Genomic DNA, 57,554 nt, shown 5'->3' on the forward strand with positions numbered 1-57,554 from the left:
TCGGTGTAAGTAATGGTCTCTGTGTCTATGGGTCTCTGTGTAAGTCTATGGGTCTCGGTAAGCGTACGGGTCTCTGTGTAAGTCTATGGGTCTCTGTGTAAGTTTAATGGTCTCTGTGTAAGTATGGGTCTCTATGTAGCCTACGGGTCTCTGTGTAAGTCTATGGGTCTCTATGTAAGTCTATGGGTCTCTGTGTAAGCCTATGGGTCTCTGTGTAAGTCTATGGATCTCTATGTAAGTCTATGGGTCTCTATGTAAGCCTACGGGTCTCTGTGTAAGTCTATGGGTCTCTATGTAAACCTACGGGTCTCTGTGTAAGTCTATGGGTCTCTATGTAAGTTTATGGTTTCTATGTAAGTCTATAGGTTTCTGTGAAAGTCTATGGGTCTCTATGTTAGTCTATGGGTCTCTATGTAAGTCTATGGGTCTCTATGTAAGTCTATGGGTCTCTGTGTAAGTCTAGGGTCTCTATGTAAGCCTATGGGTCTCTGTGTAAGTCTATGGGTCTCTGTGTAAGTCTATGGGTCTCTGTGTAAGTCTATGGGTCTCTGTGTAAGTCTATTGGTCTCTATGTAAGTCTATGGGTCTCTGTGTAAGTCTATGGGTCTCTATGTAAGTTTATGGTTTCTGTGTAAGTCTATAGGTCTCTATGTTAGTCTATGGGTCTCTATGTAAGGTCTATGGGTCTCTATGGTAAGTCTATAGGTTTCTGTGTAAGTCTATAGGTCTCTATGTTAGTAATATGGGTCTCTGTGTAAGTCTATGGGTCTCTATGTAAGTCTATAGGTTTCTGTGTAAGTCTATAGGTCTCTATGTTAGTCTATAGGTCTCTGTGTAAGTCTATGGGTCTCTATGTAAGTCTATGGGTCTCTATGTAAGTCTATAGGTTTCTGTGTAAGTCTATAGGTCTCTATGTTAGTATATGGGTCTCTGTGTAAGTCTATGGGTCTCTATGTAAGTCTATAGGTTTCTGTGTAAGTCTATAGGTCTCTATGTTAGTCTATAGATCTCTATGTAAGTCTATGGGTCTCTATGTAAGCCTACGGGTCTCTGTGTAAGTCTATGGGTCTCTATGTAAACCTACGGGTCTCTGTGTAAGTCTATGGGTCTCTATGTAAGTTTATGGTTTCTATGTAAGTCTATAGGTTTCTGTGAAAGTCTATGGGTCTCTATGTTAGTCTATGGGTCTCTATGTAAGTCTATGGGTCTCTATGTAAGTCTATGGGTCTCTGTGTAAGTCTATGGGTCTCTATGTAAGCCTATGGGTCTCTGTGTAAGTCTATGGGTCTCTGTGTAAGTCTATGGGTCTCTGTGTAAGTCTATGGGTCTCTGTGTAAGTCTATTGGTCTCTATGTAAGTCTATGGGTCTCTGTGTAAGTCTATGGGTCTCTATGTAAGTTTATGGTTTCTGTGTAAGTCTATAGGTCTCTATGTTAGTCTATGGGTCTCTATGTAAGTCTATGGGTCTCTATGTAAGTCTATAGGTTTCTGTGTAAGTCTATAGGTCTCTATGTTAGTATATGGGTCTCTGTGTAAGTCTATGGGTCTCTATGTAAGTCTATAGGTTTCTGTGTAAGTCTATAGGTCTCTATGTTAGTCTATAGGTCTCTGTGTAAGTCTATGGGTCTCTATGTAAGTTTATGGTTTCTATGTAAGTCTATAGGTTTCTGTGTAAGTCTATAGGTCTCTATGTTAGTCTATGGGTCTCTGTGTAAGTCTATGGGTCTCTATGGAAGTCTATGGGTCTCTGTGTGAGTCTATGGGTCTCTATGGAAGTCTATGGGTCTCTGTGTGAGTCTATGGGTCCTAAGCAGACCTACAGCTGGCCCGTGTTACCCTACGGATTCCCGTGTAAGCCTGTGCATCTCCTGCGCGAAGCCATTGGATCGCTCCGTAAGCTCACGGATCTCCGTTTTGAAGTCCACGGGTCCATCGTTTTTTTGTTATCGCTCACGGCGGTTGCCGCCGGCGACGCAGTCTCGTCTGTTGCCGGGGGTGTCGTCGCCGCCGTGAAAGTAGTCCGCTTTAATTAAAGGGTCGGGGAGCGGATAAAACACAACTCCCCCCCCCCCATCGCGCGTTTAAATCACAACTCCCGCCGCTAAATAAAACGCCGAGGATGTAAATTCTGGAGTCGCGGTCGGAGACCCCCCGGCAGGTCCCGTTCCCGGTTTCTCACTTGTTGGTGGTGGTGGTGGTGTAGTGGTGGTGGTGTAGTGGTGGTGGTGTAGTAGTGGTGGTGGTGGTGTAGTGGTGGTGGTGTAGTGGTGGTGGTGTAGTGGTGGTGGTGTAGTGGTGGTGGTGTAGTGGTGGTGGTGGTGGTGTAGTGGTGGTGGTGTAGTGGTGGTGGTGTAGTAGTGGTGGTGGTGGTGTAGTGGTGGTGGTGGTGTAGTAGTGGTGGTGGTGGTGTAGTAGTGGTGGTGGTGGTGTAGTAGTGGTGGTGGTGGTGTAGTGGTGGTGTGTAGTAGTGGGGTGGTGGTGGTGGTGTGTAGTGGTGGTGGTGTAGTGGTGGTGTGTGGTGTGGGTGTGGTGGTGGTGTGGTGTGTAGTAGTGGTGGTGGTGAACTGAGCTGTGAACTAGGTTAGAACTTGGTGGTGGTGTTGGTGTTAAACTGAATTGTGAACTAGGCCTGCCACTACGATATGGACACATCCGTAGGATGTACAACAACAGGGGGAAATGTTACGGCTTTTCTCGTTGAAGGCAGTGAGGAACAGATGGAGATTAGTCCACACTCTGCTGTACCACCTTCTCCTGGCAGAGCCAGGTCTACACCTCCTTGACACCCACCCACGGGATAGAGTGAGTGTGGAACAGATGGGGATTAGTCCACACTCTGCTGTCCATGATGACGATCAATGATTCGATTTGAATTTGGTACAAACACAAGCAGCAGGGCAGTAGGTTAAGCGAGCCTCTGTTTAGCCAGGCAGTACAAATCCATGTGTTTAGCCCTACATTGAGACCCATAGACTTATATAGAGGTCCATTGGCTCACATCGATAACACATTCTTCCTGCGGAGGGAGCTGGTAGGAACGTCGGGTTGCTCGGTCAATGGCCTGCAGGGTCAACGGCGGCGTGGTGTATTCCGCAAATATGCCGACTGTGAGGGCGGGCACAAGCCGGGCTGAGTAGGTGAAACGTTGAGTTTTATAAGGGCACCACGGGTGACCAGCCCCTCCCCACCCAGCCCCACCCCTCCCACCCCCACCCCTCCCAGCCCCTCCCCACACCTCCCCACCCAGCCCCCTCTCCACCCTCCCCTCCCCACCCTCCCCACCCAGCCCCTCCCACCATCCCCTCCCCACATCCCCTCTCCACCCAGCCGCACCCCTCCCATTTTTGGGTGCAGGATGGACGGACACAATAATCCCCTGTGGGCTGGTGTCACCAGGAGGGGTTCCTACCAGTATGAAACTTAATGAGTCTCTGTCTAAGCCTATGAATTCCTATGTAAGCCTATGGGCCTCGGTGTAGGCCTATGTGTCCATGTGTAAGCCGTGGGTCCAGTGTAATCATATGGGTCTCTGTGTGAGTCTGTGGGTCTCTACATGAGTCTATGAGTCTCTGTGTGAGTCTATGGGTCTCTATGTGAGTCTAATGGGTCCTCTGTGTGAGTCTATGGGTCTCTATGTGAGTCTATGGGTCTCTGTGTGAGTCTATGGTCTCTGTGTGAGTCTGTGGGTCTCTGTGTGAGTCTATGGGTCTCTGTGTGAGTCTACGGGGTCTCTGTGTGAGGTCTATGGGTCTCTGTGTGAGCCTGTGGGTCTCTGTGTGAGTCTATGAGTCTCTATGTGAGCCTCTGGGTCTCTGTGTGAGTCTGAGTCTCTAGTGAGTCATGGTTCTCTACGTGAGTCTATGCGTTCTCTACATGAGTCTATGGGTCTCAGTGTGAGTCTATGGTTCTCTACATGAGTCTGTGGGTCTCTGTGTGAGTCTATGGGTCTCTATGTGAGTCTATGGTTCTCTACATGAGTCTATGGGTCTCAGTGTGAGTCTATGGTTCTCTACGTGAGCCTGTGGGTCTCTACGTGAGCCTGTGGGTCTCTGTGCGAGTCGCTGATGACCGAGATTAATTTCCTGTGGTTGCGTGACAGAAACGAGTTTCCGAACCCGGCTCAGCGTCTCTGACCGCTGAGGCACCTCGTGAGTTTTGTGATTTTTGTTTTAGTTTCTTCCTCTTCTCTACACGGTCAGCACGTTTAATAAAAATTAACCCGTAAAAACAAAGTTTTTCACTATAAATCCTTTATATGCGTGGCGGCTAGAGTCCTCTCGTCCTCTGGCTTGAGATGGCTGCCACCTATGGGTCAGATGAATGCCTGCCACCATTAAGCAATTGGTAATTAAATATAATTAATTTTTTCCTAAAAAGTGTAAAGTTATGGAAAAAAAAATTTTTCACGAAAAGAAATGGTCAAGCACAACGAGTCTGTGTGCAAAATGTCAGCTCGATTGGATCACGGGAAGTGGGTTAAAAAACGACCGAAAGATTTGCACGGTCGTAAGCAAGCAAGCAAGTGAACTTAATATAAAAGATTTAAAAATAAAATTGTGCTCGTTTTAATCGGCAGTAAAAATTGTGTTTTTTTTTTGTCGTCAGCCGTGTTATGACCGGTCAAAAGGTTTGGCCCAGTTTCTTGAATTATTTCCTCTCCTTAGTCAGGCTGTGGGTCTCTCTATATATAGAGTCTATTGGTTTCTATACGAATCTATTGTGTGAGCCTATGGATCTCTGAGTCCACGGGTTCCTGTGTGAGTCCGTGGGTCTTCCGTGTGAGTCTGTGGGTCTCTGTGTGGGTCTCTGTGGGAGTCTATGGGTCTCTGTGTGAGTCTGTGTGTCTCTGTGTAGGTCTCTGTGTGAGTCTGTGGGTCTCTGTGTGAGTCTGTGGGTCTCTGTGTGAGTCTGTGGGTCACCGTGTGAGTCTGTGGGTCTCTGTGTGAGTCTGTGGGTCTCTGTGTGAGTCTGTGGGTCTCTGTGTGAGTCTGTGGGTCTCTGTGTGAGTCTATGGGTCTCTGTGGAAGTCTGTGGGTCTCTGTGTGAGTCTGTGGGTCTCTGTGTGAGTCTGTGGGTCTCTGTGTGAGTCTGTGGGTCTCTGTGTGAGTCTGTGGGTCTCCATATGAGTCTGAGTCTCTGTGCGAGTCTGTGGGTCTCTGTGTGAGTCTGTGGGTCTCTGTGCGAGTCTGTGGCTCTCCGTGTGAGTCTATCGGTCTCTGTGCGAGTCTGCGGGTCCCTCTGGGTGTGAGTTAATAGTTATCTGCATAACCTCGCCCTGAAGTTGAGGAGAGCCGCTCTTCAAAATCACCGATGAGTTGCGCGGAAGCGATCGTAACAATTGGCGCGTCGTTGCAACGCTCATGACGATTCGATCCGTTTCACGGCGGCGTCGTGTGTTGGAGGGTTCTCGACGACACGTATTTGGCCAGGTCGTTGGCTACGTGAATGGCCCAACCCAAACAAAACAATGATTTTTCTTCTCCTTGGTTCTTTCGGTAAAGTCACGTAGAAGGGAAGTAATAAAATGATAAAATAAAACAATTAAATAATTCTCACGACGTTTCGGCCACAACGCAAGCAGCCGTCCTCAGGTGAAGAACAGGTCTGTCGGAAAGACAGCGTCTAAATGGTCATTCAGACGCTGTCTTTCCGACAGACCTGTTCTTCACCTGAGGACGGCTGCTTGCGTTGTGGCCGAAACGTCGTGAGAATTATTTTATTATGTTTTATTTTTATCATTTTATTATTTCCCTTCTACGTGACTTTACCGAAAGAACCAAGAAGATGAATCCCTGCAGTCACGAAAGAAGCTTTAAATCGAAATAAAATACAATTCTCACAATTGTATTTTATTATGTTTGAGAATTGTATTTTACTATGTTTTATTCTTTTTTTAAATCGAAAAACAATGATTCATTTCGAATCGCGACGCGCTGCAAACGCGTCCGCGTTCATCCTCGTAGGTGACTAAGAATGCTCACAAGCGGCAGGCCCCTACGTTGAGTGAACTGCGGTTGTATTTTGTGTTCGGTATCCGTCTCTGCCCGTACGTCAAGTTCATCCAAGCACAGAAACCGAGGCGACACAGAAATTGTGCAGATCGAATAAAAGCTACGGGGAATTGAAATCGCGACGATCGTCGCGTTTGCGAAATTTAATTCCGTGTCGCGGAAGGAGAGACGGGAGGGAGAGAGAGACATGAGAGAGGGAGAGACATGAGAGATGGGAGGGAGAGAGAGCGAGAGAGTGAGCGAGAGAGTGAGCGAGAGAGTGAGCGAGAGAGTGAGCGAGAGAGTGAGCGAGAGAGTGAGCGAGAGAGTGAGCGAGAGAGTGAGCGAGAGAGTGAGCGAGAGAGTGAGCGAGAGTGAGCGAGAGAGTGAACGAGAGAGTGAGCGAGAGAGTGAACGAGAGAGTGAGCGAGAGAGAGGCGAGAGAGTGAGCGAGAGAGAGAGCGAGAGAGTGAGCGAGAGAGTGAGCGAGAGTGAGCGAAGAGAGTGACTGAGAGAGTGAGCGAGAGAGTGAGCGAGAAAGTGAGCGAGAGAGCGAGAGAGCGAGAGAGTGAGCGAGAGAGTGAGCGAGAGAGATGGCGAGCGAGAGGGCGAGCGAGAGGGCGAGCGAGAGGGCGAGCGAGAGGGCGAGCGAGAGGGCGAGCGAGAGGGCGAGCGAGAGGGCGAGCGAGAGGGCGAGCGAGCGAGAGAGCGAGCGAGAGAGCGAGAGCGAGCTAGAGATGTTGCTGCTGCGATAGGGGCACCCCCAGTGGCAGCTATCCCTACGGGGCACAAGGTTGTCATCACGAAAACAAGAGGGTAACGAAAACACGACGCGAAAACACGATTGCAACATTGCATGAGACGGCAATTACAGCATTGCAAGAGACGGCTCTTATCGCTGCTGTTGTTGTTGGTCAATGGCGAGATTCAAAGTAGCATCCCTTTGCTGGAAAACCAAAGATAAATAAAACATCGCTGCGGCCCAAGTTTAGATTGCCGTGACCTCCCGTGACCTCTGCGCGTATTATCCACTGCAGCCACTAAAACTATCCTGGTTTTGCCCTTTCAACTGGTACAACAAACTGACACCTTTATACAAGGCATCATGTTTGCAATAACCACAACACAAGCAGTCAAAATGCAAACAATAAGAAACAACTCTGATGATGATATGCATTAATAATATGCATCATCAGAGTTGTTTCTCTTTGTTTGCATTTTGACTGCTTGTGTTGTGGTTATTGCAAACATGATGCCTTGTATAAAGGTGTCAGTTTTGTACCAGTTGAAAGGGTAAAAACATATCACTATATTTTGCCACTGGTAAAGGAGATGTCTCATAGTATCCTGTTTTTGTAATTTTTTTTTTACCAGGTATGGTTAGAAGCGACCTGTCAACAAACGATTGCTCAGCCAAGTGGCTTTTCACATCGTACGGGAATGTACATCAACGCGTGACGTTGATTCTAAATGTGGAGGGAAAAAAACGGAGGACCCAGAGAAAAATCCACAAGACCTTGGGGGACAGAGAGAGAGACACGCAAACTCCAAATATACAGCAGCAGGCGTCAGGGTCGGGATCGACCCCACGACCTCCTGTAGACCAGGCGAGGTAGTTAACATCTCCTAGCCACCGTGATGACGATGATGAGAGAGAGAGACACGCAAACTCCAAAAATACAGCAGCAGGCATCGTCAGGGTCGGGATAAAACCCACGACCTCCTGTATACCAGGCGAGGTAGTCAACATCTCACCACGTAGAGAGAGAGAGAGACAAACTCCAAATATACAGCAGGCGTCAGGGTTGGGATCGAACCCACAACCTCCTGTAGACCAGGCGAGGTAGTTAACATCTCACCACAGAAAGAGTGACACGCAAACTCCAAATATACAGCAGGCGTTGTCAGGGTTGGGATTGAACCCAAGACTTCCTGTAGACCAGGCGAGGTAATTAACATCTCACCACCGAGAGAGAGAGACACGCAAACTCCAAAAATACAGCAGCGGGCATCGTCAGGGTTGGGATCGAACCCAAATCCTGGCGCCAAAGATTTCTCCACCCCTCCGTACAGTGCCGTTGGTCGGTGAGTTGGTCACTAGTCCGCCCTCGTCGTCAATTCTGTCGCTTGTTGTGAGGGGCTTGATCCGGTGTTGGATGGGGGTTTGGGACGGAGGGAGGAGATGGAGGATGTCGAAGGAAGAGGGAGGGAGGGGGTGGCCCTGTTGTTTTGCCCTCGTCGCAAGATGAGGGTCACGGTTGCTTGCGACAATATCCTGAAACGTGCGGACTTCTGGAATATGGCCACGTTTCGCTCTCTCTCGCTCTCCCCTCTTCGACTGGCCAGCCCTTACTTTTTTTTTTTACTACGATCGGTGAAAACAAGAAGATGCTCTGTGTAGTCGGCACTTTGCTTCGTTCATCATTTCGTACATTTTTTTGTTACTTTGCTTTATGTAAACCCACACCTCTCTCGCTCACTCTCTCGGTCTCTCGGTCACTCTCTCGCTTTCTCTCTCGCTCACTCTCAGTCACTCGGTCACTCTCTCGGTCACTCGGTCGGTCACTCGCTCGGTCACTCTCTCGCACACTCTCTCGCTCTCTTTCTCGCTCACTCTCTCACTCACTCTCTCGGTCACTCTCTCGCTCACTCTCTCGCTCACTCTCTCGCTCACTCTCTCGCTCACTCTCTCGCTCACTCTCTCGGTCACACTCTCGGTCACTCTCTCGGTCACTCTCTCGCTCACTCTCTCGCTCACTCTCTCGCTCACTCTCTCGCTCTCTCTCTCTCGTTCACACTCTCGCTCGCTCTCTCGCTCTCTCTCTCGCTCGCTCTCTCGGTCACTCTCTCGCTCACTCTCTCGCTCACTCTCTCGGTCACTCTCTCGCTCACTCTCTCGCTCACTCTCTCGTTCACTCTCTCGGTCACTCTCTCGCTCACTATCTCGCTCACTCTCTCGCTCACTCTCTCTCTCGCTCTCTCGCTCACTCTCTCTCTCGCTCTCTCGCTCGCTCTCTCGCTCGCTCTCTCGCTCGCTCTCTCGCTCACTCTCTCGCTCACTCTCTCGCTCACTCTCTCGCTCACTCTCTCGCTCTCACTCGTTCTGCACGCAGCCCTTCTCGCAGTCCGACGGCCTCCGACGGGTAGCTCACATCCCCCAGCTCCTCTCTCTCTCCTGTACTCCTCCCCCTACTCTCGCTCTCTCTCCCTGCCGCCCCCGTGTGCGTGTTGAGCGTCGCGAGTGTCTTTTGTTTTCCTCTTCGGAGGCCAGATATTTTGGAGCGAAATGTCGTCAGGGACAGGAAAAACTAACGCCGGGCCAAGTTTCCTCCCAGCGCTCTCCCCGCGTTGCGACATCACGGCCCTCGCCGAGTAGTCAAATCGTGCAGTTCAATAATTTAATAAGCAAACGGACAGGCAGTGCACCTCCTTGCCAAAAGTACTTTTTATAATATAAAAGTGTCTTCTTGGTTCTTTCGGTAAAGTCACGTAGAAGGGAAGTAATAAAATAATAAAAATAAAACATAATACAATAATTCTCACGACGTTTCGGCCACAACGCAAGCAGCCGTCCTCAGGTGAAGAACAGGTCTGTCGGAAAGACAGCGTCTGAATGAATGAAAAATATTAAATAAATGGGTTCATTCAGACGCTGTCTTTCCGACAGACCTGTTCTTCACCTGAGGACGGCTGCTTGCGTTGTGGCCGAAACGTCTTGAGAATTATTGTATTATGTTTTATTTTTATTATTTTATTACTTCCCTTCTACGTGACTTTACCGAAAGAACCAAGAAGATGATTACCTGCAGTCACGAAAGCTTTAAATCGAAATATAAAAGTGCTTAAATTTTTTTTTTACAAATCCCATCAGTCCGCACACACACCACAACAACAACCGCCATTCGCCACTAAGTGGCGGTGACGTCACCACGACGCTTGTGCCAGGCCATGTGCACCTTGAGTCCACATACACAAAAAAAAACAACGCCACCCGCTTGCACAGCCCTCACGTCATACATCGAGTAGGTCTGTCAAGGTGACTTCGTAGCGTTGCCAAATGTTTACAGTCATCGTAATTGGTTAGATATTCACCCAACGTTTTAGCCGACGGATGAGGGAGCCTTTTGGGTGGGTGCCTATGTAGCCTTGAACACGTAGCAGAGGCTTTCCCGACCAATATTATTCATAATCAACGTTTTTGGGTTTAGATCGCGTTATTATTTATAAATGTGTCGTAACCCTCCACCACCCGACACGGCCAATCAGTAAAAAAAGTGTCACGTTGACAAAAGACAAAATAGTTCTCTGCTTTAGCCCACCGGTGTGTTGAAGCGTGAAACCACAACATTTACAATTTTTGAGTACAACGTTTCGAATTGCCCGATGATGCTGGATGCAATTACCAGCGAAACGTCGTACTACTCAAATTGTAAATGTTGTGGTTTCACGCTTCAACACACCGGTGGGCTAAAGCAGTGAACTATTTTGTCTTTTGTCAACGTGACACTTTTTACCGATTGGCCGTGTCGGGTGGTGGAGGGTTACGACACATTTATAAATAATAACGCGATCTAACACCCAAACACGTTGATTGTGAACTATGTAGCCTTGTTTGTCAAATCCATCGCTGGTTTTGAGGGCCTTGCCCCCACCACATCCTGCGAGGTTGTGGTGGAAGTGGTTATTTCACCATACTTGGAGCGCGCTGGGTAAGACGCGGGGTGGTGAAAACATCGGCTTTGGCGGTGGGGGATGTGGCAGAGGTCGCAAACGGGTTTTGATTCCTTACCCGTACCCGTACCCGGCCGCACCAGGGTCGCAAACGGGTACCCGTACCCGGCTGGGTACGGGTAGCCGTTCCCTACCCGTACCCGTACCCTACCCGAAATGAGTGACAAATGGTTACTCACCGGTGACTCACAGTCTACCCGTACCCGTACCCGGCCGCACCAGGGTCGCAAACGGGTACCCGTACCCGGCCGTACCCGTACCCTACCCGATACCCCGCCAGGCATAGGTAGCCGGGTATCGGGTAGGGTACGGGTATCGGGTACCCGATTGCGACCTCTGGGATGAAGCCATGTTGCAGGCGCGGGTGGGTTGATTCTAGGAACTTGAATTGTGAGAAGAGACAAGACGTTGGGAAATGAGTGACAAACGGTGACTCACCAGTGACTCACGACCTACCCGTACCCGGCTGGGTACGGGTAGCCGGGTATCGGGTAGGGTACGGGTATCAGGTAGGGTACGGGTATCGGGTAGGGTACGGGTAGGGTATCGGGTAGGGTACGGGTATCGGGTACCTCGTTGCGACCTCTGGAGCGTGGGACGTCGGCACAGAGGAGGAGTAACCGTCACACGTGACCCGTGACCTCAGAAGTGCACCTAGCCTGGCACAGACACAGTGGACAAATGAAGGGGCTGTGCGTTGTTTTTGTGTGAACTATTAATAAGATGAAGATCGCTCCCCCACCTTTTCCTCCATCCCACCCCCCTCCCGTTTGTATAGCCTGACAACCAGTGCAGGCCAGTGCTGTTAGCGAGCACCTATTAAGGCCAGCAGCACTGCGGCTCAACGCTGCCTTTGTATCTCTCTTCGGCCTTTTAAAAAAAAAATGTCCATCCTTCTGTGTGTCTCGTCATGTAGGATATCGTGCGGTCGTTGTGTATTTTTTTTCCTTTTTTAAATCCTTTATATTAAGTTCACTTGCGTGCTTGCTTGCTTGCGCGCTTACGACCGTGCAAATCTTTCGGTCGTTTTTTAACCCACTTCCCGTGATCCAATCGAGCTGACATTTTGCACACAGACTCGTTGTGCGTGACAATTAATTTTCCACTTTTTCGGAAAAAAAAATTTCATATTTAATTACCAATTGCTTAATGGTGGCAGGCAATCATCTGACCCATAGGTGGCGGCCATCTCAAGCCAGAGGACGAGAGGACTCTAGCCGCCACGCATATAAAGGATTTATAGTGAAAAACTTTGTTTTTACGGGTTTTACTTGTCCGAAGTTCTACTCCCAAGCCGCTGTTATCGGCGTCGCGTTTTTTCTCGGGGGACCGTTTCTGTTTCGAGTATCTCGCTGCAAATCGACGCGTTGTCCGCTAAAAACTACGAGCTGTTTTTTAAAACCCACTGAACCGTGTAGCTTTGTTTTCAGAAGTGACCTGACTCACACAAATGATAGTTCGTTGAAGTCGCTTATCGTCATCGTCGTCGTCACGTGGAAATGTATAGCAGCCAAATACTCTAAACGAGTGGTGTTGATTCTAGATGTGGAGGGGAAAAACCGGAGAAGCGGGAGAAAAATCCACACGACCACAGAGAGAGAGAGACACGCAAACTCCAAATATACAGCAGGCGTCGTCAGGATCGGGATGGAACCCACGACCTCCTGTAGACCAGGCGAGGTAGTCAACATCTCACCACAGAGAGAGAGAGACACGCAAACTCCAAATATACAGCAGGCGTCGTCAGGATCGGGATGGAACCCACGACCTCCTGTAGACCAGGCGAGGTAGTCAACATCTCACCACAGAGAGAGAGAGACACGCAAACTCCAAATATACAGCAGGCGTCGTCAGGATCGGGATGGAACCCACGACCTCCTGTAGACCAGGCGAGGTAGTCAACATCTCACCACAGAGAGAGAGAGACACGCAAACTCCAAATATACAGCAGCAGGCATCGTCAGGGTCGGGATCGAACCCACGTGCTCCTGTAGACCAGGTGGCCCCCATTGCACTTGCGAACCAGGTTTAATCACAATTCAGTCCGTGTAAGCCATTGGCTGTATATGCAAGTCGGTGGGTCTCTACGTGAGTCTATGGGTCTATATAGAGTCTGTGGGTGTCTACCTGTGCCTCTGTGTGTCTATATGAGAGTTTATGGGTCTTTGCAGAGCTTTGTGTTTTTGTATGCGAGTCTATGGGCCTCTGTGTGAGGAGTCTATGGGTTTGTTTGTGAGACTATGGGTCTCTGTGTGAGTGTGTGGGTTTCTGTGTGAGTCTGTGGGTCTCTGTGTGAGTCTATGGGTCTCTGTGTGAGTCTGTGGGTCTCTGTGTGAGTCTGTGGGTCTCTGTGTGAGCCTTTCTCTCTCCCGCCTCTCTCTCTCTCGGTGGATTAACGACTTCGGCTCGTTAGCGGTGTCCGCAACGACTTAAGGCGTAAGTGGCCTTGCGGTGGATTTGACCGGCGGTGCTAATCCCGATTATTGGCATCTGCCAGGACAGTGACCGGCACAGACAGAGGAAGGTTCGTAGCACTGATGTGTTGTTTACACAGCTTTGGCGGTAGCAGCAGCATCAGCAGCATCATCAGCAGCAGCATCAGCAGCATCATTAGCAGCAGCATCATCAGCAGGCCTTTCTCAATCCACTGCTGGATGAGCGCCCTCCCCTACGCCAGTGATAATGCCCCGGCGCCTTGATGGAACGAATCGGCCACCCCGAAGTGCTATCACATTAATAACCATGAAAATAAAAAAACGACAATTCTTACACCGCTAAGGAACTTAGATTCAAGGGTCTCTGGGTGTGTTTCTCTCTCTCAGGGGGGTTCATAACGACCATGTCAGAGACACTGAGCGAGCACCGCTGAGCTCCTGAGTTCAAGCCTTGAGTCTGGGGGTAGAGGGGTCTGTGTGTTTGTCTGAGGGGTTCGTGATGGCCGTGTCAGATACACTGAGCCGGTACCGTTCAGGACCTAGGTTCAAGTCCTGGGGGTCTAGGGGTCTGTGTGTTTGTCTGAGGGGTTCGTGATGGCCGTGTCAGATACACTGAGCCGGTACCGTTCAGGACCTAGGTGCAAGTCCTGGGGGTCTAGGGGTCTGTGTGTTTGTCTGAGGGGTTCATGATGGCCATGTCAGATACACTGAGCCGGTACCGTTCAGGACCTAGGTTCAAGTCCTGGGGGTCTAGGGGTATGTGTGTTTGTCTGAGGGGTTCATGATGGCCATGTCAGATACACTGAGCCGGTACCGTTCAGGACCTAGGTGCAAGTCCTGGGGGTCTAGGGGTTTGTGTGTTTGTCTGAGGGGTTCGTGATGGCCGTGTCAGACACTGACCTCGCACCGCTGAGGTCCTGGGTTCAAGCCTTGAGTCTGGGGGTCTGTGTCTCTCTCTCTCAGGGGGGTCTTTGATGGCCGTGTCAGAAACACTGATCCAGCACCGTTGAGGTCCTGGGTTCAAGCTCTGGGTCTGGGGGTCTTGGAGTCTATCTGAGGGGTCCCAACCCCTGATGTGGGTGTCTCTCTCTCTCTCTCAGTCTTGTCCCCTGGTTGGCATGAGGCCACACCTTGTGCAAAGAATGAAATGGAGCCCCCCTCCCCACCTAGTGCATTACCGACCCCCCCTCTGCCCTCCGTTACTTCGTAGCCCAGAACTTAGCCCCACCCCTCCCATCCGCCTGTACACTCAACAGCCCCCCACAGGAGGAGAGAGGGGGGGGCATGCCAGGGAGGGGGTGGATGTTTACGCTTTAACGCTGATACGAACTTTGACCTCGGGCAGGAAATCCTGCCTGCCCCCCCCCCCCTCTCTCTCTCTCTGGCGCTCGCTGGTTTTAGCCGGCAGATAAGCCGTTATTTACTTATTTAACATTTACACGTGCGTACATTTATTTATTTTAGTTTGAGCAAAAAAAATTGACTCGCTTAAAAACAAGTGCGGGAGAGTCACGTGACTTTACCGAAAGAACCAAAAAGATGAATCCCTGCAGTCACGAAAGAAGCTTTCAAATCGAAATTTAAGTCCGGGAGAGTTGGGGCACGCGCGCATGGAATCGAATAGCGACGCTTCCCAACGGAGATCGGCCCTCGCGACCTTTTGACGGTGACCCCGTCGCTCGTTGATTCCTTACTCGCGCCCAGCGAAGTCCAGCATGACACACGAGGTGGGGCGGGGGGGGGGGGCGTCGGTGTGGCTGGAACATTCCACGCCCCGGCCACCACTCCCCAGCCACCTTTGTCTCCCCGCCAGCGTTGATGTTGACTCGACACCGCACCAGGTGCTCGCTTGAAGCGTAGCCGGCCTCCTTGCGTAGGAGGCCCGGGAGATTATTCAGATGTTCGTCGCCCTCATTGGCCGTGAGCGGGAATCGAACTCTGGTAGCCGGGCTCGTAGCGCAGCGCGCTAACCACTACGCCGCCACTCTCGCTACTCAAAGACGGTCTTTAACAGACTGTTGGGGCAAGTAAAAACTAAATTTGGAGCTTTCGTGACTGCAGGAATTATTCTTTGGTTCTTTCGGTAAAGTGACGTGTAAAGATAAAATAATAAATTAAATTAAATGCTAGCATACGACGTTTCGATTGCAACACGAGCAATCGTCATCAGGTATAAATGAAATAGAAACACAAATCTAGTAGACTTAGAAATGTAATGTAATACAACAGAGAGTCGGATAACTTAACAGTCAACACCCTACCTGGTTGATTACGTTCTTCCTGAGAATGCTGAGGATGCTAAATTTGAGAGAGAGATAAAACACAGAACCAGAGACATATAGACAGACATATAAGCAGACAGATATCACAGAGATACATAGAGAGAGAGTGCCTATGTTTGTCTCTATGTATCTCTGTGATATCTGTCTCTGCTTATATGTCTGTCTATATGTCTCTGGTTCTGTGTTTGATCTCTCTCTCAAATGCAGCATTCTCAGGAAGAACGTATTGTTATCCGACTCTCTCTGTTGTATTACATTACATTTCTAAGTACAGTGATACCTCGGTTCACAAACTTAATTCGTGAACTGACTCGGGTCGCGAACCGAATTGGTCGTGAACCGAGGCATATTTCCCCACAGGGTTCAATGTAAATCCCGGTTAATCCGTTCTGACCTTTTCTTTGGCTTTTGAAGCACAAAAATATGAAACACATTACAATACACATTAGTACTGTACAGTATAGTAATGTATAAAGAGAGAACACTAACCTGGCTTGAGATGACTTCAGTAAGCACTCAAACGGGTGAACTGTACAATACAGTAAGTACAGTATTGTACAGTACAGTAGTACAGTACAGTACTGTATGTGCTAAAAAGCACACCAAAAAGCAAAAAGTCACTGAAAGTGTCTTCACAGTACTCACAGTACTTCTTTCAGTGTCTCTTCTTCTCTCCACGATCTTCCTACAGGAAGTCACGACCACGTGACAGCCTGGAAATAGCATTAAAATGGCCGCGGCTTCTGTTCGTGAACAGAAGCGGAGTTCGTGAACCGGAGCGTATTGTTATGAACTTTTCTGTTCGTGAACCGAGTTGTTCGTGAACAGAAGCGTTCGTGAACCGAGGTATCACTGTATACTAGATTTGTGTTTCTATTTCATTTATACCTGATGATGATTGCTCGTGTTGCAATCGAAACGCCGTATGCTAGCATTTAATTTATTTTATTATTTTATCTTTATACGTCACTTTACCGAAAGAACCAAAGAATGTTGGGGCAAGTGTTTGCTAGTGAGTGGGGCAAGTGTTTGCTAGCGAGTGGCACCTACGAAAGCCGGCACGGCACGCAAGGGGAGGCTGCCTCCGTCTCCCCAGCGGAGATGTTTACACACTGTACCAGGTACTTTTTTGAGGCTGAGTCGACCTAGGAGAGGCCCAGGACCAGTTCAGAAAATCGCCACTGGTGTTGGATGGCAGTGAGCGGGAATCGAACTCGGTTCGATCGGCCTTGAAGCGCAAGCGCGCTAACCGCTGCACCACCGCTCCCCGTACTCGACGACAACAACAACCGCCATTCGCCGGCGGTCAGTGGCGGTGACGTCACCACGGCGCTTGTGCCAGGCTAGGTGCGCGCACACACGCGGGCGATGACCGCACACAGGCTCGACTTGTCGCCTCGGTTAGATGGGGGTGGCGGGGGGCTGAATGTTTAACGAAAGCGAAAAATCCAAACTTCATGTCGTTGATTGTTTTTGTGCGGTCATCGGTGTCCGTGCTCGCCACGCTAAACAACCTCGGTTTGTTCGCTCGCTGAAGCCGCAATTCGAACCCGAAGGGGGTCTCGGTTGTCTGGCTCGGTGTTCCCGACATGGCCATTGTGACCTTCTTGATGGAGAAGATCAACGCATTGTGCATCCCCTGAAAGAGAGAGGCGAGAGAGAGAGAGACATCCCTGTGTCAGGGCTCGGAGCCAGGATTTCAACGCTGCTGGTGGCGTCTTTGACACGGTCATTATGAACCCCCGTGCAAGGGACAAAGCCAGGGTTTGACTCTTAAACCCCCATTATCTTCGCCGTGCTGGTATCAGTGTCTCTGACACGGCCATCGTGAACCTCTTTATGGAGAGACATCCTGACTCTGGGCTTGAACCCAGCGTCTCAGCCTTGCTGGTTCAGTGTCTCTGACACGGCCATCGTGAACCTCTTTATGGAGAGACACCCTGACTCTGGGCTTGAACCCAGCGTCTCAGCCTTGCTGGTTCAGTGTCTCTGACACGGCCATCGTGAACCTCTTTATGGAGAGACACCCTGACTCTGGGCTTGAACCCAGCGTCTCAGCCGTGCTGGTTCAGTGTCTCTGACACGGCCATCGTGAACCTCTTTATGGAGAGACACCCTGACTCTGGGCTTGAACCCAGCGTCTCAGCCGTGCTGGTTCAGTGTCTCTGACACGGCCATCGTGAACCTCTTTATGGAGAGACATCCTGACTCTGGGCTTGAACCCAGCGTCTCAGCCGTGCTGGTTCAGTGTCTCTGACACGGCCATCGTGAACCTCTTTATGGAGAGACACCCTGACTCTGGGCTTGAACCCAGCGTCTCAGCCGTGCTGGTTCAGTGTCTCTGACACGGCCATCGTGAACCTCTTTATGGAGAGACATCCTGACTCTGGGCTTGAACCCAGCGTCTCAGCCGTGCTGGTTCAGTGTCTCTGACACGGCCATCGTGAACCTCTTTATGGAGAGACATCCTGACTCTGGGCTTGAACCCAGCGTCTCAGCCGTGCTGGTTCAGTGTCTCTGACACGGCCATCGTGAACCTCTTTATGGAGAGACACCCTGACTCTGGGCTTGAACCCAGCGTCTCAGCCGTGCTGGTTCAGTGTCTCTGACACGGCCATCGTGAACCTCTTTATGGAGAGACACCCTGACTCTGGGCTTGAACCCAGCGTCTCAGCCGTGCTGGTTCAGTGTCTCTGACACGGCCATCGTGAACCTCTTTATGGAGAGACATCCTGACTCTGGGCTTGAACCCAGCGTCTCAGCCGTGCTGGTTCAGTGTCTCTGACACGGCCATCGTGAACCTCTTTATGGAGAGACATCCTGACTCTGGGCTTGAACCCAGCGTCTCAGCCGTGCTGGTTCAGTGTCTCTGACACGGCCATCGTGAACCTCTTTATGGAGAGACATCCTGACTCTGGGCTTGAACCCAGCGTCTCAGCCGTGCTGGTTCAGTGTCTCTGACACGGCCATCGTGAATTCGCTAAGAGAACGAGAGAGAGAGAGACATCCTGACTCTGGGCTTGAACCCAGCGTCTCAGCCTTGCTGGTTCAGTGTCTCTGACACGGCCATCGTGAATTCGCTAAGAGAACGAGAGAGACACCCTGACTTGGGCTTGAACCCAGCATCTCAGTCTTGCTTGTTCAGTGTCTCTGACACGGCCATCGTGAATTCGCTAAGAGAATGAGAGAGAGAGAGACATCCTGACTCTGGGCTTGAACCCAGCGTCTCAGCCTTGCTGGTTCAGTGTCTCTGACACGGCCATCGTGAATTATCTAAGAGAACGAGAGAAAGTCACTCTGACTCTGGGCTTGAACCCAGCGTCTCAGCCTTGCTGGCTCAACGTCCCCGGCGAGGCCACCCGTGCACCCGCCCGCCCGCCCCCCGCTGACAGACTGCGCTTGGGTCTGTGTCGTCGTTTTGCAGATTTGTCACAGGCCAAGAGGAAGTTCGCTCAGTCGCTGGCCAGCTTCAAGTTCGACTGCATCGGCGACGCCTCCACGGACGACGAAGTCAGCATCAGTGAGTGGCGCACACGCTCGCACGCCCGCTCGCACGCTCGTTCACTCGCTCGCGTACCCACGTCACGTAGCCCGAGTTCTCGCGTGGACGTCGCTGAACCGGGTGAGGGCGAGGACTAGAGGTGACGGTGTAGGTGAGGGTGCGCACGGTGTCGCAAGAACTTGCTTGTTCTACATCATTAGACCTCCTTTGCCAGTACCAAAATATGATAATAGGGATTTTCCCACTTTTTTCTGGCAATAAAACTGAAATTCACGTCTGCATTAACCGCAATACTTGCAGCCAAAATGCAAACAAAAAACATGCTATGATAATAAATGCATTGTCCTTGAAACTGATTGGTCCACACCAGAGACAAAAAACAAGAAAAGAAAGCTGTCTCTGGTGTGGACCAATCAGCTTCAAGGACAATGCATCTATTATCAGAGTATTGTTTTTTGTTTGCATTTGACTGCAAGTATTGTGGTTGATGTAAGCATGATTCCTTGCAAAAGGTGTCAGTTTTGTTGCCGGAAAAAAAGGGGAAAAACCCCTATGAGTATATTTTGGTACTGGCAAAGAAGGTCCCATGATGTAGCTGCTGACCCCGAGCTCTCATTACTCTGGTAGTGAGTTGTCTTTGAACTGTGTGCGCCTTTTGGCGTCATCTGGTCGAACACCATATGAGACTAGGCTCTAAAGAAAGCTGTCTCTGGTGTGGACCAATCAGTTTCAAGGACAGTGCATAAATTATCAGAGTTGTGTTTTTTGTTTGCATTTGACTGCAAGTATTGTGGTTAATGTAAGCATGACTCCTTGCAAAAGGTGTCAGTTTTGTTGCCAGAAAAAAGGGGGAAAAACCCCTTTTAGTATATTTTGGTACTGGCAAAGGAGGTCCCATGATATGATATCATCGTGTTTGTGGTGTCCTTCCACAGCGCCTTTTGACCAGCATGTATGGTGTGAAAGAAGTTCAACGCACACACAGACGATAACGAGCCCGGCATGCTAATTAGGGTTCCTTGTTTTTTCTCGTCGTCGCTGTAACTGCTCCCCTCCCTGTCCCCGTGCTTCGTGCTGTTTAGCCGGATCACTCCAAGAGTTCGCAAAGCTCCTGGGCTCCATGGAGGACGAGAGGGAGAGGATGGTGCGTGCGATCCAGGCAAACCGTGTCGGTGTTGAGGCTGCAGGAGATAACGTTGAGCCTCAACGCTGACACACAGACTCAACGCTGACACACAGACTCAACGCTGACACACAACACTGACACACAGACTCAACACTGACACACAACACTGACACACAGACTCAACACTGACACTCAACGCTGACACACAGACTCAACACTGACACACAACACTGACACACAGACTCAACACTGACACACAACACTGACACACAGACTCAACACTGACACACAACACTGACACACAGACTCAACACTGACACACAACACTGACACACAGACTCAACACTGACACACAACACTGACACACAGACTCAACACTGACACACAACACTGACACACAGACTCAACACTGACACACAACACTGACACACAGACTCAACACTGACACTCAACGCTGACACACAGACTCAACACTGACACACAACACTGACACACAGACTCAACACTGACACACAACACTGACACACAGACTCAACACTGACACACAACACTGACACACAGACTCAACACTGACACACAACACTGACACACAGACTCAACACTGACACACAACACTGACACACAGACTCAACACTGACACACAACACTGACACACAGACTCAACACTGACACACAACACTGACACACAGACTCAACACTGACACACAACACTGACACACAGACTCAACACTGACACACAACACTGACACACAGACTCAACACTGACACACAACACTGACACACAGACTCAACACTGACACACAACACTGACACACAGACTCAACACTGACACACAACACTGACACACAGACTCAACACTGACACACAACACTGACACACAGACTCAACACTGACACACAACACTGACACACAGACTCAACACTGACACACAACACTGACACACAGACTCAACACTGACACACAACACTGACACACAGACTCAACACTGACACATAACACTGACACACAGACTCAACACTGACACACAACACTGACACACAGACTCAACACTGACACACAACACTGACACACAGACTCAACACTGACACTCAACGCTGACACACAGACTCAACACTGACACACAGACTCAACACTGACACACAACACTGACACACAGACTCAACACTGACAGTCTCAACGCTGACGCAACACTGACACACAGCCTCAACACTGACACACAACACTGACACACAGACTCAACACTGACACACAACACTGACACACAACACTGACACACAGACTCAACACTGACACACAACACTGACACACAGCCTCAACGCTGACACACAACACTGACACACAACACTGACACACAACACTGACACACAGCCTCAACGCTGACACACAACACTGACACACAACACTGACACACAGCCTCAACACTGACACACAACACTGACACACAGACTCAACACTGACACACAGTCTCAACACTGACCCACAAGCCTCAACACAGTTTCCGATTAAGTCCGTTTCAATTGTTGTTGTCTTTACCGTTTGTTTACAGATAGCTAGCGTGTGCGACGTGTTGATCACTCCGTTGGAGAGGTTTCGCAAAGATCAAATTGGCGCTGCCAAGGTACGTATGTGGGTCTCTGTGTGAGTCTGTGGGTCTCTGTGTGAGTCTGTGGGTCTCTATGTGTGAGTCTGTGGGTCTCTGTGTGAGTCTGTGGGTCTCTGTGCGAGTCTGTGGGTCTCTGTGCGAGTCTGTGGGTCTCTGTGTGAGTCTGTGGGTCTCTGTGTGAGTCTGTGGGTCTCTATGTGTGAGTCTGTGGGTCTCTGTGTGAGTTTCTGTGTGAGTCTGTGGGTCTGTGTGAGTCTGTAGTTCTCTGTGTGAGTCTATGGGTTTCTGTGTGAGTATATGGGTCTTTATGCAAGTCTGTGTCTCTGTGTGAGTCTATGCTTCTCTGTGTGAGTCTATGCGTCTCTGTGTGAGTCTATGGGTCACTGTGTGAGTCTATGCATGTCTTTGTGAGTCTATCGGGTCTCTGTGTGAGTCTGTGGGTCTCTGTGTGAGTCTGTGGGTCTCTGTGTGAGTCTGTGGGTCTCTGTGCGAGTCTGTGGGTCTCTGTGTGAGTCTGTGGGTCTCTGTGTGAGTCTGTGGGTCTCTGTGTGAGTCTGTGGGTCTCTGTGCGAGTCTGTGGGTCTCTGTGTGAGTCTGTGGGTCTCTGTGTGAGTCTATGAGTCTCTGTGTGAGTCTGTGGGTCTCTGTGTGAGTCTATGGGTCTCTGTGTGAGTCTATGGGTCTTTATGCAAGTCTGTGTCTCTGTGTGAGTCTATGGTTCTCTGTGTGAGTCTATGCGTCTCTGTGTGAGTCTACGGGTCGCTGTGTGGTTCTATGGATCTCTGTGTGAGTCTGTGGGTTTCTATGTGAGTCTGTGGGTCTCTGTGTGAGTTTCTGTGTGAGTCTGTGGGTCTGTGTGAGTCTGTAGTTCTCTGTGTGAGTCTATGGGTCTCTATGCAAGTCTTTGCTGTGGCAACTCTCTTTGTTTCTCAGTAAAAAAGCTGAACGTGTTACGGCCATCGCTAGAGACATTGCTACATGTTAAGCAACCCGTTAACTGGTTTCTACTGGTTTAAATTTATGGCTCTTTATCTGGAGTCTATGGGACTTTACATAAATCTGTGGGTCTGTGTGAGTCTCACTCAGCCAGTTACTCATACTTACTTGCCCACCTACACACTCGCCCGCTCGCTCGCCCACCCACTCATCCACTCACTCACTCTTTTACATACTCACTCATCCGTTCGTAAATACGTGGTTACGATGGCTTTCGTAAAGATGATCTGAAATTAATGAAAGTTTAGTTTAAAAGTTGTGTTGCTATTAGAGACTCAGCCAGTTCATCTTCTTGGTTCTTTCGGTAAAGTCACGTAGAAGGGAAGTAATAAAATAATAAAAATAAAACATAACAAAATAATTCTCACGACGTTTCGGCCACAACGCAAGCAGCCATCCTCAGGTGAAGAACAGGTCTGTTGAGAAGGCAGACTCTGACAGACCTGTTCTCCACCTGAAGACGGCTGCTTGCGTTGTGGCCGAAACGTCGTGAGAATTATTTTGTTATGTTTTATTTCTATTATTTTATTACTTCCCTTCTACGTGACTTTACCGAAAGAACCAAGAAGATGAATCCCTGCAGTCACGAAAGCTTTAAATCGAAACGCAGCCAGTTACCGACACACTCACCCACTCACCCACTCACTAGTCTACTCGCTCACGCAAGCAGCGAATCGCACACATTCACTCACTTGCCCGCCCATTCGAACACCAACTCACCCGCTCACATGCTGCAACACTAACCCATCTGTCCTTGTGTAACTCGGGGGTTGCGGTAACCTCCCGTCAAGGCTGACCCATTCTGAACGCAACTTTAAGCCTCAGAGTTGTTACATGAGATGGAATCGCAACTGCTTGATCATCCGGATCGCAAGGGTTGCCAACGGTGACGAGATGTTAACTACCTCGCCTGGTATACAGGAGGTCCTGGGTTCGATCTCGACCCTGACGACGCCTGCTGTATATTTAGAGTTTGCGTGTCTCTCTCTCTCTGTGGTGAGATGTTGACTACCTCGTGGTGACTTTACCGAAAGAACCAAGAAGATGAATCCCTGCAGTCACGGAAGAAGCTTTAAATCGAAAAATAAAATAATAAATTAAATACTAGCATACGACGTTTCGATTGCAACACGAGCAATCGTCATCAGGTATAAATGAAATAGAAACACAAATCTAGTAGAGTTAGAAATGTAATGTAATACAGCAGAGAGAGTCGGATAACATAACGGTCAACACCCTACCTGGTTGATTACGTTCTTCCTGAGAATGCTAAATTTGAGAGAGAGAGATACAACACAGAACCAGAGACATATAGACAGACATATAAGCAGTGTGAACCACAAATGATAGCTCAACGTAGCGGCTCATCACGTATACATTTATAGCAGGCGAACGCTCTAAACGCGTGACGTTGATTCTAAATGTGGAGGGAAGAACACGGAGGACCCAGATAAAAATCCACGCGACCACGGGGAGAGAGAGAGACTCCAAATAAACAGCAGCAGGCGTCAGGGTCAGGATTGAACCCACGGCCTCCTGTAGACCAGGCGAGGTAGTTGACATCTCACCACAGAGAGAGAGACACGCAAACTCCAAATGTACAGCAGGCATCGTCAGGGTCGGGATCGAACCCACAGCCTCCTGTATACCAGGCGAGGTAGTCAACATCTCACCACAGAGAGAGACACGCAAACTCCAAATATACAGCAGGCATCGTCAGGGTCGGGATCGAACCCACGACCTCCTGTAGACCAGGCGAGGTAGTTAACATCTCACCACGGAGAGAGAGAGAGACACGCAAACTCCAAATGTGGTTGTTGTGGTGATCCTCGCGTGGTGTGTGCGTGGTTGTTGTTGTGGTTGTTGTGGTGATCCTCACGTGGTGTGTGTGTACGTGGTTGTTGTGGTTGTTGTAGTTGTTGGGGTTGTTGTGGTTGTTGTGGTGGTCTTCACCCGGTGTGTGTGGGTTGTTGTGGTTGTTGTGGTTGTTGTGGTGATCCCCGTGCGGTGTGTGCGTGGTTGTGGTTGTTGTGGTTGTTGTGGTTGTGGTGATCCTCACGTGGTTGTTGTGGTTATTGTGGTGGTCTTCACCCGGTGTGTGTGGGTTGTTGTGGTTGTTGTGGTGATCCCCGTGCGGTGTGTGCGTGGTTGTGGTTGTTGTGGTTGTTGTTGTGGTTGTGGTGATCCTCACGTGGTTGTTGTGGTTGTTGTGGTTGTTGTTGTGGTTGTGGTTGTTGTTGTGTGTGTCTCAGGACGAGAAGAAGAAGTTTGACAAGGAGAGCGACAAGTACTACACGCAGCTGGAGAAACACGTCAGCCTATCCTCCAAGAAGAAGGAGACCCTCCTCACTGAGGTCATACCGCTGTGCCCCCGTCACTCCTTCACTCCTTCACTCCTTCACTCGTTCGCTCATTCATTCGGTCGTTGGTTCAATCACTCGTTCACTCACTCATTCATTCATTCATTCGGTCGTTGGTTCAATCACTCCTTCACTCGCTCATTCATTCATTCATTCGGTCGTTGGTTCAATCACTCGTTCACTCGCTCATTCATTCATTTATTCGGTCGTTGGTTCAATCACTCGTTCACTCGCTCATTCATTCATTCATTCGGTCGTTGGTTCAATCACTCCTTCACTCGTTCGCTCATTCATTCATTCATTCGGTCGTTGGTTCAATCACTCCTTCACTCGCTCATTCATTCATTCGGTCGTTGGTTCAATCACTCGTTCACTCGCTCATTCATTCATTCATTCGGTCGTTGGTTCAATCACTCGTTCACTCGCTCATTCATTCATTCATTCGGTCGTTGGTTCAATCACTCCTTCACTCGTTCGCTCATTCATTCATTCATTCGGTCGTTGGTTCAATCACTCGTTCACTCGCTCATTCATTCATTCATTCGGTCGTTGGTTCAATCACTCGTTCACTCGCTCATTCATTCATTCATTCGGTCGTTGGTTCAATCGCTCGTTCACTCGCTCATTCATTCATTCATTCGGTCGTTGGTTCAATCACTCCTTCACTCGCTCATTCATTCATTCATTCGGTCGTTGGTTCAATCACTCGTTCACTCGCTCATTCATTCATTCATTCGGTCGTTGGTTCAATCACTCCTTCACTCGCTCATTCATTCATTCATTCGGTCGTTGGTTCAATCACTCCTTCACTCGTTCGCTCATTCATTCATTCGGTCGTTGGTTCAATCACTCGTTCACTCACTCATTCATTCATTCATTCGGTCGTTGGTTCAATCACTCCTTCACTCGCTCATTCATTCATTCATTCGGTCGTTGGTTCAATCACTCGTTCACTCGCTCATTCATTCATTCATTCGGTCGTTGGTTCAATCACTCGTTCACTCACTCATTCATTCATTCATTCGGTCGTTGGTTCAATCACTCGTTCACTCGCTCATTCATTCATTCATTCGGTCGTTGGTTCAATCACTCGTTCACTCACTCATTCATTCATTCATTCGGTCGTTGGTTCAATCACTCCTTCACTCGCTCATTCATTCATTCATTCGGTCGTTGGTTCAATCACTCGTTCACTCGCTCATTCATTCATTTATTCGGTCGTTGGTTCAATCACTCGTTCACTCGCTCATTCATTCATTCATTCGGTCGTTGGTTCAATCACTCCTTCACTCGTTCGCTCATTCATTCATTCATTCGGTCGTTGGTTCAATCACTCCTTCACTCGCTCATTCATTCATTCGGTCGTTGGTTCAATCACTCGTTCACTCGCTCATTCATTCATTCATTCGGTCGTTGGTTCAATCACTCGTTCACTCGCTCATTCATTCATTCATTCGGTCGTTGGTTCAATCACTCCTTCACTCGTTCGCTCATTCATTCATTCATTCGGTCGTTGGTTCAATCACTCGTTCACTCGCTCATTCATTCATTCATTCGGTCGTTGGTTCAATCACTCGTTCACTCGCTCATTCATTCATTCATTCGGTCGTTGGTTCAATCACTCCTTCACTCGCTCATTCATTCATTCATTCGGTCGTTGGTTCAATCACTCGTTCACTCACTCATTCATTCATTCATTCGGTCGTTGGTTCAATCACTCGTTCACTCGCTCATTCATTCATTCATTCATTCATTCGGTCGTTGGTTCAATCACTCCTTCACTCGCTCATTCATTCATTCATTCGGTCGTTGTTTCTATCGGTCATTCGTCCGCTTGCGATGGACTCGCTCGTTGATTCGTGAGATCGGCAATTCGACCGCTTTCGTGACTGCAGGGATTCATCTTCTTGGTTCTTTCGGTAAAGTCACCACGTAGAAGGAAAATAATAAAATAATAAAAATAAAACATTAAATAATTCTCACGACGTTTCGGCCACAACGCAAGCAGCCGTCCTCAGGTGAAGAACAGGTCTGTTGGAAAGACAGCGTCTGAATGAATGAAAAATATTAAATAAATGGGTTCATTCAGACGCTGTCTTTTCAACAGACCTGTTCTTCACCTGAGGACGGCTGCTTGCGTTGTGGCCGAAACGTCGTGAGAATTATTTTATAAGTTTTATTTTTATTATTTTATTACTTCCCTTCTACGTGACTTTACCGAAAGAACCAAGAAGATGATTCTGGAATTACTCCGCTCGTTTGTTGAGATTCGTTCGCCCGTCCGCTGAGTCACTCGCTCAAGTTTGCCGTTTTCGTTCATTCGCTATTCGTTCATTTGTCTTCATCCTCTCGGTCACAATCACAAAGACAAGTTTCAAGTTTCATTTATTAGGTATAGAGAGAGCCCTGTGAGCCATTCGGCTCTTGAATCGGGTGCAACCGCAACAAACAAAAAACTAAAATATGAACAAGAAAACATCTTAAAGTGACTATGTGACTAAGTGCAAACAGAAAATCCAAGAAAAGACAGCAAAATATTGCAGACAAAAGACACCGTATACCAACACTGTGTGCACAAATCCCAGTGGGATGCAAGTCAAACAACAACAACCACAAGACAACTTAGATTTAGGCCATCAGTCTAACTCTGTACTACAACAAACAAACATGGCCAAACCGAAAAACTTTTCTAAAATCACCAAAATAAAGCCATGAAAGCAATGAAACAACAGTGATCATAGGAACTGTGACCGAATTTTCACAATAAACGACATAAACAACATGTACTACCAAACCCTGCAGCCATAGCTGGCTGCATGAGTCACTCCACAACAGCAGGAGCATCAGTCGGAGTGTCAACATTTTTCAGTGCACCTTTAAGATCAGCAAAGATTCTCTCCCCCGCCTGTATAGCCTCAACAGACTGTAGGGGCAAGTGCTGTTAGCGAGCACCTATGAAGGCCGGCACGGCACACGAGGGGGTGGGTGGCCAGCACCACGCCCGGCCGCCTTTGTCTCCCTAGTGGCGATGTTTATACACAGACACACGTACACGTGCAGACAGACACACACATCTACCTAGACACACAACAACAACCGCCATTCGCCACTGAGTGGCGGTGACGTCACCACGGCGCTTGTGCCAGGCTATGTGCACTTTCAAGGCCACGGGAAGTATCGAACGCCCGCTGGCGGGAGGTCACGGGACAGACCCAGCAGGTGCCACGGGTTGACTGCCTGAGACAGACACACACACACCTCGATAAAGATGCATGATGTGTTTGCCAGTGTACTTTAACCTGTACGGTAATGTCACGATGGGACTTGTACTTTGAACGAGGCTCACACCCATACATTCCTACATACAAAGACAAATACAAAGATCCCCCATATAGCCTTAATAGACTGTTGGGGAAAGTGCTGTAAGTGGTTAGCACCCATGGAGGTCAATGACAACACCACGCCCAGCCACCTTTGTCTCCCCAGTGGCGATGTTTATACACCGCACCAGGGATTCATCTTCTTGGTTCTTTCGGTAAAGTCATCACGTAGAAGGGAAATAATAAATAATAAAAATAAAACATAATAAAATAATTCTCACGACGTTTCGGCCACAACGCCAAGCAGCCGTCCTCAGGTGAAGAACAGGTCTGTCAGGAAGACAGCGTCTGAATGGCTCATTCAGACGCTGTCTTTCCGACAGACCTGTTCATTCAGACGCTGTCTTTCCGATAGACTGTTCATTCAGACGCTGTCTTTCCGATAGACCTGTTCATTCAGATGCTGTCTTTCCGACAGACCTGTTCATTCAGACGCTGTCTTTCCGATAGACCTGTTCATTCAGAGGCTGTCTTTCCGACAGACCTGTTCATTCAGACGCTGTCTTTCCGACAGACCTGTTCATTCAGACGCTGTCTTTCCGACAGACCTGTTCATTCAGACGCTGTCTTTCCGACAGACCTGTTCATTCAGACACTGTCTTTCCGACAGACCTGTTCTTCACCTGAGGACGGCTGCTTGCGTTGTGGCCGAAACGTCGTGAGAATTGTATTTTATTATGTTTTATTTTTATTATTTTATTATTTCCCTTCTACGTGATGACTTTACCGAAAGAACCAAGAAGATGAATCCCTGCAGTCACGAAAGAAGCTTTAAATCGAAATTCGCACCAGGGTACTTGAGGCTGAGTCGACCTAAAGGGGAGGCACAGGACCGGTGCAGACATTTAACCGGGTATCGAACTCGGGCTTTGTAGGGCGTGGCACGCAAACCGCGGCACCACCGCTCCCCTCCCGCATCTAACAAAGACAAGATCCCCCGTGTAGCCTCAACAGACTATAGGGGCAAGTGCTGTTAGCGAGCACCTATGAAGGCCGGAACAGCACACGAGGGGGTGGGTGGCCAGCACCACGCCCGACCGCCTTTGTCTCCCCAGTGACGATGTTTACACACCGCACCAGGTACTCATTTGAGGCTGAGTCGACCTAGGGGAAGGCCCCAGGACCGGTTCAGATAATCGTCACTGGGTGTTGGCCGTGAGCGGGAATCGAACCCGGGTCGCTAGGTTCGTAGCGCAGCGTAGCGCTAACCGCTACACTACGAGCTGACACGTACACGCTGACACGTACACGCTGACACGTACACGCTGACACGTACACGCTGACACGTACACATTCGCAGTGACAGAGGGACACGTGACCACAAAGTTCCGGCAGAATCTTGTAACGTTATTGCCCCCCCGACGTTGGCAAACATTAACCAGGTTTCAGTCTTCACAGTCGGGGCGGGGGTAGGGTGACGTTTGCTTATTGGCACTCTGTACGACATTCTACAATGCGTTACTTATTTTATACACTCCAGAGGGCGATGGCGATGATGATGATGACGCTGCTGATTATGAAGCACGGTTAGCTATGTACGTTGCGAAAGAAGTTTAACGTACATCCAAGGCTGCTGTTTATGACGTTGACAATATTATTGATCGTGGTGGATGATGCTGATGATCGTAATCTGCTGATGCTGCCGATTTTAATAATATCGATGCTGATGGTGATGATGATAATTTTGCTGATGACGATGATTGTGATGGTGGTACCATTGATGATGATTTATGACGTTGACAATATTATTGATCGTGGTGGATGATGCTGATGATCGTAATCTGCTGATGCTGCCGATTTTAATAATATCGATGCTGATGGTGATGATGATAATTTTGCTGATGACGATGATTGTGATGGTGGTACCATTGATGATGATTGTGATGAGATGAGATGCTGATGTTGGTACCGCTGATGCTGTTGCCGCTGCTGATGATAATATTGATGGTGATGGGTAATGAGTAACACTGGTGTTGATGATATTTTTCTCATGATGATGATGATTGTGACGGTGATACCATTGATGATGATTGTGATGAGTGAGATGCTGATGTTGGTACCGCTGATGCTGTTGCCGCTGCTGATGATAATATTGATGGTGATGGGTAATGAGTAACACTGGTGTTGATGATATTTTTCTCATGATGATGATGATTTTGATGGTGGTACCATTGATGATGATTGTGATGAGTGAGATGCTGATGTTGGTACCGCTGATGCAGTTTCCGCTGCTGATGATAATATTGATGGTGATGGGTAATGGGTAACACTGGTGTTGATGATATTTTTCTCATGATGATGATGATGATGATGATTGTGATGGTGATACCATTGATGATGATTGTGATGAGTGAGATGCTGATGTTGGTACCGCTGATGCAGTTGCCGCTGCTGATGATAATATTGATGGTGATGGGCAGTGAGTAACACTGGTATTGATGATATTTTTCTCATAATGATGATTGTGATTGTGACGGTGATGCCATTGATGATGATTGTGATGAGTGAGATGCTGATGTTGGTACCGCTGATGCTGTTGCCGCTGCTGATGATGATATTGATGGTGATGGGCAATGTGTAATCCAGCAGACGATTGACCATTTGGTGGTGGCCCCTCACGCTGACTGATGCCCCCCAACCTGAAAATGTGTGTCTGCGTATGTCTGTCTGTGGATGTGTCCATCTGCGTGCGCCTGCGTGTGTCTCTGCGTTTGTCTGTGTGTGTCTCTGCGTGTGTCTGTGTGTGTCTCTGCGTGTGTCTGTGTGTGTCTCTGCGTGTCTCTGCGTGTGTCTCTGCGTGTGTCTCTGCGTGTCTCTGTGTGTGTCTCTGCGTGTGTCTCTGCCTGCGTGTGTCTGTGTGTGTCTCTGCCTGCGTGTGTCTGTGTGCGTCTCTGCCTGTATGTGTCTGCGTGTGTCTGTGCGTGTCTCTGCGTGTGTCTGTGTGTGTCTGTGCGTGTGTCTGTGTGTGTCTGCGTGTCTCTGCGTGTGTCTCTGTGTGTCTGCATGTGTCTGTATGTGTCTCTGCCTGCGTGTGTCTGGCGTGTGTCTGCGTGTGTCTGTGTGTGTCTCTGTCTGTGTGTGTGTGTGTGTCTCTGTATGTGTCTGTGTGTGTCTCTGCGTGTGTGTCTGCGTGTGTCTGCGTGTGTCTGCGTGTCTCTGCGTGTGTCTCTGTGTGCGTGTGTCTCTGCGTGTGTCTCTGCGTGTGTCTCTGCGTGTGTCTGTGTGCGTCTGCGTGCGTCTGCGTGTCTCTGCGCGTGTCTCTGCGTGTGTCTGTGTGTCTCTGCGTGTCTCTGCGCGTGTCTCTGCTTGTGTCTGTGTGTGTCTGCGTGCGTCTGCGTGTCTCTGCGCGTGTCTCTGCGCGCGTCTGCTGTGCAGGCCGACACGCAGCTGGAGGTGACACGGAGGCACTTCAACGAGGTCTCCCTGCAGTACGTGTGCAAGGTGCAGGAGGTGCAGGAGCGCAAGAAGTTTGAGTTTGTGGAGCCGGTAAGGTCGTCATCACCGTCACCGTCATCGCCACCGTCGTCACGGTCACCGTCATCACCGTCACCGTCATCGCCACCGTCGTCACGGTCACCGTCGTCACCGTCATCGCCACCGTCGTCACGGTCACCGTCATCGCCGTCATCGTCGTCATCGTCACCATCGTGGACTTGATGATCGTCATCAGCGTTGTCATTGTCTTGGGCATCGGTATCAACGTCGGCATCATGGACTTAATCGTCGTCGGTGTTGCCATCGTCATCAGCATCATCGCCATCGTCATGATCATCGTCATCATCATCATCGCCATCGTCATGATCATCATCATCAGCGTTGTCATTGTCTTGGGCATCGATATCAACGTCGGCATCATGGATTTAATCATCATCGGTGTTGTCATCGTCATCATCATCATCGTCATGATCATCATCATCATCAGTGTCGTCATTGTCTTCTTCATACTCTTAGGTTTTTTTCGGTAAAGTCACGTAGGTAAAAATAAATAAAATAATAGAAATAAAATTAAAAATCACGACGTTTCGGAAGGCAACACAAGTCTCCGTCATCAGGTGGGACCGTCACAGCTCGATTTACTGTATCAAGGTAAATCTAGAATTGTCTCAATCAACATCATCATCATCGGTGTTGCCTTCATCATCATCATCATCATTGGTGTTGTCTCCATCATCATCATCATCGGTGTTGTCTCCATCATCATCATCATCGGTGTTGTCTCCATCATCATCATCGGTGTTGCCTTCATCATCATCATCATCATCGGTGTTGCCTTCATCATCATCATCATCATCGGTGTTGCCTTCATCATCATCATCATCGGTGTTGCCATCATCATCATCATCGGTGTTGCCTTCATCATCATCATCATCATCGGTGTTGCCTTCATCATCATCATCGGTGTTGCCTTCATCATCATCATCATCGGTGTTGCCTTCATCATCATCATCATCGGTGTTGCCTTCATCATCATCATCATCGGTGTTGCCTTCATCATCATCATCATCATCGGTGTTGTCTCCATCATCATCATCATCGGTGTTGTCTCCATCATCATCATCATCGGTGTTGCCTTCATCATCATCATCGGTGTTGCCTTCATCATCATCATCATCGGTGTTGTCTCCATCATCATCATCATCGGTGTTGTCTCCATCATCATCATCATCGGTGTTGCCTTCATCATCATCATCATCATCGGTGTTGCCTTCATCATCATCATTGGTGTTGTCTCCATCATCATCATCATCATCGGTGTTGTCTCCATCATCATCATCATCGGTGTTGTCTCCATCATCATCATCGGTGTTGCCTTCATCATCATCATCATCATCGGTGTTGTCTCCATCATCATCATCATCATCGGTGTTGTCTCCATCATCATCATCATCGGTGTTGCCTTCATCATCATCATCATCATCGGTGTTGCCTTCATCATCATCATCATCATTGGTGTTGTCTCCATCATCATCATCATCGGTGTTGTCTCCATCATCATCATCATCGGTGTTGTCTCCATCATCATCATCGGTGTTGCCTTCATCATCATCATTGGTGTTGCCTTCATCATCATCGTAGCCGTGTGTAAAGTCCTACCATCCCTCCCCCCGTCCCCGCGTCTTCCCCTCTCACAGCTGCTGGCATTTCTCCAGGGTCTCTTCACGTTCTACCACCAGGGCTACGAGCTCGCCAAGGAGTTCCACCACTACCAGCACTTCCTGCAGGGCAACATCCAGAACGTGAGTACGCGTGCCACCTACACAGCCGTCGATACGCCCGGCACGATGATCATCACCACCACCACCATCATCAGCATCATCACCATCATCAGCATCATCATCATCATCTTCTTCATCACCACCACCATCTTCATCAGCACCATCACCACCACCATCATCATCACCACCACCACCATCACCACCACCATCTTCACCACCACCACCATCTTCATCAGCATCATCACCACCACCATCATCATCACCACCACCATCATCACCTCCGCCACCACCACCACCATCATCATCACCACCACCATCATCACCACCATCATCACCGCCACCACCATCACCACCACCATCACCACCACCTCCCCCACCACCACCACCACCACCTCCCCCACCACCACCACCATCATCACCTCCCCCACCACCACCACCATCATCACCACCACTACCACCATCATCACCTCCCCCACCACCACCACCATCATCATCACCTCCCCCACCACCACCACCATCACCACCACCACCACGTTGCTCTCGGCGTATCTTGTCATCAGCGACGTGGCTGTCGCTCAACGAAGTGGCTTATCAGGAGCCAAATAATCTCAATAGGTGCTCGCCAACAAGCCCACCCCCCCCTTGCCTCTTCAGTCTGCGAGACTACCCAGGGGATCTTTGTCTTGTTGTTATTGTTTTGGCCTGGTGGGATGGCGATGGTGTAGTTGTATTTATTCTTTGGTTCTTTCGGTAAAGTCACGTCTAAAGACAAAATAATAAATTAAATAATAGCATATTACGACGTTTCGATTGCAACACAAGCAATCATCATCAGGCATAAAAGAAATAGCAACAAAAATTATCTAACTAGAAAACTATAGACAGACGTACAAGCAGACAGACATCACAAGGACACACAGAGAGAGGACACGTATTTGTTTGTGTTTGGGTGATCCTTTACCTTTCTTGCACTTTGCACGACTGCCGTGCTTTCGTATTGTGTCTGTTGTCGTGGCGTTCTCACCCCGTGACCCTCCCGGACATCTGTCATAAAGAGCTTCACGGCTCATCGGATTTCCTCGCGGTGTGTGAACAATTGTTTTGGTTCTGTTTGTCGTCCGTCGGCGTAGACGCGGGAGCGCTTTGAGAGCACGCGCTCCGAGGTGGAGCAGCTGATGCAGAAGATGAACACCTCGTTTGGAGCGCGCGTCCCCCAGAACCCGTTCGTCATCGAGGGCTACCTCTTCATGCTGGAGAAACGTACGTCAGTGCAGGAGTTTGCTCGCTCGCTCGCTCGCTCGCCTAATCACTCACCCAATGACTCACCCATTCACTCACCCAATCACTCGCCCAGTCACTCACCCATTCACTCACCCACTCACTCACCCACTCACTCACCCACTCACCCATTCACTCACCCATTCACTCACCCACTCACTCACTCACCCACTCACTCACTCACTCACTCAATCACTCACCCACTTACTCACCCAGTGACTCACCCAATCACTCACCCAATCACTCACCCATTCACTCACCCATTCACTCACCCACTCACTCACCCACTCACCCATTCACTCACCCATTCACTCACCCAATCACTCACTCAATCACTCACCCACTCACTCACCCACACACCCACTCACTCACCCAATCACTCACTCACCCAATCACTAACTCACCCACTCACTCAATCACTCACTCACTCACCCACTCACTCAATGACTCGGCCAATCACTCACCCAATCACTCACCCAGTCACTCACCCAATCACTCAGCCACCCACTCACTCAATCACTCACTCACTCACCCAATCACTCACCCAATCACTCACCCACTCACTCACCCACTCACCCACTCACTCAATGACTCGCCCAATCACTCACCCAATCACTCACTCACTCACCCACTCACCCAATCACTCACTCACCCATTCACTCACCCAATCACTCACTCAATCACTCACTCACTCACCCACTCACCCAATAACTCACCCACCCAATGACTCACCCACTCACTCACCCAATCACTCACTCACTCAATCACTCACTCACCCACCCATTCACTCACCCATTCACTCACCCACCCATTCACTCACCCATTCACTCACCCATTCACTCACTCAATCACTCACCCACTTACTCACCCAATCACTCACCCACTCACCCAATCACCCACCCAATCACCCACTCACCCAATCACCCACTCACCCAATCACCCACCCACTCACTCACTCACCCACTCACCCACCCACTCACCCACTCACTCACCCATTCACTCACTCAATCACTCACCCAATGACTCACCCAATGTCTCACCCAATGACTCACCCACTCACTCACCCAATCACTCACCCAATCACTCACCCACTCACCCACTCACTCACCCACCCAATCACTCACCCACTCACCCAATCACCCACTCACCCAATCACCCAATCACTCACCCAATCACTCACCCAATCACTCACCCACTCACCCACTCACCCACTCACCCAATGACTCTCCCACTCACTCACCCACTCACTCACTCACCCACCCACCCACTCACCCACTCACCCACCCACTCACCCACTCACCCACTCACCCACCCACTCACCCACCCACTCACCCACTCACCCACTCACCCACCCACTCACCCACTCACCCACTCACCCACTCACCCACCCACTCACCCACTCACTCACTCACTCACCCACTCACTCACCCACTCACTCACCCACTCACTCACCCACTCACTCACCCACCCACTCACCCACTCACTCACCCACTCACCCACTCACCCACTCACTCACCCACTCACTCACCCACTCACTCACCCACTCACTCACCCACTCACTCACCCACCCACTCACTCACCCACTCACTCACCCACTCACTCACTCACCCACTCACCCACTCACTCACCCACCCAATCACTCACCCACTCACCCACCCACTCACTCACTCACCCACTCACTCACCCACTCACTCACCCACCCACTCACTCACCCACTCACTCACCCACCCACTCACCCACCCACCCACTCACCCACTCACTCACCCACCCACCCACCCACTCACCCACCCACCCACTCACCCACTCACCCACCCACTCACCCACTCACCCACCCACTCACCCACTCACTCACTCACTCACCCACTCACTCAACCACCCACCCAACCCAATCACCCACCCACTCACTCACCCACTCACCCACCCACTCACCCAATCACTCACCCACTCACTCACCCACCCAATGACTCACCCACTCACTCACCCACTCACTCACTCACCCACTCACCCACTCACTCACCCACCCAATCACTCACCCACTCACTCACCCACCCACTCACTCACTCACTCACCCACTCGTCCAAATTCTTTGGCTTTGTTCTTTGCTCCATATCACCCGGTACAGAGACAAGGCCATTAAGGCGGCTGCCTCTGGTGTAGGTCAGTTGGCTTCAAGGACTGCATCACGTTACATTAGTAACAAACAAAGTGTTTGCTTCTACTCTGCTCCTATTGAAGTTGCTATCGGGTCTAACGCCGGTGCAGACACTGTAGCTCTGGTGGAGGCCCTCGGTTTCAAGGACGGTGGTTGCGTGATTTCATCAAAGCGTCTTTTTAAATCCTTTATATTAAGTTCGCTTGCTTGCGCGCTTGCTTGCGCGCTTGCTTGCTTGCGCGCTTACGACCGTGCAAATCTTTCGGTCGTTTTTTATTTAAATCTTTTATATTAAGTTCGCTTGCTTGCTTGCTTATGACCGTGCAAATCTTTCGGTCGTTTTTTAACCCACTTCCCATGATCCAGTCGAGCTGACATTTTGCACACAGACTCGTTGTGCGTGACAATTTCTTTTCGTGAAATTTTTTTCCCAAAACTTTACACTTTTTAGGAAAAAATAAATTACATTTAATTACCAATTGCTTAATGGTGGCAGGCAATCATCTGACCCATAGGTGGCAGCCATCTCAAGCCAGAGGACGAGAGGACTCTAGCCGCCCGTTTCAAAGACCAATGTGGGCTGGGTTGTGGCCCATTGAACACGCATATAAAGGATTTATAGTGAAAAACTTTGTTTTTACGGGTTAATTTTTTCGAAATTTGTCTCTGTCTGCTTGGTGTTTGAGCATCTTAACTCCTCATTTTGTTCTTGCCGGAGATGATATGAAGCCCATTTTGTTACATATATAAACATCTCCGTATATTTTTCGATTTAAAGCTTTCGTGACTGCAGGGATTCATCTTCTTGGTTCTTTCGGTAAAGTCACGTAGAAGGGAAATAATAAAATAATAAAAATAAAAGATAAAATAATTCTCACGACGTTTCGGCCACAACGCAAGCAGCCGTCCTCAGGTGTATGGAAGGCAAAGCTGTGATTATGTGCGTCTGTTCAAAATGTTTAGCGTACTTCCCGACGTGCAACAAACTTGAAATTTGTCATGTGGGTACTTTCCAGACTGTACACCTTGAGACACGCACACACGCACGTAGCCTTGAGACACGGACACACGCACGTAGCCTTGAGACACGGACACACGCACGTAGCCTTGAGACACTGACACACACGCACGTAGCCTTGAGACACGGACACACGCACGTAGCCTTGAGACACGGACACACGCACGTAGCCTTGAGACACTGACACACACGCACGTAGCCTTGAGACACGGACACACGCACGTAGCCTTGAGACACTGACACACGCACGTAGCCTTGAGACACTGACACACGCACGTAGCCTTGAGACACTGACACACACGCACGTAGCCTTGAGATACACGCACACACGCACGTAGCCTTGAGACACTGACACACACACGCACGTAGCCTTGAGACACTGACACACATGCACGTAGCCTTGAGACACGGACACACGCACGTAGCCTTGAGACACGGACACACGCACGTAGCCTTGAGACACTGACACACACACACGTAGCCTTGAGACACGGACAAATGTTGTGAACCACCACCCTCCCTCCCCCCCCCCGCCATGCCTGCAGGTCACTTTGGCTCCGCGTGGGTGAAGCACTACTGCTGCTACAGCAAGAACACGGGCTACTTCTCCATGCTCGCCTACGACCCGAAGCCGACCGGGAAGCTGGTAAAACACCGCTCCCCCACCCCCCCCCCCACCCCTTAGCCCACGGGTTACGCGAACGGTGAGTCTGCGCGAGCGTGGAGTGCGCGCGGAGGGGTCGGGTAAGCGGTTCGGAGGCTGGGTTATAGGACGTGGTAGGTACGCACTGTATGTGTGTCTGTGTGTGTGTGTCTGCGTGGTGGGGAGCGGTAGTGTAGCGGTTAGCGCGCTGCGCTATGAACCCAGCGACACGGGTTCGATTCCCGCTCACGGCCAACACCAGTGACGATTATCTGAACCGGTCCCGGGCCTCCCCTAGGTCGACTCAGCCTCAAATGAGTACCTGGTGCGGTGTGTAAACATTGCCACTGGGGAGACAAAGGCGGTCGGGCGTGGCGCTGGCCACCCACCCCCTCGTGTACCGTTGCGGCCTTCATAGGTGCTCGCTAACAGCACTTTCCCCTACAGTCTGTTAAGGCTATACGGGGGATCTTTGTGTCTGCGCGCGTGTAGTGTAGTGTAGCGGTTAGCGCTACGCTGCGCTACGAACCCGGCAAGTTCGATTCCCGCTCGCGGCCAACGCCACCGGTGACGATTATCTGAACCGCTCCTGGGCCTCCCCTAGGTCGGCTCAGCCTTCGTGTGTCGGTGCTGTTCGCTATCAGTGCTTGCCCCGACAAGTTCGCTAAATTTCGATTTAAAGCTTCTTTCGTGACTGCAGGGATTCATCTTCTTGGTTCTTTCGGTAAAGTCACCACTTAGAAGGGAAATAATAAAATAATAAAATTATTCTCACGACGTTTCGGCCACAACGCAAGCAGCCGTCCTCAGGTGAAACCAGGTCTGTCGAGGCGACAGCGTCTGAATGAAACAGCACACGAGCTTGGAGCATGTATATAAGCTAGGTTGAAAGGGGGAGCCTTAAAAAAAGAATATGCATATCAAGAGGAATTTAGCATATTTATGGGAAATGCAGGTATGTGATTAGTACTGCATATGCCCGTGCATTATGCAGGGTTAGCAGCATCAAAGGGAGGGGGATAAGGGAAATGCAGGTATGTGATATGGGAAATGCAGGTATGTGATTAGTACTGCATATGCCCGTGCATTGTGCAGGATTACCGCTAAGGCTACATGAGTTGGCGGTGGTGGTGGATTGGGGGTCTCTGTGTGTGTCTCCGCGTGTCAGAACGGACTGGTGTTGAGTCCACAAGGAGAGCGGGACTCGTTCCAGCTCAAATCGTGCGTGCGGCGAAAAACCGACTCCATCGAGAAACGCTTCTGCTTCGACATCGAGGCCATCGACAGGTCGGAGGCTTGCGGCACCTGACACACGCATGTGACATGTGATGACACCTGACACACGCGTGGCACACGGGACACGCGACATGTGACACGTGATGACAGCTGGCACACGTGACATTGGGCACGCGACGTGGGAAATGTGACGTAAGACGAGGGCGATGCTGCTGCTGATGATGATGCTACTTAAGACGATGGCGATGCTGCTGCTGCTGATGATGCTACTTAAGACGAGGGCGATGCTGCTGCTGCTGCTGATGATGCTACTTAAGATGATGGCGATGCTGCTGCTGCTGCTGCTGATGATGCTACTTAAGATGATGGCGATGCTGCTGCTGCTGCTGATGATGATGCTACTTAAGATGATGGCAATGCTGCTGCTGCTGCTGATGATGAATCTACTTAAGACGATGGCGATGCTGCTGCTGCTGCTGATGATGCTACTTAAGACAATGGTGATGCTGCTGCTGATGATGATGCTACTTAAGATGATGGCGATGCTGCTGCTGCTGCTGATGATGAATCTACTTAAGACGATGGCGATGCTGCTGCTGCTGCTGATGATGATGATGCTACTTAAGACGATGGCGATGCTGCTGCTGATGATGCTACTTAAGATGATGGCGATGCTGCTGCTGCTGCTGCTACTTAAGACGATGGTGATGCTGCTGCTGATGATGCTACTTAAGATGATGGCGATGCTGCTGCTGCTGATGATGATGATGAATCTACTTAAGACGATGGCGATGCTGCTGCTGTTGCTGATGATGATGATGCTACTTAAGACGATGGCGATGCTGCTGCTGCTGCTGATGATGATGCTACTTAAGACGATGGCGATGCTGCTGCTGCTGCTGCTGATGATGATGATGAATCTACTTAAGACGATGGCGATGCTGCTGCTGCTGCTGCTGATGATGCTACTTAAGACGATGGCAATGCTGCTGCTGCTGCTGATGATGATGCTACTTAAGACGATGGCGATGCTGCTGCTGCTGATGATGCTACTTAAGACGATGGCAATGCTGCTGCTGATGATGATGCTACTTAAGACGATGGCGATGCTGCTGCTGCTGATGATGATGATGATGAATCTACTTAAGACGATGGCGATGCTGCTGCTGCTGCTGCTGCTGCTGATGATGATGCTACTTAAGACGATGGCGATGCTGCTGCTGCTGCTGCTGCTGCTGATGATGATGCTACTTAAGACGATGGCGATGCTGCTGCTGCTGATGATGATGCTACTTAAGACGAGGGCGATGCTGCTGCTGATGATGATGCTACTTAAGACGATGGCGATGCTGCTGCTGCTGATGATGCTACTTAAGACGAGGGCGATGCTGCTGCTGCTGCTGATGATGCTACTTAAGATGATGGCGATGCTGCTGCTGCTGATGATGATGATGATGCTACTTAAGACGATGGCGATGATGCTGCTGATGCTACTTAAGACGATGGTGATGCTGCTGCTGATGATGATGCTACTTAAGACGATGTCGATGCTGCTGCTGCTGCTGATGATGATGATGACGATGACGACGATGACGACGATGACCGTGATGTCGATGCCTTCCAGACCAACCGTCATGACGCTGCAGGCTCCCTCGGAGGATGAGCGGAAGCTGTGGATGGAAGCGATGGATGGCAAAGAACCCGTGAGTCGCGCCCCACGGAGAGACACGGAGCCGTTTGGCGGAAATTACACGTTCCTCTGACGGGGGACAGGACATCCAGATCTACGCCTGCTGTATATTTGGAGTTTGCGTGTCTCTCTCTCCGCGTGGATTTTTCTCCGGGCGTACCACGGTTTTCCCCCCCTCCACATTTAGAATCAACGTCCACGCGTTTTAGAGTTATTTGGCTGTTTATTGGCCCAATAAGACCTTGCCACGGTGGCGAGATGTTGACTACCTCACCTGGTACGCAGGAGGTCGTGGGTTCGATCCCGACCCTGACGCCTGCTGTATATTTGGAGTTTGCGTGTCTCTCTCTCTCTCCATGGTGAGATGTTAACTACCTCGCCTGGTCTACAGGAGGTCGTGGGTTCGAAGCCCGACCCTGGCGACGCCTTGTGGTATATTTGGAGTTTTCGTGTCTCTCTCTCTCTCTCTCTCATCATTATCATCACGGTGGCTAGGAGATGTTAACTACCTCGCCTGGTCTAAAGGAAGTCGTGGGTTCGATCCGGGCCCCTGCTGTATATTTGGAGTTTGCGTGTTTCTCTCTCTCCCCGTGGTCGCGTAGAATGTTTGACCACGAATCACATTGGCTTTGTGTGTTTCTACGTGGGTCTCTGGGTCTCTGTTAGTCTACGAGTCTCTGTGTGAGCCTCAGGGTCTCTGAGTCTCTGCGGGTCTCTGTGTGAGTCTATGGTCCTCTGTGTGATTCTATGGGTCTCTGTGTGAGTCTATGGGTCTCTCTGTGAGTCTATGGGTTTCTGTGCGAGTCTATGGGTCTCTGTGTGAGTCTATGGGTCTCTGTGCGAGTCTATGGGTCTCTGTGTGAGCCTGTGGGTCTCTCTGCGAGTCTATGGGTCTCTGTGTGAGTCTACGGGTCTCTGTGTGAGTCTATGGTCCTCTGCGTGATTCTATGGGTCTCTCTGTGAGTCAATGGGTCTCTGTGTCAGTCTATTAGTGCATCTCTATGTGAGCCGATGGTTGTCGATGTGAGTCTATGGGTCTCTGTGCCTGTCTATGGGTCTCTGTGTGAGTCTATGGGTCTCTGTGTGAGTCTATGGGTCTCTGTGTAAGTCTATGGGTCTCGATGTGAGTCTATGGTCCTCTGTGTGAGTCTATGGGTCTCTGTGTAAGTCTATGGGTCTCTGTGTGAGTCTATGGTCCTCTGTGTGAGTCTATGGGTCTCTGTGTGAGTCTATGGTCCTCTGTGTGATTCTATGGGTCTCTGTGCGAGTCTCTGGGTCTATGAATTTCATACACCCCCACAAAGAGAGGGTGTCTTTGTGTTGGAGGGGATAACTCATTAGCCCAAGAGGAAATTGTTTTATTTTTATGAAGTCAATTAATAATATTTTTTCGTGTGTTTTGCAGGTTTACACAATGCCAAGACTAAACAGCAAGCGGGAGGAGAGTAAGTTTCGAAAATATTTTATGTTTAAGGAACAGCTGTGTGTGTCTGTGTGTGTCTGTGTGTGTCTGTGTGTGTCTGTGTGTGTCTGTGTGTGTCTGTGTGTGTCTGTGTGTGTGTGTCTGTGTGTCTGTGTGTGTTGGTTTGTATGTCTGTGTGTGTGTGTCTGTATGTCTGTGCGTGTGTGTCTGTGTGTGTGTGTCTGTGTGTGTGTCTGTGTGTGTGTCTCTGCGTGTGTGTCTGTGTGTCTGTGTGTGTTGGTTTGTATGTCTGTGCGTGTGTGTCTGTATGTCTGTGCGTGTGTGTCTGTATGTCTGTGCGTGTGTGTCTGTGTGTGTCTGTGTGTGTGTGTCTGTGTGTGTGTCTGTGTGCGATAGTGTAGTGGTTAGCGCTACGCTGCGCTATGAACCTGGCGACACAGGTTCGATTCCCGCTCACGGCCAACACCAGTGACGATTATCTGAACCGGTCCCGGGCCTCCCCTAGGTCGACTCAGCCTCAAATGAGTACCTGGTGCGGTGTGTAAACATCGCCACTAGGGAGACAAAGGCGGTCGGGCGTGGTGCTGGCCACCCACCCTCTCGTGTGCCGTTCCGGCCTTCATAGGTGCTCGCTAACAGCATTTGCCCCAACAGTCTGTTCCAGGCTATCAGAATCAGAATCAGAAACGGTTTTAATCGCCATGTAAGTTTGCACAGACAAGGAATTCACTATGGCGGGACGGTGCATACATTGAACAAGTAGGAATCTTAACTTATATCCCCTATACGGGGATCTTTGTGTCTGTGTGTGTGTCTGTGTGTGTTGGTCTATGTGTCTGTGTGTGTCGGTCTGTGTGTATGTGTGTGTGTCTGTGTGTGTTGGTCTGTGTGTGTCTGTCTGTGTGTGTGTCTGTGTTGGTCTGTGTGTCTGTGTGTGTCTGTGTGTCTGCGTGTGTTGGTCTGTGTATGTTGGTCTGTGTATGTATGTGTGTGTGTCTGTGTGTGCGCGCTTGTATCTCCAGCACCAGTAGTGAACTCACCGCACAGCTCACCACTACTGAACTCACCGCACACCTCACCAGCAACAGTGCTCATCACCACCGATCTGGGTATTCAAAGCGCAGCGAAGTTGATTGCCTCAGCCCGGGTCACCTGTGAGTGGCAGCGCACAACAGAAGAAATCCCCGTCGTAGCGTAGCGGTGACTTCCACTTTCATTTGGCAAAAAAAAATTGCAGCCCTTTGAGAATTTTGTCAACGTTTTGGTTCAACTGCTCGTGCGACGCGGCAACGTTGGGAGATGCACTGCCCTCTACTGCGTGTGGACCAGAGAGTCATTTGACGAAGAAGGGGGTCTCAGATGTAGCTCTGTGTGATCCTCTTCCACGGACCACTCATATTGAGTTCATTTATTACACTGGTCAACAACAAAAAACAACTTTTTCTGGCCTGGACTTTTGCAGCTGTTCTAGACTAATTTCAGGGTGCCGATTCCAAACCTGCTCTCAGATTTTCTCTATCACATCTCATTTTTATGCTATCGGCATACCCCATTTTTAACAGAGTTAATTTCGGTGTACGACCAAACTTTGCAGCCATAGCTGGCTGCATGAGTCACTCCATAACAGCAGGAGTATCAGTAGCAGTATCAACATTTGTCAATGCACCTTTAAAGATCAGCACACCATAATCGAAACTCAAGATCATACTTTACAGCGGACATCCGGAGCGATGCATTTGATTTCACGCCACTGAATAGCAGTATCAGCTAGGGGTGTTCAACTCCTCTAGAGCAGTTTAAAGCTTTCGTGACTGCAGGGATTCATCTTCTTGGTTCTTTCGGTAAAGTCATCACGTAGAAGGGAAATAATAAAATAATAAAAATACAACATAATAAAATACAATTCTCACGACGTTTCGGCCACAACGCAAGCAGCCGTCCTCATGTGGAGAACAGGTCTGTCGAGAAGACAGTCTGAATGACACACCCCAGGCTTGGAGCGTCTATTTAAGCTGAGATGGAGGGGGGCAGAGCGCCTTGACAATATATGGAAATTCCTTTGTCAAGGCGCTCTTCCCCCTCCAACCCAGCTGAAATATACGCTGCCAAGCTTGGTGGTGTGCAAAATGTCAGCTCGATTGGATCACGGGAAGTGGGTTAAAAAACGGCCTAAAGATTTGCACGGTCCTAAGCAAGCAAGCAAGTGAACTTAATATAAAGGATTTAAAAAGATAATTCACCGACCCCTCCTGTGTGTTTCAATATTCTCCCTTCCAGCGCAACTCAATGATTTGGGCTTCAACTTTGTAAGAAATTGCATCTCTGCGGTTGAAACGAGAGGTGAGTGTCAATTCAAATATCTTTGTGGAAGTCTATGGGTCTCTGAAACTGTGTGAGTCTATGGGTCTCTGTGTGAGTCTATGGGTCTCTGTGTGAGTCGATGGGTCTCTGCGTGAGTCTATGGGTCTCTGTGTGAGTCTGTGTGTCTCTGTGTGGGTCTATGGGTCTCTGTGTGAGTCTATGGGTCTCTGTGTGAGTCTATGTGTCTCTGTGTGAGTCTGTGTCTCTGTGTGAGTCTATGGGTCTCTGTGTGAGTCTGTGGGTCTCTGTGTGAGTCTATGGGTCTCTGTGTGAGTCTATGGGTCTCTCTGTGTGAGTATATGGATCTCTGTGTGGGGCTATGGGTCTCTGTGTTTGTCTATGGGTCTCTGTGTGAGTCTATGGGTCTGTGAGAGTCTATGGGTCTCTGTGTGGGTCTATGGGTCTCTGTGTGAGTCTATGAGTCTCTGTGTGAGTCTATGGGTCTCTGTGTGAGTCTATGAGTCTCTGTGTGAGTCTGTGTGTCTCTGTGTGAGTCTATGTGTCTCTGTGTGAGTCTATGGGTCTCTGTGTGAGTCTATGAGTCTCTGTGTGAGTCGATGGGTCTCTGTGTGAGTCTATGAGTCTCTGTGTGAGTCTGAGTGTCTCTGTGTGAGTCTATGGGTCTCTGTGTGAGTCTATGAGTCTCTGTGTGAGTCTATGGGTCTCTGTGTGAGTCGATGGGTCTCTGCGTGAGTCTATGGGTGTCTGTGTGAGTCTGTGTGTCTCTGTGTGGGTCTATGGGTCTCTGTGCGAGTCTATGGGTCTCTGTGCGAGTCGATGGGTCTCTGCGTGAGTCTACGGGTCTCTGTGTGAGTCGCCATCTCATTGGCTGTTGCGTGTTCTCACTGCTAAGCGCTTTGTGGATTTTTGTGGCGATGTTAACACATTGTCCTGCGGAGGGAGCTGGTAGGAACGTTGGGTTGCTCGGTCAATGGCCTGCAGGGTCAACGGCGGCGTGGTGTATTCCGCAAATATGTCCGACTGTGAGGGCGGGCACAAGCCGGCGTGAGTAGGTTAAACGTTGAGTTGTATAAGGGCACCACGGGGTGACCAGCCCCTCCCCACCCAGCCCTACCCTCCCCACCCAGCCCCTCCCCACCCTCCCTACCCAGCCCCTCCCTCCCCACCCAGCCCCTCCCTGCACGACGGACACAATAATCCCCTGTGGGCTGGTGTAACCAGGAGGTTCCTACCGGTATAATAGTTTAGTTGAGTATTTATATTCTTTCTAGATTTGAAGCTTTCGTGACTGCAAGGATTCATATTCTTAGGTTTTTTTCGGCGAAGTCACGTAGGTAAAACATTAAAATTAATAAAAGTAAAATAAAAGACGGAAGCTTGTGTTGCCTCCGAAACGTCGTGATTTTTATTTTATTTTAATATTATTAATTTAAATTTTTTACCTACGTGACTTTACCGAAAAAACCTACGAATATTTATATTCTCTCGAACGACGCGAGCATTTACTTTCACGTGCGTCTGACACGCGTTGTTGACGGTGTTTGTTTGCCTTGGATGTGAACTCAGGAGTGACCACTCAAGGGCTGTACCGGATCGTAGGGGTCAGTTCCAAAGTGCAGAAGTTGCTGAGTCTGGCTGTGGGTAAGGACCGCGGTGATTGGTGACGCGCATTGTGTCGTGAGGCCCTCCACCACCTTGGTGTTCGTCAGCACGACATGTGTCGTCATCGCCAGCAGCGATGGCAAAATCAGGGTCGTTGTCATCGTCGTCAACACCGCCACGACTACCACCGCTTTTGTCATCATCATCATCAACTTCATCATCATCATCAACACCATCATCGTCACCATCATGGTCATCATCAACTTCATCACCGTCATCAACACCACCATGCCTAGCACCTCTTCTGTCATCATCACCGTCATCGTCATCATCACCATCATCGTCATCATCACCGTCATCGTCATCGTCACCGTCATCGTCATCATCACTATCATCGTCATCGTTACCATCATCGTCATCAACACCACCATGCCTAGCACCTCTTCTGTCATCGTCATCATCACCATCATCGTCATCTTCACCATCATCGTCATCGTCACCGTCATCGTCATCATCACTATCATCGTCATCGTTACCATCATCGTCATCAACACCACCATGCCTAGCACCTCTTCTGTCATCGTCATCGTCACCATCATCGTCATCATCACCATTTCGATTTAAAGCTTTCGTGACTGCAGGGATTCATCTTTATGGTTCTTTTGGTAAAGTCACGTAGAAGGGAAGTAATAAAATAATAAAAATAAAACATAATAAAATAATTCTCACGACGTTTCGGCCACAACGCAAGCAGCCGTCCTCAGGTGAAGAACAGGTCAAGGCGCTCTTCCCCCTCTAACCCAGCAGCTTAAATATACGCTGCCAAGCCTGGTGGTGTTCATTCAGACTCTGTCTCCCCGACAGACCTGTTCTTCACCTGAGGACGGCTGCTTGCGTTGTGGCCGAAACGTCGTGAGAATTATTTTATTATGTTTTATTTTTATTATTTTATTACTTCCCTTCTACGTGACTACCGAAAGAACCAAGAAGATCACCACCATCATCGTCACCATCATGGTCATCGTCACCATCACCATCATCGTCACCATCATCGTCACCATCACCATTGTCATCAACTTCATCATCATCTTCATCGTCGTACCGTTTGTCTTTGTCCACCAGACCCCAAAACGGCGGCGGAAGTTGACCTGGAGAGCCCCCAGGACTGGGACATCAAGACGATCACCAGCGCACTCAAGAGCTACCTGAGGTGCGAGCACTTTCCCCCGTTGCCTTGGCGGTCACGGGGGGGGGGGGGGGCAGGGGGGGGGGGGGGCCCAGGACGGCGCCGCTGTTGGATGTTGCGACGCTCGGAGGTGTTCTGTGTGTGTGTGTCTGTGCGAGCGTGGTGTGTGTGTGTCTGTGTTGCCAAGTCTGTGTGTGCGTGTGTCTGTGTGTTTCTGTGTGCGTGTGTGTCTGTGTTGACGAGTCTGTGTGTGGTGTGTGTGTGGTGTGTGTGTGTCTGTGTTGACGAGTCTGTGTTGTGGTGTGTGTGTGGTGTGTGTGTGTCTGTGTTGACGAGTCTGTGTGTGGTGTGTGTGTGTGGTGTGTGTGTGTCTGTGTTGACGAGTCTGTGCGAGCGTGGTGTGTGTGTGTTGTCGAGTCTGCGTGTGTCTGTGTTGTCGAGTCTGCGTGTGTGTGTGTGTTTACGAGTCTGTGTGTGAGTGTGTGTGTCTGTGTTGACGAGTCTGCGTGTGTGTGTGTCTGTGTTGACGAGTCTGTGTGTGTGTGTCTGTGTGTGTCTGTGTTGACGAGTCTGTGTGTGTGTGTGTGTCTGTTGACGAGTCTGTGTGTCTGTGTGTGTCTGTGCACGTGTATGTCTGTGTTGCTGAGTCTGCGTGTGTCTGTGTTGACGAGTCTGCGTGCGTGTGTGTGTCTGTGCGTGCGTCTGTGTGGTGCTGACCACCCACCCCCTCGTGTACTGTTCCGGCCTTCATAGGTGCTCGCTCTAACAGCACTTGCCCCAACAGCCTCTTAAAGGCTACACGGGTGATCTTTTGTCTTTGTCTCGTTGTGACCCCGTAGGACTCTCCCCGAACCCCTGATGACTCATCAGCTGCACGCCAGCTTCATTCTTGCCGCAAGTACGAGCCCACCAGAGACACGACGTGCCTGGGACGGTGTCTGTGAGGATGTCTTGTGACGTGTCTGGTTGTGCGTCGGCTGGGCCACGTAGCCCGCACGCCTAGCCACCGCATGCCCCAGCCACCGTATGCCCAGCCCACCGCATGCCCAGCCACCGCATGCCCAGACACCGCATGCCCAGCCACCGCATGCCCAGACACCGCATGCCCAGCCACCGCATGCCCAGACACCGCATGCCCAGCCACCGCATGCCCAGACACCGCATGCCCAGCCACCGCATGCCCAGCCACCGCATGCCCAGACACCGCATGCCCAGCCACCGCATGCCCAGACACCGCATGCCCAGCCACCGCATGCCCAGCCACCGCATGCCCAGACACCGCATGCCCAGCCACCGCATGCCCAGACACCGCATGCCCAGCCACCGCATGCCTAAACATGGACCCCCCTAATGGAGTATCTTTGCCGGTTGGAAACATTTAGGCTGGCCTGCCTACGATCCATCCTGGGTTTAACCTGCAGGCTGGATTGTGTGAGGAGCTCACAAGTCCTTGAAAGATCTGGGCAAGTCCCATCGGTGAGCTCCTCCGGCAGGCAAGGCTGCGTTGGCTGGGTCATGTAGCCCGCATGCCCAGCCACCGCATGCCTAAACAGCTTCTGTTCGGCCGGATTGAGGGGGCTAAACGGGCGCGGCACGGGCTAGAGAAGAGATGGAGTGATGTGGTACAGGAGGACGTGGAGCTGAGTGGACTTGCCGATGACTGGTACCAGCGGTGTCAAGATCGGCCTCTGTGGAGGAGGCTCGTGAAGGATGCTACTGGGCAGTTGGAGGCAGTCGCCCTCCAACAACAACGGAGGGTGGAGGAGCGACGCTCACAACAACGAGCGGAGCGCCGGGTGGCTAAAGCACAGCAAGTTGGCACAGTAGGGGGCACAGGTAGTGCATCAGCCAGTCATCTCGGTCATCTCGGTCAGTCGACCCGTGGCACCTGCTGGGTCTGCCCCGTGACCTGCCAGCGGGCGTTCGACACGTCACGTGGCCTTAACGTGTGCACCTAGCCTGGCACAAGCGTCGTGGTGACGTCACCGCCACTGAGTAGCGAATGGCGGTTGTTGTTGTTGTGTGTGCGTGTGTCTTGTAAAGATGTGACCACGTGTCTGTGCGATGACGTGTCTCCACGGCAACGTGTCTCCGTGACGACGTGTTAGTGATGATGACGATGTGACGATGGCGTGTCTCCGTGACGACGTGTCTCCATGACGACGTGTTTGTGACGATGTGACGATGACGTGTCTCCATGACGACGTGTTTGTGACGATGTGACGATGACGTGTCTCCATGACGACGTGTCTCTGTGACGACGCGTCTCCGTGACGACGTGTTTCCGTGACGACGATGACGACGTGTCTCTGTGACGACGCGTCTCCGTGACGACGTGTTTCCGTGACGACGATGACGACGTGTCTCCGTGACGACGTGTCTCCATGACGACGATGACGTGTCTCCGTGACGACGCGTCTCCATGACATGTCCCCGTGACGACGATGACGACGTGTCTCCGTGTCTCCGTGACGACGGCAGAGCTGGAGAACCCGGAGAGCCGTGTGAAGGCGGTCCACGCTCTCGTCTACCAGCTGCCCGACGCCAACCGCGACATGCTGCAGCTCATCGTCCACCACCTCATCGTGTAAGTCCACCACCACCACAAACTCAGCGTCCACCACCACAAACTCATCGTCCACCACCTCATCGTGTAAGTCCACCACCACCACAAACTCAGCGTCCACCACCACCACAAACTCATCGTCCACCACCTCATCGTGTAAGTCCACCACCACCACAAACTCATCGTCCACCACCTCATCGTGTAAGTCCACCACCACCACAAACTCAGCGTCTACCACCACCACAAACTCATCGTCCACCACCTCATCGTGTAAGTCCACCACAAACTCATCGTCCACCACCTCATCGTGTAGTCCACCACCACCACAAACTCATCGTCCACCACCTCATCGTGTAAGTCCACCACCACCACAAAACTCATCGTCCACCTCCTCATCGTGTAAGTCCACCACCACCACAAACTCATCGTCCACCACCTCATCGTGTAAGTCCACCACCACCACAAACTCATCGTACTCCTCCTCATCGTGTAAGGTCCACCACCACCACAAACCATCGTCCACCTCCTCATCGTGTAAGTCCACCACCACCACAACTCATCGTCCTCCTCCTCATCGTGTAAGTCCACCACCACCACAAACTCATCGTCCACCACCTCATCGTGTAAGTCCACCACCACCACAAACTCATCGTCCTCCTCCTCATCGTGTAAGTCCACCACCACCACAAACTCATCGTCCACCACCACCACAAACTCATCGTCCACCTCCTCATCGTGTAAGTCCACCACCACCACAACTCATCGTCCACCTCCTCATCGTGTAAGTCCACCACCACCACAAACTCATCGTCCACCACCTCATCGTGTAAGTCCACCACCACCACAAACTCATCGTCCACCGCCTCATCGTGTAAGTCCACCACCACCACAAACTCATCGTCCCTCCTCCTCATCGTGTAGTCCACCACCACCACACTCATCGTCCACCACCACCACAAACTCATCGTCCACCACCACCACACACCATCGTCCACCACCACCACAAACTAGCATTCGTCCACCACCCACAACCACTCATCGTCCACCACCACCACAAACTCATCGTCCACCACCACAAACCTCATCGTCCACCACCTCATCGTGTAAGTCCCCCACCACCACACACTCATCGTCCCCACCTCATCGTGTAAGTCCACCACCACCACAAACTCAGCGCTTCCACCACCTCATCGTGTAAGTCCACCACCACCACAAACTCAGCGTCCACCACCTCATCGTGTAAGTCCACCACCACCACAAACTCATCGTCCACACCACCCACAACTCATCGGCCACCTCCTCATCGTGTAAGTCCACCACCACCACAAACTCATCGTCCACCACCACCACAAACTCATCGTCCACCACCACATCGTGTAAGTCCACCACCACCACAAACTCATCGTCCACCACCACAAACTCATCGTCCACCACCACCACACACTCATCGTCCACCACCACACACTCATCGTCCACCACCACACACTCATCGTCCACCACCACCACAAACTCATCGTCCACCACCACCACACACTCATCGTCCACCACCACCACACACATCATCGTCCACCACCACATGGTGTAAGTCCCACCACCACCACAAACTCATCGTCCACCACCTCATCGTGTAAGTCCACCACCACCACAAACTCATCGTCCACCTCCTCATCGTGTAAGTCCACCACCACCACAAACTCATGCGTCCACCTACTCATCGTGTAAGTCCACCACCCCACAAACTCATCGTCCAACCACCTCATCGTGTAAGTCCACCACCACCACAAACTCATCGTCCACCTCCTCATCGTGTAAGTCCACCACCACCACAAACTCATCGTCCACCTCCTCATCGTGTAAGTCCACCACCACCACAAACTCATCGTCCACCACCTCATCGTGTAAGTCCACCACCACCACAAAACTCATCGTCCACCACCTCATCGTGTAAGTCCACCACCACAAACTCATCGTCCACCACCACACAACTCATCCTCCACACGCGGCGGCGACGATGATGATAATGATGACGATGATGATGACGATGATGACGATGATGATAATGATGATGATGACGATAATGACGATGATGATGACGATGATGTGTGTCGAGTGGCGAGTCACAACAAGCTGAACCTCATGATCATAGTGATGATGATGATGCTGGTGGTGCTGATGATGGTGGTGGTGATGATGGTGATGGTGCTGATGGTGATGATGCTGATGATGGTGCTGATGATGGTGACGATGATGATGGTGACGATGATGATGGTGCTGATGATGCTGCTGATGGTGCTGATGATGGTGCTGATGATGGTGCTGATGATGATGGTGCTGATGATGATGCTGCTGATGGTGCTGATGATGATGGTGCTGATGATGATGGTGCTGATGATGATGTGTGCTGATGGTGATGACGATGATGATGGTGCTGATGGTGCTTATGATGGTGCTGATGATGATGGTGGTGATGGTGTGTAGCGTGGCGAGTCACAACAAGCTGAACCTCATGATCATAGTGATGATGATGATGATGGTGGTGCTGATGATGATGGTGATGCTGATGGTGGTGGTGGTGGTGCTGATGATGGTGTGTAGCGTGGCGAGTCACAACAAGCAGAACCTCATGACGGTGGCCAACCTGGGCGTGATCTTCGGCCCGACGCTCATGCGGCCGCAGGAGGAGTCGGTGGCAGCCATCATGGAGATCAAGTTCCACAACATCGTCATCGAGATCCTCATCGACAACGCGGACAAGGTGCAGCGCGCTCGCTCATAATCCACGGGAGAGAGAGAGAGACACACAAACTCCAAATATACAGCAGCAGGCATCGTCAGGGTCGGGATCGAACCCACGACCTCCTGTAGACCAGGCGAGGTAGTCAACATCTCACCACGGAGAGAGAGACACGCACAAACTCCAAATATACAGCAGCAGGCATCGTCGGGGTCAGGATTGAACACACGACCTCCTGTAGACCAGGCGAGGTAGTCAACATCTCACCATGGAGAGAGAGAGAGACACGCAAACTCCAAATATACAGCAGCAGGCATCGTCAGGGTCGGGATTGAACCCACGACCTCCTGTAGACCAGGCGAGGTAGTTAACATCTCACCACAGAGAGAGAGACACGCAAACTCCAAATATACAGCAGCAGGCGTCAGGGTCAGGAATGAACCCAGGACCTCCTGTGTACCAGGTGAGGTAGTTAACATCTCACCACTGACCCCCCCCCCCCCCCCTCCTCCAGGTGTTCAAGACACCCCCTGACCCGGACGCCCCCCTGCTGATTCCCCAGCCCAACGTCCCTCACCGGCATGGCAAGACGCCCGGTGGTGGTGGCGGTGGTGGCGGTGGTGGCGGTGGTGGTGCCGTGTGGTAGCAAGACCCCTCGGCCCATGGGCGGGGTCTACATGACCTCCAGCCGGGACGGAGGTGATGACCCGTCAACATCGTCGTCGTTGTCGTCATCAACAACATCGTCGTCAACAACAACATCATCAACATCTTTCTTCATATCGTCGTCATCATCATCACTGTCAACATCTTCATCATCACTGTCAACATCTTCGTCATCGTCGTCATCAACATCATCGTCATCAACATCTTTCTTCATATCATCATCACTGTCAACATCTTCGTCATCATCTTTGTCATCATCGTCATCAACATCATCATTGTCATCAACATCTTTCATCATATCGTCATCATCATCACTGTCAACATCTTCATCATCATCACTGTCAACATCTTCGTCATCGTCGTCATCAACAACATCATCGTCATCAACATTTCTTCATATCGTCGTCATCATCACTGTCAACATCTTCGTCATCATCTTTGTCATCGTCGTCGTCAACATCATCATCGTCATCAACATCTTTCTTCATATCGTCGTCATCATCATCACTGTCAACATCTTCGTCAGCATCGTCATCATCTTTGTCATCATCTTTGTCATCATCTTCTTGGTTCTTTCGGTAAAGTCACCACGTAGAAGGGAAATAATAAAATAATAAACAAAACATTTAACAATTCCCACGACGTTTCGGCCACAACGCAAGCAGCCGTCCTCAGGTGAAGAACAGGTCTGTCGGGAAGACAGCGTCTGAATGAAACATAAATTAAACATTCAGACCTGTTTCTTCACCTGAGGACGGCTGCTTGCGTTGTGGCTGAAACGTCGTGAGAATTGTATTTTATTACGTTATATTTTTATTATTTTATTACTTCCCTTCTACGTGACTTTACCGGAAGAACCAAGAAGATGAATCCCTGCAGTCACGAAAGAAGCTTTAAATACAAATTTGTCATCATCGTCATCAACATCATCGCCTTCATGATCAACATCTTCGTTGTCTTTGTCATGATTGTAATCAACATCATCGCCAACTTTATTGTCATCATCATCAACATCATCTTTGTCGTCATCGTCTTCAACATCATCAGCAAATTCGTCATCATGAGCCAGCGCAAAGTTGAGTTAAGTCTACATCTATATTCACAAACTCTAATATTGTGTTGAATGGAGATCATTGTCATCAACATCATCATGGTCATCATCATCACCCTCATCACTACAATCATCATCACCCTCATCACTACAATCATCATCACCATCATCACTACAATCATCATCACCATCATCACTACAATCATCATCACCATCATCACTACAATCATCATCACCATCATCACTACAATCATCATCACCATCATCACTACAATCATCATCACCATCATCACTACAATCATCATCACCATCATCACTATCGTCATCGTCGATCACAAACTCTCATTCCGTTCTCTTCGCAGTTGACGTGAAGCCTGAAAACAGCACGCCGCCACAACAACAACAACAACAACCGCCACCACCACCGCAGCAGCCGCCACCAACAACACCACCAACACCACCACCAGCACCACCACCAACAACAACAGCAGCAGCAGCAGTAGCCCAAGCTCCAGCTCCGAGTCCATCGCCTCGTCCCACTCCTCCGACGCCGCCACCGCCGCCGCCGGTCCGCCCTCACCGCCGCGACTCTACCCGGATTTGTCGTCGGAGCTGCCGAGGGCACCGCCGGCATCGTCACCGCCAGCGGCCATCGTCGCTGTCACCGTCGTCGCTGTCCGTGAAGGAGGCGACGCCGTGGGGGGTGGCGGCCGTCGTGGGCGAGGAAACGCCGGCGTTTAAGGGCGGCGCTGCTGCCGCCGCTGCTGCCTCCAAACCCGACGCTTTGTGAGTTTGGACGGTTGTCGTCGTCACAGCGATTTGGAACGGCTTGTGCTGTTGCTGTTGTTGTTATTGTTGTTGTACTGTTCTCGTGGATGATAGCAGCAGCATCGATGTTGCGGTTCAGGATGTTTCGGTGCCTTTGTGGAGGTTTGCTGTTGTTGTTGTTGATGCTGTTGCTGTTGCTGCTGTTGTTGTTGCTGCGTTGTTGCTGTTGTTGTTGTTGCTGCTTGCTGTGTTGTTGTTGCTGCTGTTGTTTGCTGCTGTTGTGCTGCTGCTTGCTGTGTTGCTGCTGTTGTTGCTGCTGTTGTTGCTTTTGTTGTTGATGCTGTTGTTGTTGCTGTTGTTGCTGTGTTGCTGCTGTTGCTGCTGCTGTTGCTGCTGCTGTTGTTGATGCTGCTGTTGTTGCTGCTGTTGCTGCTGCTGCTGTTGATGCTGTTGCTGCTGCTGTTGATGCTGCTGCTGTTGTTGCTGCTGCTGTTGCTGCTGTTGTTGTTGCTGTTGTTGCTGCTGTTGTTGTTGTTGTTGTTGCTGCTGTTGTGTTGCTGCTGCTGTTGTTGCTGTTGTTGTTGCTGCTGCTGCTGTTGTTGTTGCTGCTGTTGTTGTTGCTGTTGCTGTTGTTGCTGCTGCTGCTGCTGTTGTTGTAGCTGCTGCTGTTGTTGCTGTTGCTGTTGTTGCTGCTGCTGCTGTGTTGTTGTTGCTGCTGTTGTTGTTGCTGTTGCTGTTGTTGCTGCTGTTGTTGCTGTTGTTGTAGCTGCTGTTGCTGCTGCTGTTGTTGTTGCTGCTGTTGTTGCTGTTGCTGTGTTGCTGCTGTTGTTGTTGCTGTTGCTTTGTTGCTGCTGCTGTTGCTGCTGTTGTTGTAGCTGCTGCTGTTGCTGCTGCTGCTGTTGTTGTTGCTGCTGTTGTTGTTGCTGTTGTTGTTGCTGTTGTTGTTGCTGTTGTTGCTGCTGCTGTTGTTGCTGCTGCTGTTGCTGTTGTTGCTGTTGCTGCTGTTGCTGTTGTTGCTGTTGCTGTTGTGCTGCTGCTGTTGCTGCTGTTGTTGTAGCTGTTGTTGCTGTTGGCGATGCTGAGAGGGCTTCGGCAGAGAGAGAAAGTTGGTCTCTTGTCCGCTGTTCACTCCGCTGGCGAACCAGCAGCAGCAGCAGCAGCAGCGACGATTGTCCGAAACCCGGTCCTGGGCCTCCCCTAGGTCGACTCAGCCTCACAACGAGTACCCGGTGCGGTGCAAACGTAACCACTGGGGAGAGACAAAGGCGGCCGTGCGTGGCGCTGCAGCGCTGACGGCCTGTTACAATCTTGATCGGAAGCTTTCGTGAAAGCACGAATCCACACTCTGTGGTTCTTTCGGTCAAGGCCACACGGCAGAGTTCGCAAACGGGTTTTGATTCCTTACCCCTCGTACCCGTACCCGGCCGCACCAGGGTCGCAAACGGGTACCCGTACCCGGCCGGGTACGGGTAGTCGGGTATCGGGTAGGGTACGGGTATCGGGTAGGGTACGGGTATCGGGTAGGGTACAGGTATCGGGGAGGGTACGGGTATCATGTAGGGCACGGGTGTCGGGTAGGGTACGGGTATGGTAGCCGG

General features: G+C 50.2%; 1 protein-coding gene across 1 annotated transcript; it reads left to right on the top strand.

The window, feature by feature from the left end:
• Positions 1-17,027: 17,027 nt before the first annotated feature.
• Positions 17,028-55,978, top strand: LOC133357724 (rho GTPase-activating protein 26-like). The gene is given in 23 exon segments (XM_061575818.1): positions 17,028-17,068; positions 18,831-18,958; positions 20,023-20,084; positions 21,613-21,684; positions 24,918-25,019; positions 31,781-31,891; positions 33,538-33,642; positions 34,752-34,881; positions 38,615-38,715; positions 39,881-39,999; positions 41,573-41,651; positions 43,044-43,083; positions 45,339-45,401; positions 46,950-47,024; positions 48,108-48,195; positions 49,011-49,069; positions 50,653-50,758; positions 53,333-53,492; positions 53,986-54,110; positions 54,112-54,170; positions 55,551-55,574; positions 55,577-55,836; positions 55,838-55,978. Coding segments are annotated over 23 exon segments (2,250 nt in total).
• Positions 55,979-57,554: the final 1,576 nt, after the last annotated feature.

Source organism: Lethenteron reissneri, chromosome 59 (genome assembly GCF_015708825.2).
Source record: "Lethenteron reissneri isolate LAM-NWPU_2019-01 chromosome 59, ASM1570882v1, whole genome shotgun sequence".
In the NCBI taxonomy this organism is placed as follows: Eukaryota; Metazoa; Chordata; class Hyperoartia; order Petromyzontiformes; family Petromyzontidae; genus Lethenteron; species Lethenteron reissneri.